Raw genomic sequence first — 72,089 nt, forward strand, 5'->3', positions numbered from 1 at the left:
AGTAACCTAGCCTGGCAAGTATAAATTTCCATTAATAAAATACTTTTCTCATCAGTAAGCTAGGTGTCTTTTGGAAATATTTTGCCTTGAAAAATTTGACCTCAACATGGTTGTTTCTGCAAAGCCAAATATCTCAGAAGAATCCCTTGCCAACAAACATGATTTGCCTTGCAAAGGACAAATAAGAGAATATTACAGATCACAAAAAGCACTGTGTCTTTCCATTCAACAAGAAAATGTCCACAGTAGGATTTCTCTAGGATATTCTTGTTCAAATTCCCTTGTACTATACTAAAACCCCAACATTCATCAAATAATCATTGATTTTATTCTTTGGCAACAATAATAATGATAATAATAATAATAATAAAGTAAAAAGACTGTAATGCATTGTTTTCCAAAAATCTGACATGTAATATTATTTTGCGGAGTCCTTTAGGAAGTATTTGTTCTCTATTCATACCAGCTTATGTCCATTCAAATAAACAAACAAAACATGATTCCTTACTGAAATCTCTTCCAATGATATCAAGGAACTGTGGTTAAAGGCCATAATTGTAGATCATTTCTCTCCTGAAGATGTAACAGAGGACTTATTGTATAATAGAATTGGATCTAAGCAAAACCTTTTATGTACTCTCAATCTCAAAGTTTGTTGGAGATGGAAGTCCAAGTTTGTTCTGACAAGGGATCTTCTGAGCAGAATGTGGAAACAAATTTTGCAATATATGTAATATGCCCAATATCACTGTTAAAAGTTGATAAAAGACATATAAGAAGGCTAGGGCTGTGGCTCAGTGGTAGAGTGCTTGCCTAGCACATGAGAGGCACTGGGTTCAATTCTCAGCACCACATTAAAAAACAAATAAAGGTATTGTGTTCATATACAATTAAAAATATTTTTAAAGGCTTATAAGAAAAGCAGATGTTAAGAAATATTTTTCTAATCTCTGAGATTCCTGATCCTGAGATTTTTGTATGCCGTTTGTCTGATACAAGTTACCCCCATGAGAGAGAAAAACACTGTGATAAAGGACACTAGAGAAACAAGATTCAAGAGACAATAATGCATGGTGAAGAGTAGGTACAGCTAGCATTCTCACAAAGACCACATTTTATTGATCCCACTTGACTCCAACACATTTCTCCCCTATTAACTTGAGAATCAATGATATGTTTGCTTTCTAGACCTATTCCAGGGAGGACACACCAACTGGCTTCTGTCTATATGTAATAATTCATTGCTGAGTTCAGCATGAATCCAAATGGATCTAGAATACAACCTTTCCATATTTGGATCCTTGGAACTCAACCAAAAAGAAACCTGGGCTGCAGGCCTCCATTGGAAGAGAAATGGAGGAATGAAGCTCTGCTGACAACTGGCATCCTACATCTTGTTGAGGAGACTGGAGCCAGGTGTAGGTCTTTGTTCACTCATGAGCTGACCTCCTCCTGGCCACTGCACACTGCTCCTTATTGGCAGGACCTGGTGCTCAAGGCTGAAGAAAAGAAAAGTTAAATGGAGGATGCATCTATATGCCACAGAAACATCACTGGGCAGAGCAAGAGCTCTGGAAGCACAGGGCCTGGACTCAAGGGGTGACTGGGCCACTACCAGGTGACTAACCTCAGAAAGGGTGTCTGGCTTCACTGTGCTCCTACCAAATGCCTTTAAATAAGTGAATGGAATGTGCCTAATGGGAAGGGGTGACACAGATGGCAGCAAGTGATCACTGCTCCCCCTCCACAGAAGCCCAGGCCCAGCAGGGGTGGCCACACTGGCCTTAAAGGAGGTGTACAAGTGACAAGGTGGCATTGAGGCACTAGAGAAGTAGCTAACAGAGCCTAGCAGGATCTGAATTGCCCTGTCATTGGGTTTACAGCACCACCTGCACCGCTATGCCACATGCCAGCATCCTCCATCCCTCCCCTCCCCCACCAAGCACATCCAGTCTCCATAGGCCTCCTTCCTCCTGAGGAGAGGGTTAGCAATATACAAGCACTGGTTGCCCAAGCTAGCACCCTAGCCCCAGCACCACGGAGCCTTCAGAGCCTGCATCCAGGACCCAGGGGCAAAGTTAGATACGGCCACAGTCCCAAGAGTCCCCATGTAGTGGCCCAGTTGGTGTCGAATACCTTCAAGGAGCAGCAGGAAATTCCCAAAAAAAATACAAAGTGACACCTGGCAGTGGACCCAGCTTCACCTGCTCTCCAGACATCACAAAGGCTGAACTGAACAACGCACGCTTGACCTCTGACAAAGCCGTGTTTGAGCCCAGCTCTCTCATTCTCTTATTTCCTCTCCAGATAGGACCCATAAAACAAGCTCTGAATGGGGATTCTTTTCCCCAGATTCTTTTCGGTAAGGGTGTGTGGTGAGCCACTTCTGCCGTTTATGCAAATTATGGTCACCATTGCTTGATGGCGCTGGCTCCGCTGTGGTCTGTGACAAACAACTCCTTGTTTGGGAGAGTTGGCACATGACTTTTCATCACTCTATGAGAAAGCTCCACGTGGCTGCTTTGCATTGGGGCTTGAGATGCTTTATTAAGGCTGGGAGGGGCATCCCAAGAGATTCGGAGATGAAGAACTATCAGGGGCCTGAATAAAGTTGTTGAAAGAAGATTCTTGGGTTGCGTCTTTCTTGCGGGCAAGAAGTCGCGCGACAACGACAACGCAACAAGCAACGCAACAAGGGTGGTCAGGGACCAGCCACCTGGCCCTGTTGGGAGGTCACCTGCCAATCAGCCTCCCTGGCAATACTCTGGCTCCAAGACAGGAAAACCTGCTGCCCCAGCACCTGCCATCCATCCTTCCTTCAGATTCTTCAACCAGCTTCCCAATTCTCCTGTGCCTTGGTGAGCCAGCTGGAAATAACCCCTCTCCTTCCAGCAGCACACTAGTCTCTGGAGATCCTCCTGCATGTCTCCTGCAGAGACTCATAGAAAAAGCCATTGCTATCCACTAGCAACTTGCAGAGGTTCCGACCAACAAGAACCATAAGGATCTCTCCTATCCCTCCTTCTGGGTGCAGAGAGATCCTCCTGCCTTTGTCACCTGAGCAGGTCCACCAGGCTGGGAAGCTCATGACACCCACTTACCTTCCTTTTCCTCCACAAGAGGAAACTGAGGTGAGGCACCAAGAGCAGCCAAAGAAACTGATGGAGGTGGCAGAGGAGGAGGAAGGGGAGGAGAATGAGGATGGCCTCCAAGAGACAGCCAGCCAGGACAATGGGGAATGGGTGCCCCTAGAATGCTGAAATAGCTCTATCCAAGCCTCTGGAGACCTAGGGAGACCTGCTGCTATGGAATCCAGTCCTAAGCCTCAGGAAGGAAATACCTCGAATGACAGCACCCAGGAGTCGCCTGTGAACTTCTTCCCTGATTGTTGGGCATGGTGGTGTCCCCAGTTTACACAGATCTGCTGAAAATGTGCTGAGTTTGGAGCAGCCTGATGCAAGGGAAGGAGGAGTGCTACCAAAGCCAGCCCCATGCTGCCAGAAAAGTGGGCCAAGGAAGGGCTGGACGAACACCATCTGCTCAATTCTCCAGGTTCCTAGGGGTCAGGTAAGGGAGGCAAGACAAAAAGCCTTTACCTGGCCCATTCCAGAGCTGTCCTCCACCCACATCTGCTAGGCAGAGTCCCCACAAGAGAAAGAGGCCCATGCCAATGGCTCTGCTGCTGCCATTGCTACTGCCATGGCATGGAGGTGAGCTGCCCCCTCTCCTAAACATCCTCTTGTTTCTATGGAGGAAGACGTGGGCACAGTATGGAAAAAGGTCCTGGGTCAGAAGAAGAGCAGGATCTTGGAGGATGACATGGAGGCCTTAGAGGGTAAAACAGAAGCTGTGGCAGCCTATACCACCACAGCCTTCCCTTTCTTTCTCCCAACATGCCTAGGCCCCTGTAAATTCACTGACCCTGCCCGCTGACATTTCCCAGATCCCAGCTATTCCTGCCATCTCTCAACTAGCAGCCCAGGATGCTGATCCTGTCTGTCCTTCTACCTCCCTCCACACCAAATAATGATAAGGGGAATCAATAGATGTCTTCCTCTGCCTCCTCCTTCTAGCACTAGTCCTCCCTTGAGGCCCAGTCCCAGTGTGGAGGTTCATGATAGTGAATATCAACACCCTACTCACTTGACAAGAACTGCAGCACCTCCCATTTCTCACTTCCCTACACTTCCTATCCCTGAGACTTTTCCCCTTGCAGAATGGAATTCCCATCCCCCATGTGCATAGATTCTTCTCCTCCTCCTTCTCTTTCCTTCTCTACCTTTCCTCTAGTCCCTTCCACCCTCAACCCAATTTACATTGGCCAGCCCATAACAACAGCAAAGGTCTCTTCCACCACTAGAGCCAATGCTTCTATGCACCAACCTGGAAGGCAGCTGTACTGCCTGAGGTCACCGCCATGGACACTGGCCCCCCTTCTAAAGATGTGATTTTCTGACCACCCCCAACAGCAGCTCCTGCACACTTCCCCAGCTCCACCACCCCAGGCATCACAGGCAGCCAACAAAGAGACCAGCTTCTACGGGCCAACCTACACCTCATATCTTCCATCTCAACCCCAACTAGAACCATCCCTTTGTCCCACTAACTACTCCCCCTTATGGGAGCCCTCTTGGACAACAAGGGAAAGCCTCTCTCCACAACACTCTTCTGCTCATCATGTTCCCAGTCATGGATCTGTCACTGGCCTCCTTCCTACAGGCAGAGCCTCTGCACCATCCTCCTCCAAGCCAGCCACCAAAGATGCTATGGATACAACTCCAGTTTCCCCCTGTCTCCCAGAACAACTCCAGCCCATACTAGAGTGTTTCCTGGGAACCTCCCTCCCAGTGGAAGCATTGCCTCAGACACAGTCTCCACTAGTTGGCAAGCCCAACTCTACAGCATCCCAGCAGGACACAAGCCACACCTCAGTTCACATCTAGGGCTCCTGGTGGACAGCAAGAGCACAACTCTTTCCCCTTGAAAAACCCAGGAACTCCAGCACTGTCCACGGGTTTAACCTCTCCACAGTTCAACCACAGAGTGGCAGCACAACGCAGCCAGGACTTGCAGATATGCCATCACCTCAGACGTGATTTGGCGTGTCACTCCACATCAGGACAGCCTTTCCCAAGAAGCCAGTTGTGGTGAATGTGAGCACAGTCACAAGATCTGACTAATGAGACTTACCACCTACCTTCTCTACCTAGAACTGATTCTAAGGCAGTACTTGGCTTTTGCTGGCATCACTCCATTTCTGCCATGACCTTGGGACCTGCTGCTGCTAGTAGTTAAGGAAACATTGGGTTTGGCGTGCCCACTCCAGGTTCCATGTTCAAGTCTGGAGCCCAGTCTCAACCACTCGAGATCTGAGGCACCTCTCTGTGGAGCACAGCAGACACTCAACTTGATAAACTCAGGCTTGATAACTAGCCTGCCTGATATGAGCTCTGGACCATTTTCTCTGGCTTAGACCTGGCTAGGGTGTACACTACTAGTTACAGGTGCTCCCTCTCCCCTTATCTGTTTGCCTCAATGGCTTTCTCTTTCCCCAGTGTTATACATAAACTCCTGTTATTTCTAATTAATCTGTGTCTGTTCATGTGTATTCCTTGCTCTTTGACTAGATAGTGGGCAAAAGAAGTAGCATGTGTGCATGGGGATGTGTTGAGCCCAACATTATGGAAATTTTCTGGGTCCCAAGGAAAAAGACATGAAGCAGTCACCTTTATGACAATTTGCAGAATGAAGCTAGATGGGACATTAAGTAACACACTAGACCCACTATTCTTGAGTGTTATACTTTTTTCAGAACACACTACTGTGCCTAGCTCTTTAAATGTGTATATTTGAATAGAACTGACATATCAAAAGCCTCATATACTGAAAGAATACAATTTTTCACACATTTTGTGGCTGTCCATTCCCTTAAAACCAATGACCCAGTGAAGAATATGGACCTATCTCTTACTCCCCAAAGTTTCCTACTGCCCCTTCCTGTGTTCTGTGTTCTACCTTTCTCTATGCTTTTTCAATCCATGTCCCCAGACAGGTGGGATCTGCTTTCCATTACTGTAGCTGTATCATCATTTTTTTAGAAATCTATGTAAATGCATTTGTACAAGGTCACCTCTTGGATTTCAAGAGGAAGCAACAGTTTTGTGTGAGTCTATAACCCATTCCTTTGTTTTGCAAAATCATATTTCATTGTATAGATATACCACAGTAAGTTTACTCACCCAGCTCTTAGTGGATACCTGTGTTACAGTTTTCAGTTATTAAAACTAAAACTGGTATGAATGTCTCACAAAAGACACTGTAGAATATAAAAAGGAATAGAAGGCCAGTGTCATATGCTAAGAATAAGCTTAAAATTTTAAAGAGGCTAATTTCCTTCCTTCTGAAGAAATGGAACCAATACCAGTGCAGAACAGTTGTAGTTCCCACACATTCTCACCAACATTTTGTGTGGTCAGACTGTTAAACTTTAGCTCTTCAACTGGCGTGCAGTTGTATCCTCTTATGGTCTCAAATTTTATAAAACTGTTGACTGTGATGTGAATTTTTGTATGATTATTTGATGTGTATATGACCTCCTTAATGAAATCTCTTTTCAAAGCATTTTACCAGTGCTTTAATTTTAATTTTATAATACTTGGACTTAGCTATTTTTCATATAGAGAGAAGTTCTTTTTGAATATGATTTGCATTTTCTACCAGTCTTTGTCCTGCTCTTTCATTCTTATAGCAATATCTTCCAAATATCTCTTCTTTAATCTCAGTTGTCATTTTTGCTCTTTTCTGGTTCTTGTTATGATATTGTCTGTGATATAGGTAATCTTCTTCTCACCCAAGAGCATAAAGACTTTGTCCTACATTTAGTACCATAGATATTTCATAGATGTATGTTTTGCATTTTGGTCCTTGATCCATTTTCATTTAACTGTTTTTTTAAATATATATATATTTTTAGTTGTCAATGGTCCTTTATTTTTTTAATTTACATGTGGTGCTAAGAATCAAACCCCGTGCCTCACACATGCTAGGCAAGAACTCTATTACTGAACCACAACCTCAGCCCCTCATTTAATATTTATATACTATGAAGTAGGAGACAAAATTCCATACCCATATAATACTACATGTGTCCAGAACCAAAGTATATAATCTTTATATACTATAAAGTAGGAGACAAAGTTTCTATTTTTGTATTCCATACACATACATGAGTCCAGAACCATTTTCCAGAAAGTCTCCCCTTCCTCCTCTACACTACCTTTGTACCTTTCTTCAAAATCAATTGTCCCTATATGTGTAACTTTGGAATTCTCTATTCTGTTCCACTGATCTATTATGTCTGACTCTTAATTATAATAAATTCTCTCCCTGACTGCTGCTGTTCAGTTACTTGTGCAAATTGGCTTCTAGCATTATGGCATCCAATTTTACCACACATAGCTACATATATCTAAAATGCATTTTATAAAACCATGCAGCATGGGTCTAACTGGGATTATTTCCAAAAGTCACTTTAAATATTGAGGTATAAAACTTCCATATTATACAACCTGATACACTCAAACAAACTTATAGTAATGTGTCACAAAAAAAACTGTTCAGCATAATGAGGACATATACGGTGTTGGTCAGAACTCACACACAATGCATTTGAAGGTCTCAACAAAAAGAATCAAGCAGAAAAAATATATATATAGTATATGGGTATGGTATACAACTTGAAGAACTTGAAATAATCTAGTCAAACAAAGAAAAGATGTGAAGAAATGAAATAAGAGGGCACATAAGACATTTTGGACACCGTTAAATGAACAAAAGTCCACATTTTTGGAACATCTAAAGGTGAGCAGAGTAGAGGTAAGGACATAGAAAACCTATTCAACAAATTCATAGCTGAAAACTTCCCTGATCTTCAAAGATATGGACATCCAGGTACAGGAAGTTTATGAGATCCCTGACATTGCCTGAACAGATATTCACATGGGGTATCACACTCAAACATACAAGACAGAGAAATAATAATTCAAAAATCTACAAGAAAAGGCATCAAATGACATTTGATTTCTCAGCCAGGAGGGAGAGGAATGACATATTTCAAGTGTCGCAAGAAAACAACTGCCAACCAAGATTACTATACGCAGCAAGGCTATTTTTCTGATATGAAGGAAAAGAAAAGAACTTCCAGGACAAATAAGTGAGGGAATTTATACCAACTCCAAAAGGTTCTTGTGCTTTATATTAGAAGAATCACATAAAAACACAAGTGAGACAGGAATAAGATTCTTGATTCTTAGGCTCAAGCACAAAGGAGGAAGCTGTAGTGGACAGAAATTCTAGGCTGACTCAAATAAAGGACAGTTGTGCACATCTTTTATGGCATCTACAGGGAGGCGGGAAATTATCCTATTGAGCTCATTTCATGCAGAGGTGGAGTTTCAGTTGTGCCTATGATCTTCTTCATCATGCCTCTTGGTGTGTCTCATGTCTCATTGTCATCTTAAGTCTCTACCTCAGGGGGTGATTTTTTTTACTATGTTAATGAAACAAAGGTATGTATGGACTACTTTAGTGACTATTCTACACATGTGCTTGATTCTCAACACCTGGACTTTTCCCCTTATCATGTGGGAAAGTTCCTAATTGGGATTTGGAGTAGGGCAGTAATCTGTGGGTTTGTTTTTAATTGTCTTACTTTTCTTGGACCTGGCTTCTTGTTACCTCTGTTGACTACACAGTCTTTTAAGGGTAAGCTGACTTTCCAGCTTCCCATCTCCAGGTATATTACCTTAATTGCATAGCCTTAAAGACTGGTCCAGTTTTCAACTCCCAATGTTCTGGAATGTGTGTTTACTCCCATAAGACTGAAGCCTACCTAGATTAACTGTCTCAAATTCAAGTCCACCAGACCTGCCTTACAAAAAAAAATGCTTAAGGAAGTCTTACATCAAGAACTGAAAGAAAGATAGCTATTGTCATGAAAGTGTGTGAAAGCATAAATCCCATTACAAGAGCAGATACACAAAAGGAAAATAGAAAAGAACCAAACATTATCATTACAGTAAGCCTTCTCAGTCCATGGTTATGTGGCTCTATCTCTTATAGCCTGCAGCTGGGAAAACGTTATAGTAGGGAGCTCATGCTGAAGCAAAACTGCTCACATCATGGTAGCCAGGAAGGAAATAAAAAGAAAGAAAAAGAGAATGGGGCTGGGTCCCAATATACTCTTTAAGAGGATACCCCCAATGACCTAACATTCTAACTTCAGGAGGCCCCTCCTCCTCCCAATAGTTTATAGCTCCCAACATGAAAACTTCAAAGGTTTTCAAAAGAATGACTGATTCAGAATTTTGTGCCTAAACTATAGGCAGCTACAATACTGTTGGCAAATTGAACAAAAGAATGATGGGCTATTTTAAAAGGTCAAATTAATATAACATCAAAATCTGTATCGTTACTATTTTGTTAGTGACTTTACTATGAATTTTAATAATATTCAATTCTCCATACTTAGTAAAGGACAATATAGTCAGAAAACTTCTGCTCTTTTGTTGACCATCAATAGTAATTATTAATCATCATTTTTCTTTGACAAGGATTCCTGATGGTAACATCAGATATGGAATATTTTCATTCAACTTATACAATCAAAAAATCACCTCTTGTGTCTCTAGATCTCAATAAACTTGTGCCCACAGGCATGTCCTGTGAATTAGGCTAGCAAATGGTCATGTTCCATTGATCTCTTGTCATCAGTATGATGAAAATCAGTATCCTAATATTTTAAAGATCAAATAGGTACAAGAATATCTAAGAGGTTAATAACTATAAATATTTGTATTCTGATAGGATGCTCGTAATCTTTTGTGTATCACAGATTTAGTTATGTTAGTAGTATAAGACATATCACACTTTGTTATGCAAAGTATCTTTTATGTTCAAATTAGACTAAAATATCTTGCATTCCTAAGTATGTTACATAGAGATATTGTTTCAAATATACTACACTTTTATTTTGCGTTCTTTATGCTATAGGTTTTTCCTATAACAAGTTTAAGAACCATTTGTCACTATGAAATTCCGTTTTCACAATTCTCACAAGACTTACATACAAGTTAATTGTTTTGCTAGTATTCAAATCAAAGTTTACAATATTTCTGTTATTACCAACTTCATTTTACTTTGATTCAAAAAATGTTAAAATCATATAAATTATTAATAGTTTATAAACATGGTTTTTCTAAGTTAATTTGTCAAAATCAAATGTGCTATTTATCCATATCTTCCAAATTGTATTTGCAACATTAAATTGGACTTGGCCTGATGATGCCTTCACAGTTGAGTCCTTGGTAACAAATCCCAATCTAATTTAGTAGTTAAACTAACTGATAGACTAGTTTCTTGAAAGGAATAGCTAAAATCAGGCAATGAAAGCAGCTGGACTTGTCCATTGCAGAGCTGTAATGAGCTGCACTGTCTTTGTAATCAATAAAGTGTTTTTGTGCCTCATGTCAGTTCATAAATATGCCACATGGCACTGCAAGCCCTAATTCCTTGACCATGTTTTGATTCTGAGGGCCAATTGGCTTACCAAACCAGGTAAGCCAATCTTTCCTTGTTTTTTTTTTTTCTTGCTTAGATAAATTTTACTCAGTTTAACTCATCCAAGGGTTTTTTTTTTCTTTGAATATTAACTATTGATTGAAAATTAAAAGTTTATTCATTCTAAAATAATTATAAGGAAGTGATTTATGTTTATGATCTATTTACAGCTTTGGAAATACAGGGTGGGGATGTAGGTAGAGCTGACTAGAGTTGGCCCTGCTTAAACAGCCCTGCAATTCAGCCTCGTGGTACCGACCTACCGGTTGGCCAAGGAAGGGCGCCGACTGCAGTATCCTGGAAGGCTTAAAGCTGTGGTGACAGCTGTTGGTCTTGGAGAGGTCAAAGAGCAGAAGCCAGGTCATAGCTGCCTCTTTCACCAACTCACATCCCTGGTCACCTACGTAACAAGCTGCGCTCCTCCTCCACAGACCCAGCAGCACCCTTCTCATGTTGGTGCCCTAGGGTCTTGTGTGGGGCAGGAGCCAGGGCGCTCTGCCTGAGGATGCTGCGGACTGTGCCGAGGCCCCCAGCCCCTGAGCCCAACCACTCAACTTGGCAGTGGCCTTCCTGGCTCCCGCCGCATAGGACCCCTCCACCATTCCCCAGGCACTGATGAACACGTGCTGCAGAGAGCAGCAGGTAGGGAAGGATCAAACCCGCACTGGCAAGGGGCCTGTCCTCAGGCAGGCAGAGGTATCAAGGTTGAGAACAGACACTCAATGGGGAGGGGACACCTTCTGGATTAGCACCGAAATTTTGTCCCCCCCTCCCTCCCAGATAACGGCCAAAGCTGGAGGCGGTTAGTGCAGCTAGTGGAACCAAACCGCAGGGTTCCCGCAAAGGGCCTGGTAGGCTGTTTCTACACTTTCCATTCCTTCTGTCTTGGGGTCTGAGCAGACAGAAAGATCCTGTTATTTCTGACCACCATCTCTAGGGGCCGAGTTCATGGCCAGGTTTGGCCAAAGTGACAGGATGGATTTAGAATGTGATTGAAAGGAAAGTGAGAAAGCAAGAGACAGGCAAGCAAGAAATGAAGGATGGAGACCAGGCAGAGATCCACACAAAAGTTTATTTGTCATAAAGCCCATCTTTCTTTAGAGAGGAGAGAGGCCCCTAGATATTCAGGTGTTCAGCTGTTGTGGGGTAAGGGTTTGGAGCTGTAGTTGTGGAGCTATGGGGTAGGCTCAGGTACTTGAATTAGAGCTAGGTGGGTGAGGAATAGCATGGGATTGGCTTAGGTGATGGCACCATGGGGTTTTCCAGAGTCAAGGGGCAATGTCCTTCTGGGATTAACTTAGGGTTATGGTACCATGTGGTAGGTCACTAATGGGGGTGGGGTGAGTTCAAGTAAGAGGAAGTACAGGAAAGTGAAACATCTCATAAGATGGCGGTTATCATTTCAGATGGCTGCTCAAATGTTAAATCAATACCCTATATTCCTTTCTTTTTTGTTTGCTATTGGGCCCCTTATGGGATGGTGGCTTAGATCAATCTTCTGTAGCTTCTTCCTGCTGGGAAGGGGCCACTTCTGGACCCTTGTTAGGGCTGCAGGATGTTATTGAGGTAATGGTGAGAGTTGGGAGTTGGTGGTGATGCTGACTCTGGATGGCCCAATTTTGATGAGGGGTTGGTAGTCCTGTAACAGAAGTTGGTTCATGGTTTGGTTAGAGATTTTTTTACTCTTGTCTTGAACAAATCTAATGATGCAGGGGTAAGCATTGGCAAAAGGCCTCTGACAAGGAGAGGGGTCAGGAAAGGAAGTGCCCACTGAAGAAGAGGATTACTTAGCTGCCATCCTCCAACAGAGGAGAGCTGTTGTTTCCAACATTCAAGGCCCTGTTGGAGTTTTTTGTCTTGTCTTTGACTACATCAGATTGGTTGACATAAAAACAGCATTCCTCCTGAAAGTATAGACAAAGTCCACCTTTCTATGCTTTTAATAGGTCCAGTCCATGGTGGGTTTGTAGGACCACAGAGGCTAAGGAGTCCAATTGATTCTGGAAGGTTAGTATAGACTCTGCTACTTGTTGGATATCCCCTATCAGCTGATTGGAGAGCTGATGAAAATAGATAATGGATGTGGTTATTCCTGCCTTTCCTGTGGCTAGGCCTGCCATAACCCCAGGGTGGCTAGTAGGGAAACAAATTGAATAGCCCATTTGTGTTGAGGGCTTATATGAGTAGGGACTTACCAATGAGCTGTTTAGGCCTAGTGAAAGGTTAATAATCTTGAGAACTGTTTGCTAATCTTGTTCCCAGAATGTGCTGTCCCCAACTGCAGAATGTACTCCCTTACCCGGTTGCACACAAACCGCCCACTTGCCCTGACCTGTCAATGAACTTCCCTCCCTGCCCTCTCCAAGGAAAGTATATAAGCTCTGCTTAAGCTGTTCTCAGGGCTCTCTGCTCTATTCAAGTGAGCTCTGAGCCCCAGCATGCTGGACCCCCAATAAACCCTTTGCTGTTGCATGAGACAGTCTCTTGGTGGTCTCTTCCTCCGACGCTCGCCCAACCTTTACACTAGAAGACCAATATTAAATGACAGAAGCCAATAATCTCTCACCAGGAGGTATGAGGGCTGAGAAGTTGTCCCCATAACAAGATTGGAGAGAACAAGGCCTTTATTTGGGGATATAAATCTTTAACATAGCCAGAGTTATCAGGAATGTAAACACAACAGTTAACTTTTAATGTTACAGATGTCCATCCCCATAAGATGTAGTTAAGCTATTTAATGTCATCTGATCTTGTAAAACCTTTCTACTGGTATGACCTCTGTGTCTAGTAGAGAACTCTTTATTTCTGTCACTTAGGGCTAGATAATCATGTTAGTAAATATTAATCTTAACTGTGTAGGAGGTTAGGAAGATTTGTAGGTCTCAAACTGACTAAAAACTTCTGACTTGGCAGTTTCACTTAATAGTTATTAGGCATTCCTTCCTAAGACTCTCTCTTTTGTAGCCTCCAGTCTTACTTATTTTGGGGGGTTAACACAAATGTATATCCTAAGTTATGTTTAACTATTATTTTTTAAATGCCTAGGGATGGCTATGTTTTGGTTTTAACTGTTTTTGCTAGGTGTTTAAGATAAAGCAAGTCAAACTGACTTTTGTTTCTATCTGTTGTTAAAGATCAGCTGAGCTCCCATTTAGAAGTCATTCTTTGGGGAACTTGAGAGCAGATTTTAGCTCTGCTAATGCCATTTGTGCTAGGATGGGTTCAGGTCTTGCTGATCATGTGGCTTCCTCTGGAAGCATCATGGATGTCTCCCTTCTCCAATGACCCTCCTCTTCATAGCAAGTGCACTGATTGGCTTTCTGTTCTCCAATGGCCTCATTAATCTCCCCAATTAGGAAGTTAGGTGGCCCGAAGTGGCAAAGTTCTTTAGAGAAGTTTCCTGTTCCCTGGATTCAGACTGACTTGAAAGGCAAGAGTCAAATATTGGTTTTCTTGGCCCTTTTAATTTAACTTTAATTTTTAAGTCCTGATCTTAAACATCTAGCATATCAGCCTCACCATACTTAAATTAAGAGTACTAGGCTTTAACTTTAATGTCTATAATCTTACAGTCATTTTTCCTTTTTATTAATTGGGGTCTGTATTATACTGTAGGTGATGGATTATTATCTTAAATTAACCCAGGTTGTGTGTTCTTGAAGTAATACCTCTGCAAAACATTAACAGGCAACATTTAGATGGATTTATACGGATTTATAAGGAAAATACAAAATAAAATTAACAAGAGTAAAAACATATTACAATATTCCAAAATGAGAGTTGTTGTTTAACCACAGTTGTATAGTCCTTAATTCCTTCAAGATTACTTGCTCAAAAAATCAAAACTTATAAACAATGTTATGGGCAAATTAATGTTTTAAGAAATCCTTGTCCTTTTAACATAGATTAAACTTTGGTTTATATCAGTAAATTAACAATTGTCCTTTGGGGGGAAAAAACAAACCTTAAATAGCTTTGACTGATTGTTTCACATACATAGAACTTCTTTATTGCTTATTTAAACCCTCTTATTTACTTCATCACATAAACACTTTCTTATCCACAAACACTTCCTTTTCCTTCTATTAAATATGGTTTCCATACCTAGAACCTTCTAATTTCTCTTTCCCATCTATTAACCCTCTTTTCTGTTTACATTCTGAAACAATCCTTGTAAATTCCTGAATTTAGATAAATTATTTCATTTTAATAAAAAGAAATACTTTATGTTGTGATAGTCAAGCCAAAGTGACTCCATTTTGTTTAGTAACTCTGTTTTGTAAAAACAACTGTGCCAAATAGAAAGGTCATGACTGGGGCAAGTTGTTCTTTTCCTTTTGCTATAGAAACCCTTAAGAACACGGAACTACCTAATGGGGCATGTTTCTGTAACTAGGGTAACTGGGCTGTGTTTCTGTAATTGGGGTGACTGGGCTAATTGTGACTGGCTAAACATCCCGCCACATGACTGCACTCTCCCGCTTTTATAACTTGGCTTGCTTGCATTGGATAGACACCCAAACATCCCTTTTGTGGCTTTCAGGCTTATAAGGAGCAGCCTTGCAATTGTTCAGGGCTGATCAGGGGAACAGCTTTATGTTCTGGTCAGTCACCACGAGTGTGCTTCAATAAAAGCTTGATTCGATTATATGTGAGTGGTCTGGAGGTGAATTTATGAAACCCTGGGATGCTGCTTTAACTATAACAATGTTATTTACAGTACTCTTAATTGAAATGGTTGAAACTTTTGGGCCTTTGTATACAGAAATCTTCTATAAACCTTTGTATATAAAATTACCTCTGTTTACCATTTCCTGAAAACACAGTGTTCAAGTATATAAAATTATACCTGTTGGAACTTTAAATTTTTAATAAACTTTTTAAGTGGTGGCAAAGCAACTTTAAATCCTTTTATTTTTCACTTACCAATTTATGAAAACATCAATCATGTCACCCAATGGAGTTCAAGGAGTTAAGAATACTTGGTGGTATATTTAACACTTAGCATTTTAATCTTATAAATTAATCAAATGTCTAACAAACACATTTTTGAGAAATCCCATGTCAAATCTACTTTACTTATTTTTTAATATATGTGCTATTTTTCTTTTTCATTTTGTATTGATTTTATAAAAGAAAAATAAAACAACAGCAGAATGCATTACAATTCTTATTACATGTATACAACACAATTTTTCATATCAATATATGAAAAAATGAATGACCCCAAATGAATTGGTGTCAATATAAAATATGTTGACACCAATTCATGTCTTCATACACGTACTTTGGATAATGATGTCTATCATATTCCACCACCTTGCTAATACCATGCCCCCTCCCTTTCCCTCCCAACTCTCTGCCCTATCTAGAATTCATCTATTCCTCCCATGCTCTCCCTCCCTATATCACTATGAGTCAGCCTCCTTATATCAGAGAAAATATTTGGCATTTATTTGGGAGGGATTGGCTAACTTCACTTAGCATTATCTTCTCCAACGCCATCCATTTACCTGCAAATGCCATGATTAAATCTCTTTCATTGCTGAGTAAAATTCCATTGTGTATATATGCCACATTTTTTTATTCATTCCCTCCACTGAAGGGCATCTAGGTTGGCTCCACAATTTAGCTATTGTGAATTATAAACATTGATATGGCTGTGTCTCTGTAGAATGCTGTTTTTAAGTCCTTTGGGTATAGACTTAGGAGAGAGATAGCTGGGTCAAATGATGGTTCCATTCCCAGTTTTCCAAGGAATCTCCATACTGCTTTCCATATTGGCTGCACCAATTTGCAGTCCCACCAACAATGTATGAGTGTACCTTTTCCCCCACATCCTCGCCAACATTTATTGTTGTTTGTCTTGATAATAGTTGCCATTCTAACTGGAATTACTTAGAGTAAAAAAATCTACTTAGAGTAGATTTGATTTGCATTTCTCTAATTGCTAGAGATGATGAACATTTTTTCATATATTTATTTGTTGATTAATTGTATATTCTCTTTTGAGAAGTGTCTGTTCAGGTGCTTGGCCCATTTGTTGATTGGGTTATTTGTTTTTTCAGTGCTTAGCTTTTTGAATTCTGTATATACTCTAGAGATTAGTGCTCTATCTGATGTGCGAGGGGTAAAAGTTTGCTCCCAGGATGTAGGTTCTCTGCTCACCTCACAGATTTTTGTTTGTTTTGTTTTGTTTTGTTTTGTTTTGTTTTGCTGAGAAGAAACCTTTTAGTTTAATTCCATCCCATTTGTGATTCTTCATTTTAATTCTTGTGCTGTAGGAGTCTTATTAAGGAAGATGGAGCCTAATCCCACATGATGAAGATTAGATTAGAGCCTACTTTTTCTTCTATTAGACACAGAGTTTCTGGTTTAATTCCTAGGTCCTTGACCAACTTTGAGTTGAGTTTTGTGCATGGTGAGAGATTGGGGTTTAATTTCATTTTGTTGCATATGGATTTCCAGTTTTCCCAGCACCATTAGTTGAAGATGCTACTTTTGCTCCAATGCATGTTTTTAGCACCTTTGTCTGCCGCAGTCCGGCTGGGCAAAATAACCAGGAGGTGACAAGCAACTTGAAGGTTGAAGCGGGAACTGCTTTATTGCGGAACAACAGCGGTATATATACCTAACTGATTACACACAGCTTGACTCAATTAGCATCATCCAGATACAGCAATCAGCCAATAAGGAATCCCCATCATCTTAATGGCTCAGTGGCGTTGCCTCACAAACCACTCTTCCTGGCAAACTGCCAGGCACCATCTTGACTTGATTGCAGCCCCTAACATCTCCCCCCTTTTGTTTTTTTTGTTTTGTTTTGTTTTGTTTTGTTTTTTTTTTAATATTTATTTTTTAGTTTTCAGCGGATACAACATCTTTGTTTGTATGTGGTGCTGAGGATCGAACCCGGGCCGCACGCATGCCAGGCGAGCGCGCTACCGCTTGAGCCACATCCCCAGCCCCCCCTTTTGTTTTATTAAACAACAAGTATGTGTGTTGAGAGCCACAGCCAAAGGGGCCCCAGCAAACTTCCAGCTGCCAGCTGATGATTGGCTCACAGCGGCCCCAGCAAACTTCCAGCTGCCAGCTGATTGGCTCCTCTGCGGTGATGCTCATTGGGCTGTTTCCCCGCCCTTTCAGACCACTGAGCTGCTCATGGGGGGACTTTTTTGGCTCCGCCCACACAACCAGCCAATCGGCCTCAAGAGCAGGAGGAGTGGGGGGGGTTGAGAGGCTTGTGGGAAGCCGGTGGTGGAAGTTGGGCTCTGAGGGAATTCCTAAAGAGCTCCTGTGGTGCAGGCATGTGTGTTCTAAAAATAAAGTTCGTTTCTGCTTGATAAGTGGCTCCTGAATTGTGCCCAGCCAGACTGCAGCATATGTGGTTTAGGGACTGTGCCTGTTTTAGGTTGTCCAATAGTACATATGGTCCTTACCCGTCATTGGATGGTCTGACCTCAAATCATCAGCCTCCTGGCTTAGGTTGATACCATTGTAATTGGATCTTACCCGTCTTTGACTACCAGCCCAATATATTTAGCCATATTTATGGATCTGTGTAATCTATACAAACACCATAAACAACCTGCCACAAGCAGAAGGATATGGGCACTTTCTGAAACTGGCAGGTGAATGGGTAATGTGGGAACTCTGCCACCTCCCAAACAAGTGTGAGCCCAGCCTTGGCTCTCACAGTACCCCACCCGCCATGTACAATTTTATACTGTCCTTCCCTTCATGTTACCTTGTCTAATTCCCCTGCCTGTGACTCTCAGTCTCTCCTGGACCCTGGCAAGGAATCACATGAGCCAGAAACTGCTGCCTATGACTGCCTGTGATCCAGAGATCTCTGGCCTCTGCTGCATCTAGTGGCAAAGTGGATGGCAAAGTCCCTGGTCAGCCAAGTGCAGGGTCTTTTTTCCTTTCCCCTTCCCTCCCCTTCCTCTGCTTATCCTGTCCCCTTCCTTTCAACACAGGCAGCCATCTACCATGCATGGCTGGCCTGGGGACTGCTCTCTGCCCCTTCTAGTCCCTCATTATCTGGGTAAAGCCAGTCCTCATAGGGATAGTTTGACCTGTTAGTATTTTCTAAACCAAACTGCAACTAAGAAGGCCATGGTCCAGGACCTGTAGCTGAGGCTATCATACCTGGCCTCTTTGGGGGCTTCTAAGGGATTCTTAGATAGCAGAATGCTGGGTAGTCCCCACAGGATATAGTAGTCAGACCTCTTGACTGTAGAGCCCTCCAGGGACTAGCTCTAAAGTGTGGATCTTTGTGAGATGCAGACTTCTATGCATACTTCAGGGGACAAGTGTGGGTACACCTGGTTGCAGGATCCTGGTAAGCACTGGGCATATGGAGCTGGCTTAGGTGGGATGGGCAGAATTGGACCCTGGCTAAGGAGCCAGGGCCTGGTATGGCCAGAATAGGTAGTGAGGCCCTCAACTATAGGTGACACATTGGCAGCTCCGCTGGGTCAGGGGATGGTGGCCTTTGTGGTGGGACCAATGGCCCTTGTCCCAGGACCTAAGTACAGATAGCCTCCTGTGCCAGGCATTGTTGCCCTGGGAGGGTGGCCTGGGATTGATGGTCCATGCCACTGGTTGTGTCCCTGAGTCTCAGGCATTGGGGCCCCTCAGGACCTGGGAAACTTTTAAACAGGATAGGGGCCCAGGACCCACATTCATATATCTTTCCATGAAATGCTCCACTGCCTCAACTTCTCAGTTTTCAAGGTGAGGCTGCCATAGTTATCAGTGTTCTTTCTCCCATATATCCAGGACTCTCCCACTGTTGCAATTATCCTTTCCTTGTCACTGTAGACAGATAATTGTCAGGCTGTCTGTCTTCTCATCTGGACTGACCCCTGGTACCAGAATCACCTGTATCTCACACATTCCATTGCAGGAGCCCAGAGGATGGATGAATTTGTGAAGGCATGTATGACCAGGGTGGGTGGATCCTCTGTATGCTGAATGGGACAGGTTTGTTCTGAGAGGCTGCATAGGGATGAGAGTCATCCCTGAATTTTCCTTCTAGATGAACTTGATAATCTAAAAAGAATCCTGCCCTTCAGACGTCGTATTTGGATATAGACCTGCCTATCAAGCTGGAGTACTGGGGCCACAGAGGAGGAAACATATTGGAATTCACTTTGCTAGAGGATTCCAGTGGCTGATTAGAGTTACAAAGGCTGATGGGAGGGAAGGTCAAGAGCTCCTCTGAACACCTTCCTGGGACACTTGATGAGAAGGGCCAAGAGAAGAGGGAGGCTCCTGGGTAGCTGGTAGCTGAAGGGGTAGATTGAATACAAAGGGTAATAAAGGCCCAGGCTAAAGTTGGGATGATCTCAAGGATCAGAGGGACATCCCAGGCTCTTTGGCATCTCACTGGTTTGAAATACATGGGAAGCTCTGTTATTCTCCAGGTCCCATCCTGTACTTGTTCCTATGTCCATCTCCTGGTAATGAAGACCAGAAGTAAGCCTAGTGGAACCAAGGACACACACTGCATATCCCAGTTTCTCAGCCAGCAGCAGTTGATACTATTTGATTTGTCTTCATTGTATGCTCCTGTGGTAATCAGTAATGACTGGGAGGTTTGTAGCTGTGTCAACATGCAAGGTCATATACATGATGAAACGAAAAGAAGCTCAGCACATAGAATATAGTCCTATTTTTCACTTCCACTGCAAAGTCCAAAATAAGATTTTTTTCATGGAGCCAACTCCTGACTCTACTGGAAAGATCATAATACATATCATAGGTATGTTTTGTGCAGTGACTCTAATTCACAGAATTCTTTTGTGTTTTTTTTTTACACTCTAAATTTTAAAACCTTAATTGAACCTTTTTTCCTTTTGACTGTAGAGTCTCTGCTATTAGAACCCTTTTCCTACCACACTAATGAATGAAAAAATGAATGATAATGAACACAAAGAAAAGTAGCAATATTAAACAATGTTTCTGCTTCCACATTTACTACTTCAGTGTTTTGGATATTGTTTGAGGCATTTGTTTCCATGTTTGCAACAAATTATATTTATAGTTCTAACAGTAGATGGGGTATCTCTGCAGATGACCATATGGCCACATAGGTAACATTCCTGGAGTGCAAGGACAGTATGAGGATTGGCATCTTCATTCAGAGTACTTTCCATACTATGTAGAAGATGAGGCCTTAGTCAAAACAATAATGGGCTAAAATTTAAGAGGTAAGAGAAAGGTACTTAAAAGTTAATAGTCAAACCGGAAGTGATAGTGCACACCTGTAATCCCAGCAACTCAGAAACCTAAGACAGGACAATGGCAAATTCCAGGTCAGCCTCACCAACTTAGTGAGACCCTGTCTCAAAATTTTAAAATAGGGCTGGGGTGCAGCTCAGTAGTAGAGAACTCTTGGTTCAATCTTCAGTACAAAGAAAATGTTATTAGTCAAAATTGACTTATTAAAGAGAAAATAGGCAATGAATAATATAAATTATCATTTTAAGGAATTAGGTATTTAATTGAAGTATGGGGCTGCCCATGTCAATAGAGGAGGAAGGAAGGAAAAGGATGAGGTAGCCTAGACAAAATTAATATTCAGGAGCATTCTGAAAAATAATTGTCCAGAGGGTCTCCTTCCATCTTCCACGCAATTTCCCTTCTTCCTCCCTTTCCCTTCAACGTCTCTTCCCTATCTAGAGGTAATCTTCCTTCCATGCTCTTCCTCCCTACCCCATTTTGACTCACCCTCCTTATATTAGAGAAGACATTTGGCATTTGTTTTTTGGGGATTGGCTAACTTCACTTAGCATAATCTGCTCTAATGCCATCCATTTCCCTGCAAATGATATGTCAAGATCATTGCCCTGTCATGTGTAACTAATTAAAACAAATAAAAAACTTTAAAAAATAATAATTTTCCAGAGCATCTTTAAGGGAAAAGATAGCTTTGATCACCAATGCAGCTTTTGTAGATTAAAATAAATATCAGGTGACTAATCTCTGCCTGATAGTGAAACTGTGAATGAAATGTCATCTGGACACATTGTCAGTAAAAGAGCTAGTATATTCCAAAGATGAGAAGAGAGTGAACCTGTTCTCCCATTTCATGCAGAGATCAGATATTGATGAAGGATGAGCAGAAATCAGGAGTGTCAGGGAAGACACATTGCAGAAGCCAACAGTGTTGGGTTCATCATGGGAATGAATACAACATCATGTACTGGTGTAGTCCTTTGTCAAAATGATCATAATCTTTTCATTTAAATGTCCTTTACCTATTTATGTATGATGTGTCAAAATGCATTCTATTGTTATGTATAACTAATTAGAACAAATTAAAAAAGAAAAAAAAATGTCCTTTACATCTAATGAATCCAGGGCCACCATTGGTGCATGAATCAGGACATCAGATTCTGGGACTCACCTGACACCCAGAAGCACTACCACAGGTACTGGATGCCAGCCTCTCCAAAATGGGGAAGAGACCATCATGTGGGATGTGTGTTGACATGCTCTACACATTAGAATCAGCTAGGGGATTTTCACATTACATTCCTGGGCATCTCAGCCACAAAGCTCAGACTCAGTGGCTCCAAGTGTTTGCCTCTCTGTGTGTCATCCCCAAGTCAGCAGTATCCTGGCTGAACTCTCCCAGTCTAGAAAATGCTCCATCCCAACCTCCCCAGGCAGTCTCAGTAAGTGTAGAATATCCTTTATCTAAGCCACTACAAGACATTAGCATTTATGTTAAAGATCCCAAGGTGATTCTACACGTTATTAGGACTGAAAATCATCAATGCCACAATGACATCACAATTTTAGGCACCAGACCTCACCTAGTCCCCAAAAGGAATGCAGAGTCAACTGCACAGGTGATTTTTCCTGGTCATGTACTGGGAAGGAGGCAGGGTGTGCAGATGTCTTACCTTGAAACTTCTACATTCTTCAGTTCACCCATACAGTAGCTTGCAGTCAGGGCTCCAGTTTCTTGATCTTGGAAACCAGCTTTGCTAGCTGCCAATTGGGCCTGATGTCCTTCTTATGAGAGACCATGGGACACAAAAGGCACCAGAAAGCCTACCCACCACATTCCTTCTTTGGGGAATTCTAGCAGTTGAGACAATAGATGCATCCACACTTCAGGTATAAGGGTTTTTCAAGATAGGTGAGGCAGATAGGATATCTGCATACTTCTTAGAAGAGTTTAGCCATGTCCCTCTTTAAGGGTCAAATGCATATGGGAGGGAATTTCCATGAATTCATTAACTGTTAATTTCAAAATGCCAGGACTTTTATTTGTGCAGAGCTATTATATTACAACTTTGTCATTGCCAGAACAATACCATAAGAGTATCTCCCTATCTTCAGAGATTTTAAGTTGTATTTGGAAAAAAAGTCACAGATTGTCACTTTGAACTGAAATAGAGAAAGGACCTCTGCTCCTGGAGTCCCTCAATCTGCGCTAATAGATGTGACATCTATGTCAGAAGCAGTGAAGGTGACATCATCTCACCATACACAAGGGACCCCTAGCAACTATCATGGATGCAATTAAGACATACATCCCTCTGTAGCCCCTGAACTGTATGCCCACTCTGTGTCCACCACCCCTAGAGGTGATCAAGGGTGACACTTAGTGAGCAGCCTGACAGCACATGTGGGATGGAGTACTTACCAACTTCTCTCATCCCACTGGGTCATAACTGCTATTGATAGACATCTGAAAAGGGAAAACCAGATACACCACAGAGGACTCACCTGTACTGCTGGAATTTCCTGTCCTCTAGCTGCTTCCAAGGCAGCTCAAGTCACTGGAATTACAGTGATTCTGTTGACAGGAAACAGTAAAATCCTAATTCTGACAGGACATTTCTCTTTAATATGAAGATACGATTCATTGTACCTAGCATACTAATTTCACAAGTGTATTTTAGAGATTTTTTCTCATCCTTTGTAAGTAAGGAAAGTAACTTATACACATTACACACGTAAAGCTTTGCTTATAATTCTAATATAGATTATTCAGCAGAATTGTTTATGCAATATCATAGAATGCTAGAATTTATACACATCAGAATTAGAAGTCACAGAGGCATGCATCCCATAGAGAAAATTTTAGAGTTTCTTTACTTTCATTTGTTTATCTTTCTTTTTAATTTTTTTTTAATTTTTTGTATGTACACATATATTTTAGTTGTTAGTGGACCTTTACTTTATTTATTTACATGTGGTTCTGAGAATTGAACCCTGTGTCTCACACATGCCAGGCAAGTGCTCTACCACTGAGCCACAACTCCAGTACTTGTTTATCTTTCATGACAAAAATTTTTGAGAATTTATAAGAATAACTTAAACTAGAAAAAGGGACTATTAACATCCTAGTGGATTTCAGGCACTTCACAGCATCAGAAACTAATCCTGGGGGAGAGAAGGAAGGACATTTCCTCAGGGTGCTCATGTTTTCAGATACAAACCATTCACAGTGAGGAAAACTGTGTTCTCTTTTCTTTCTAACAAACCTGAGTCTTTTAATCTCCTTCTGTGTGCTGGCATTTTTATATAGCTTTTTTCAAATTTTAAATAACATGAATATAATCCAATTGATTTCCCTACCTCACAACAGATCATGTAGTAAATGAATCACCTACTTTCTCATACCTTATTTAAGAAGACCTTATTCTGTTCCTCTTCAAATGTAACTCTTCATGGGATAACATGAGATAGAGAAACTTGGGTTTGAAACAAAAGGACTGATAAATCAGCAGATTAACTGAAGTGATAATATTAAGTTCTACTTAATTCATGAATCAACAGCATTTTTATCAAATTTTAAATAATTAGAATGTAATGGTCCCATTCAAATATTGTTTTATCCTGGGATAAAATGACTCCAGGGAAACCAGCCTCAGAACAATGGGAATGGTCTCTGGAGATGAGCTATAGGAGGCCAGACTAATGGAAAGTGGTTGAATAGTTTGAATAGTTTGTTTCATTTCTCAAATTATTATTTGGTGTTTATTTTTGCTGCAATCATATTCAAATGCAAAGAGAATTCAACCTCCATTGTTTTCTATTTATTAAAAAAACTGAAAAAGACACAACTCTAACTAAAAATGGTGAGCAGTAGGGTCTTCAATTTCTAATGAAAGATAAAATCTAGTGGAAATAACTAATATTGAGCTGACAAAAAGTCAGGTTAGAAACAACTATGACTTTGAGTTTCAGTTGAATTTGTCAGTCAATTGAGCTTATTTGTGGGTAGAAATGTGGGCTCCATGTGTCTAATAGGAAGCATGAAATACCTTGGACTGTTTATTAATCCTGTCAAAACTTACAGAGAATCAAGAATCCTGATGTTCCCCTTAATGGACAAATGCACAGGTTTCCTTTGAGTGTCCAAGAGACCATTTCCATCTCTGTGGAGTAATATGTAAGCAGAATTACCAGCAGTGGAAGAGACAATAATATGTTGCAAAGAGGTCTGCACAGTGCCTAAATGTAAGTTTGTGGAAAACAGTAGAATCAAGAACCTAAGCCCTTGGAGCAATAGTGGGGTAGAGCCGGCAGCACTCAAGTGACAGAGAAGACTAAAGCAGGTAGTAACAAAAGAGAACATCCCCCAGGTCTCCAGGGGTCTGGTTAAGGCAGTAGCATGACCACAGGAGAAGGAGATACCAGTCATGGCAGGAGAGGAAGAACTTTCAGAAAAGTGGGTCCAGACATGCAGAATCTATAGGTGAATATCCATGATTCCACAGCACCATCAGGGTTAGGGTTGGGGTGATGATCTGTCATGTCTCACCTGCCAAAGGCCAGAGTGATTGAACTACAATGGGGGGACCAGAGACATGGAACACAGGCATGCAGCATTCAGATGCCAATTACCACTTTATGGAACAAATTTTATAAATTATTGGAATACTGACGGCATCTTTACTTAAGATTTATTAAGACCCAGCCACTGAGCCACCAATGAAGACAGAGCAGCCTCCCCCTTGAGCACCCTTGCTTCCCAATGCTGCATCCCCCCACCCCTCTTCTTCCATAGCTGCCTTATGCAGAGGAAGTTTCCTCAGTTGTTTCTAGCAGGAAAAAGGAATAATACTGTATGACCTGCTTCCTGCTGGCATTAAGGATTATATCCAAATAAGAATTCAACAGAAACTAGAGAAGGCATTTAAGAAGAATTTGCCTGCAATAGTACTGTAATTGAGCATATCAGGAAGTAATTCAGCTACTGGGTGACCAGCACAAGGACATAGGGTAGTTCCTGGTAGAGATTGGACTGAGCAAGGACGATCATGAGTTTTAAGTGCTTATGGCTCACTGAAGCTTAAGTGAGGATTACCTTGCAGTGAGTAGAATTTCCCTTCTTTTCCTTATCACAAGTTTAAACCCCTCAAAGCTTGTATAATGTAAACCATTTGGGGTTTGCTTTTAACTTGGACGAATATAACTCTTTCATGCAATAAACTAAAAAGAGTCATGCAGTCAGTAGTCTAGAAGTCCCTCATTTAAATAGAAGTCAAGAGGTAGGTGCCTGGCAGTGTCCACCCTGAAACAAAGCAATAACATGATGTTTCAACAAAACCCAGAGCCCCAGGATCACAGATGGCTGTGTCTGGCCAGAAGTTCCTCAGCTCTCCCTGAACAAGAGTCCCCTTCCCTAACAGTAACATGACCTGAACAATAAGAAGAGGATGAGATAAGGCAACAATGGCAGCTATATCACTAGGGGGAACCTTTGATATTAAAAAGAGTTCCTGGTGTCTCTTACCTGACCAGGTGGGCAGACCTCAGATCACCTTCCTTCCAGTGAGGTGATGCAACATCTGGCTTTCCACAAAGGTTTTCTTTTTGACTAGACATATTCTAGCTAAGGGGTGTCCAAAACAATAGAATGTGAGGTCAGTCTAATATCAGTTAAACTTTTCACAAGGAAACAAGTACCAAACTAATGTTATCAGTCATGCAGCTAGCTATAGAGCTTGCAACTCACCAGCCACAGCTGCCCAGTGCCATGTGAAATATTAAACTGATTTATGTTTTTCTATTTCCCTTCCAATTTTAATGTTATGTGATGTATTTAAAACCTAATTTAAATAAACTAGTTTTCAGAAATTAAAAATATGTATAATTACTATGAACAGCATTGGCTCTTAACAATAGCACACAATTGGTACTTTTAAATCATTTTCATCACACATATTAAGAAACAAAATTTCTGAATTCTGCTATGTTTTTACATGATGTTGAATTTCAAGTGAAAAGAATTACTTTTATTTAGAAATTTCTTTTCAGTGCATTATTTTTTAGTAGTGGTTACTAAGCATACTTGACTTCTAGGAGGACATTTATATAATAAACAAAGTTAAATTGAGGTTAACTTCATTATCATATACTACATTTTGCTATATTATTATAAATTTGTATTTAATAATGTGTATTATATTAGTATATGTTATACAAGTGTGTTTGTATATGTATTATAGATATTCCAATATATACATGAGTGTATAAATATTACATGCTTTTATTTAGTGGGTAAAAACTTTTGAATGTTCAATTGGTGGTTTCTTTTACATTTAAATCTTAATGCCTCCTAAAATGTTAATATTAAGAGCTGTTATACTACACTGTTAGGGAATGTCATTGTTTGGATATGAAGCTCATGTGTTGGAAACATGATATCCAATATAACAATGCTCAGAGGTAAATGTTGAGATTATGAGAGCTATAACTTCCTCAGTGGATTAATCTATTTGATGGGTTAATAATTTTCATACTGTGTAGTAACTATAGGCAGAAATCTTTTGCAAGGGGCGGAAAGAGTAATAGGTGCCCATGGCACCCAAGGGCAGAATGGGTGAGCAGAGCATTGCCGCACCTGACCAGCACAGGCAGCTGAACAAAGGTCACTCATGTGAATTTGTAGGGATACAAAATAAAACAGACACAATTTACCTTTATACAAGCTTCAGGACAGCTTCCTCGGCTCTTGGCCTCAGGATCCTCAAAAGGGAGAGCAAGAGAAAGTCACGAGAGGCTGACAAGAGAGAGAGTACACTTGGAAGTCAGCTTTTATTGGGGGGGACACTGTTCTTAGAAACTTCTATCCATAATAGGGCAGAAGGGGTAGGATTACAAGAGAACAGGTGAGTGTAACTCAACCCTAAAGTTATGCTCACAAAGAAGTGACCTTGCTATCCAAGCAGGTCACTGCCCAAGCCACAATGAATGCATGGTTGGCCAAAGCCTGGTGCATCAAGATTGGAAGGCGTGGTCATTCAGTGTGGCTCCCCACAGAGCATCTGATACCAGAGGCATAACCTAAACTGGAAATTAAATTTCAGGTTTTCTAACACCAAAAAGCACTGGTCTAATAAAAATGGTGAAAATACATCTTCTATCTTCATATTACGCAGGGATTTGTCCATTTTTGAACTGGATGCATATACACCATATATTTTTTACCACCCATACTCCCTTGACATAAGATGGGACTATGTCTGATAAATGCAAAAAGTTTAAAAAAAAAATCATAAGTGAAAAATGCATTTGCCAGGTGCAATGGCACAAGCCTGTGATCCCAGCAGCTTGGAAGGCTAAGACAGGAGGATCGTGAGTTCAAAGCCAGCCTTAGCAAAAAGCGAGGTGCTAAGCAACTCAGTGAGACCCCTTGTCTCTAAATAAAATACAAACATAGGGCTAGGGATGTGGCTCAGTGGTTGAGTGCTCTGAGTTTCATGCCCAGTATCAAAAAAAAATGCACTTAATTCATTGGTTAATGGTTTATCTTAAAAGCAGATCTGCTCTAAAAGCCAGATGGTTGGGTCACTAGTGGCTCCTGGTCTCTAGGCATGTGCTGCCCTGCACTGCCTCAGGACTCTGCCAGAGGCAGAGTGTGACCTCTCAACCTTGAATGAGAATTGTGAGCAAAAATAAACCTTTTTTAGTTTAAACCTATCCAGTGAGGGGTACTATGCTGTTTGCCACAGAAAAAGGATGATTGGATTTGTGAAACTTGATTTAGGAAATATTCCACACTTTTCTGCTGTGTCTCACATGTGTACCAAGTGGGAAAGTTTTAAACTTTGAGCACAAAGTGATTTGTTTATAAATATTATTGTGGATAAAAGTGTATTTGCAAAAAAAAAAAAACTAAATGAGGCACTTGAAGCAAAGACTTCAATAATTAAAATAGTTAGTTAATGCAGGGGAAGCATATTTACCTTAATCAGGGTAAATGAAATATGACAGTTCCCAGACTCATAACAAGACAGATACTCAGGAAGCCATGATAATTTTCATTGGATTTGTAGAAGCAAAATTTGAGCACAGTGACTCAGCCTCAAAACTTCAGTGAGTGAAAAGATATGGAATCCATCACTAATGACATAAAAGGACATAATTCAAAAATATGATAATCAGAAGTATCCCTAAGTAGCATAAGCAGGGTCACCCAGAGAGTAGTTAATAGCACAGTGCTGGCTGATAGGAGCACTTCAATTCTGAAACCAGAAACCACATTCTAAACAAATTTAGTAGAATGCTACTTGTTGATTAAAAGTGTCTTTGCAAACACCCACAAACCATTGTTTGCTTATACCCAGGTTCACAAATAATAGGGATGACTGGAGGTGAATTAAATGAAGCTTTGGACATAGATTACATGTTTGAGTCTCTCAGCATGCTGTGTGTTTATGTTTGAAATATCCTGGTGGACATGCTTTAGTTCCTCAGAAATGGTGTATTGATTGTTGGCTATGTCTATATTCAATGCCCTGATCTCTGGGAAAGAATATAAAAAAAGTAAATTAGCAATTACTCAGGTCCAGCCTACAATTGACTGCCCAGTCCTATAGAGTTAGAATTGCATTTTAATGATACTTCCATGGAATTTAATATACATTCTAGTTTGAGAAGCCATATTTTCAGCAAATGCTACACAAAGAAACCAGGAGAACCATGCATATGTTCTTAAATATCCCTGTAGGTGTACTTCTAAACTTCAATGAGAAAGATGCAAAGCACTTTAACTAATATCCTTTAATGCCGTATATCCAAAATTATTGCCATTTCAACATGAGGGCCTACTCACATGTCAAGTGCTCAATATCTGCCAATGCCACTTATTGGACATCACATGACCTAAACATTAAATATTTGCATAAAAACCTCCAGTGAGCTCAAATCTATACTCGGAACTGAGAATAGTTGCTTGGTAGCATATAAATTTTAGGTGCCAGAATTCAACTAATGCTCAGATTTCATGGAGTACTGTTTGAATGGTTGTTTTCTCCAGAGACATTTATGAGCTGAGGGAGGGCTGTATAGATTTCTTACCCTATCAATTCAGTATTCATAGATTCAGGTGTAGAATAGATCTCAACTGGGGCTCAGCATTTGCTCTATGATTAAATTGTACCCTCAGTCCCTATATGATGCTTTTTATGGTGTGACATGTCACCTGGGTAAGCAGATGGTTTTAAGTAGTATACAAATACTTTTTTTCTAAACAAATATGTTTGTTTTAGTAAATATAAGAATAAAATGTAGGGGGCTGGGGCTATGGCTCAGTGGTAGAGCAGTCGCCTAGCACTCGTGAGGCCCTGGGTTCAATCCTCAGCAACACATATAAATAAATAAAATAAAGGTATTGTTTCCACTACAACTAAAAAACAAATATTTTTTAAAAGAATAAAATGTAATTAGTACACCAAACCCAGTTTTCTTCATTGCCATTGCCTAGAAGGAGGGTAGGTTTTATTTTTGCCATTTATTGGTGCATTACAGTAGTACAAAATGGTGGAATTTATTGCTACATATTTGTACATGCACACAATATGACAATATAATTTGCCCAGTATCACTCCCCAGTATTTCCCTGGAGTTTTATTTTTGTTTTTTTGTTTTGTTTTGTTTTGTTTTGTTTGGTGCTAGAGATTGAACCCAGGACCTTGTGCATGCTAAATATGTTCTCTACCACTGAGTTCAGGTGCCCACAGATGTGGCAGTAGTGTGAAAGTGCTTGTTAAATCTTATTGCATCAGTTTAAAGTTTGGAAGTTCAAGTTCAAGTTCTTAGTGTATTTTAAATCCTATCAAAGGAAGAAACAGAGGGAATTATTTAGGATACACAAAGGAAAAAGAATAAGACTCACTTTCAAAATTCTACTAAAATAGCATTTATTCCTGCTATTAGAGTGTTCCCATTTTGAGTCAGTTTTATATTTAACAATTATATAAGTAGTTATCAAATCATAAGTAGAATATCACCTATTATTCTGTCTGAGAATGATGTCAGTCTTTCCATTATCAGATCTAATCATTCAAATTTCCAAGTTTAGACCAAATGTTTCAAACTTATGAATAAGGAGGAGTGTTTTAGTCAATTTCTTCATTATTGTGATCAAAAGACCTAACAAGAACATTTTAAAGGAGGATAACTTTATTTGGGGCCTATGGTTTCATGGGTTTCAGTTCATAGGTGGCTAAATCCATTCCTCAGGGCCTGACATGGGGCAAAACATCATGATGGAGGTGTGTGGTGGAGGAAAGTAGCTTAGGACTTGGCACCAGGAAACAGAGAAAGACTGCTCTGCTCAATAGAGACAAAATATAGACTTCAAAGGCAAGTCCCAAGGACCCACCTTCTCCAGCCACACCTTACCTACCTGCAGTTACCACCCAGCTAATTCCTATTAGGGGATTAATTCGCTGATTAGGTTAAAGTTCTTATAACCCAATCATTCATTTCACCTCTAAACTTTCTTGCATTGTCTCACACATGTACTTTTGGGGGACACCTCATATATGAACCATAACAGAAGAGTATCTAATTCATATTATGTGTATGTATATATATTATTATATATATGAATGATAATACAGTGGAGATTTTGTTTTGCTTTTGTTGTTGTGGTTATCCTTTAAGAGGCCTGGTGCCCAGGATGGTGATGTTGGGAGTCAGTGGAACTTTCAAGAGGTAGAATCCACTAGGAGGTTAATTGAGAGTATTCCCACTAATGAGATCAAACTAATTCTCATGAAACCATTTGATAGTTCTCCTGAGGTGTTATAAAAGCCTGATCCTGGCCCCAACCAGCTCTCTGGCTTCCTGTTGGAGAGGTGATCCTTTGCCCCCATACACATACCTGCCATGATGTGACACCATCCATCATTAGGCACTTACCAGAGGCCAAACCAGTGAGGCCCTTTCAATCTTGGACTTTGAACCTCCAAAACCAAGGGCTAAATAAGCCTCCTTTTCTTCCTAAGTTAGTGTGTCTCATATATTTCATCATGGTTATGAAAAGCAAACTAATACAGTATTGCCAAAGTTCACATTCCAGGATTAAGTGGGCCAAATGAACTCAATTTTTGGATGTTCACGTATATACCATTTTCCATGTGGTTCAATGTAATTTGTATTTTTATTATTTTGCTTCCATACCTAGAAAGCAAACTCTAAGGAATGAAGCCATGTTTATTTCTGTTTTATATCCTCGGTGGTAAAAAAATAGCTTGTTAAAGTAGACACACAATTCTTTTTTTTTTTCTTTTTCCTGCAATGCTGGTAACCAAACCCAGGGCCTTGAATACACCAGGCAAGCACTCTATCACTGAACTATGCGTTCCCAGTCCAACACACAAATTTTTATGGCAAATCACAAGGTATGTCCATCTAATACTTAAAACTTTTATTATTGAAAAATTGAAAGACACACATCATCATTGCATCATGTAGCAACTTCTAAACTCTGTTTCATGGGAGTGTAGGATGAAAGGCAGAGAAAGATATCAGTTAAATTTATGTTTTGTCTTCAGTAATAGAAAGAGCAAAATACAGTACACCATTGGAAAGAAGCTGTTGTAAGAATTACACAGCAACCAGACAGAGGAGAGGCTCCTGACTTCCACTGCGAGCATTATGTAGGCAATGATGAGCTGGGTATGGACCCAGGTGAGGGCTCTATAGAGAAGTCTCATAGGCCATGATCTGATAAATAAATTGGCAAAGGTGTGAATCAGGTAGTCAGCTTCTACCATCACGGCCCAGCAAAAAAAACCAAGTACCTGTCCTGGATGGAGTCCATGCCACCAGGCGGAGAATGCGAAGGTCTGCAACAATGGCCAGCCCCTGCTGTGCTGGAATATGAGCCGTCTGAGCCACCGAGCTGTGCTTTGGTTCCACTTTCTTGTGAACAGAGATATCCTATGGGTTGTTTCCAGTGTCCAAATGTCTGCATCAGGGATATATCCCTCCTCACCAGGGCTTGAACTGAGCCCAGACCCAAAGCCCGCTGCATGGAGGAGAGAGTCATCCAGGATCCAGTGAGAGTAGTAGGTGAGTTTGAAGAGACCAGCTGTGGACCACATGACATAAATGCACTCAAGTTGCTGGCAACCTGTCAGTCCTGCTCCTTCACTCACCACCCGGCTCAGGGCCACCTTTAGGCACTCCAGTCCAAGAATCTGCAGGCCCCTCCAAGTCAGAGCCCAAAAAGAAATCCTGGAACATAAAGAGCTGGGCCCTTGAACACGAGCCTGAAATCTCTGGAAGGAACACAAAGGGCCTCCCAGAAGAGCAGGGAAAAAGAGCAAGTAGCTGAAATAGGGCAGAGCCTTACATAGATGCTCAGACAAAGAGCTCCTGCTCTGGATGCCTCCTACTGCAGCCTCCACTTTCCCCTCACAAATGTCCAGAGAGAGAGATGTGACCCTCTGGGTCAAGAGCATGAGGGAAGAAAGAGTGATGTAGAACCTGAAAGAGAATTTTTTTAAATGTAGAAACATCTCATATTTATTCTCTCTCCCATTCCAGTCTGCCACACATGACCCCCATAGAGAATCATGCCCCATAAAAACCCTTTGATAAATTCAGAACCATACACACTACTCCAGACAGGATCAAAAGGTAAAATGGGGAAATTAATCATTAGAGATACAAATAAGAGTACAATGAAGAATATTTTAAACAAATATAAATTAATATTTATAATATTTCTAAGAATGGCTTATAAAGATTTAGATCAGAGCCAGGCACAGCTGGGGAGGCTGAGAAAGGAGGATCTTGAATTCAAAGCCAGCCTCAGCAAAAAAGTGAGGCACTAGGCAACTCAGTGAGACCCTGTCTCTAAATAAAATACAAAATAGGGCTGGAGATGTGGCTCAGTGGTTGAGTGCCCCTGGGTTCAATTTCCAGTACCCCCAAAAAAAAATTTAGATCAGAAATTTGCCACAGAACAAACAAACACTTAGTAGTAAAAATATTACAGGAAGTTGCAGATTTTAAATTACTCAGGCCCTGACTGCAAGATTCTGCATGATCTGGGATTTATGCTGAGGAATGGTTCAGGGTATGTGGTGAATCATTAGCAATTGGAATTTGGTTCCTCGCCAACCACCTGAACTCTCACTGCTTCAACATGGGGAAGAGCTTGCTAACAAGATTATTTAGGAGAACAATTAGTGAAAATTACAGTTGAACCTTCCATAATCAGGAAAGTCATCCTGTGGCAAGAAAACAGCACTGCTGCCCAAACACAGCTGTTCTCATCTGTATATCTGAAGATTTAAGGAAATCTGACCCCCTCGTCCTGACAGTCATGCAGCCTCCAAATGCCTCCAGCCTGCTAACTCACCTTCTATTATGAGCCAAATATGTACCCCCCCCCAGAAAATAATTCATATACTGAGGTTCTAACCCCTAGTAGCTCCAAGTATGACTGTATTTGAGACAGGGTCTTTAAAGAGGTAATTAAAGTGAGGTCACCTGGATGGGTTCTAATCCAACAGAACTAAAGCCTCATAAGAAGAGGAGATTAGGATACAGACATAAACCAGGGGAAAGACACAGAAAAGAAAGTCAAGAAGGGAGGCCTCAGGAGCAACCAATCCTGCCCACACATTTACCTTGAACTTCCAGCCTCCAGAATTGTGAAGAAATAAAGTTCTGTTGTGTAAGTTGCCCATTCTGTGGTGCTTTTTTATGGCAGCTCTAGCAGACTAATACACATTCTCATTTCAGGTCTGGTTCAACCTTCCTTTCATCCAGCCAGTTCCTGTTCAACTCGCCCTTCCAGCCCCTATCAGGTTCTGGCTTCCTACTAAAATCCTGATTCACCACAGCCCATTCAGTACCTCCTATGTCTGCCCAGTTGCCATCTTGTCTTATCCTCAGAGAAGCAAGCCTGAAGCCTTTGGTGAAAACTGTCATCATCATGAATATCATCCTTCTCCTCTTCCTCCTATCATTATCATCATCATCATCAACAACAACATCATCATCATAGAAGAACCACAGCCTCTGTTCTCTAAGTGACACAGAGAACCACACCAGCCAATAAGTAGAGGAAACCGGAAACATTAGGCCTCAAAAGCACAAAGATACTCATTTCCCTAATCTTGGTGATCTCACTGACTCATGAAAACATTTCTCTAGATTGCAATTAGCTCTTGGTTATTGTTTTTGTCTATTCCTAGATTGGATGACCTCCCTTCTTGGGAGAAGACTCTTCTTGGAAGTCTGTATGAAGATAAAATTCTTACCCAGTAAACTGCCTCTTTCTCAGCAGCTGCCATGGGAAGGCACCCCCCTATACTTTCTGGCTGTGTGTTTAAACCTACCATACAGAGATGAGCAAACTGTGCTGTCACTTCCAGATAAGCCTCTAGGACTCCTGCTTCATCCTTCCTCTCTGTTACAATGACAATTATAACTAAGTGCCAGACACTGTGCTACATAGACAACAAGTACTAGCTATGTGTCATCAAACAATTATACTTACATTCATTATTTCTAACATTCAAAACACTCTTGCAGAATAGGTATTACTAGCCCCACATTTTTTTTTCTAGAAAAAGAGACAGGGTCTGAGAGAAGCTAAATAACATGTTCAAGACCACACTCCTCAAATGTGAAAAAATTAGGATTCAAATTCAGCACTCATGTTCTCTCCATAACTATGGTGCAAGCAAACCCCAGGTCAGCTAAGCACAACCAAATGAGCAGGGTGCTTTACCTTGTGGAAGGAGTCTCTTGCAGATAATACTCGGTGTAGTGCAGACCCAGGTGACACAAGGTCTGCCAGCTCATCTGAAAGAAGAAAGTTTGCCTGTGGACCTCCTGTGGGCCAAGAGAAGAGACCAAAACCACGGTACAGAAAGCAGGGATAAAAACAAGCAGGGCAAATGAACCCATGGCAGCCAAGGCCAGGGCACCTCCTCCAGCCAGGAGAAAGAGGTACCTGAAAGAAAAAGGACAGACAAATGAATCACATCAAAAGTCATTCCAGGGAAGCCAACTGAGGTAGGCCCCAATATAACATCTAAAAAAAAAAGCATGATGTTATCACACCAAAGCCTTCCTTTCATTCTTCTGAAGGAAACAAACATGGGAGAAAAAGCCAGGGCCAACCTGTAAACGACTACCTCAGGAGACAAACCCTGACTCCTGCCCAGGTGACTCTGGCAACCCCTCTCTTAAGGGGGTACCCACCATTCAAGTGCTTCCCATCCAAAGTATTCCACTACTGGCTCTAGAAATTCTGGAGGGCTTGCTGGTAGAGGCATCTTTAAAAGCTACTGGTGCGTTGTCTGACTGAGAAATGATGTGAATCCAGTGTGGAGGATCCAGAAGATCTCTCTAGACCTGCTCTCATGAAGTGTCTTTCTTCTTTTTTTTAATATTTTATTTATTTAGTTGTAGTTGGACACAATACCTTCATTTTTATGTAGTGCTGAGGCTCGAACCCAGGGCCCCGCCCACAGCAGGCGAGCGCTCTACTGCTGAGCCAGGACTCCAGCCCCCAAGTGTCTTTCCTTCTCATAGGGTTTGCACTGCCCCAAAACATTTTAGAGATCCCAGGATATATAAAAGACTCAATACTTCCTTTGGATAAATGTTTGAAAACTCAATGATGAAATCTTTTAAATCTCCCCTTCATCCTTGCTGAACTTTAGCTCTTATGAATTCATGATTTGATTCTGGTTTTTAAGTCTATCTATTTAAGTTTATCAATCCTCTTATGAAAAATGTGGAGATCAAGTTGTTGCAGAATCTGTCTTCCTTTTTCCTAGTACCAACATTGGTCTTCTTAGTCCCCCTGACTTTTTCATTCTGTTCCCACATTCCTTTGGCCATTTTCTTGAGGTCTTTTTCTTCCCCTACTAGCCATATCTTACAAGTCTGGGTTTGGGTTCATTTTTCTTTGTATGTTCCAACACAACAATTGTCACTACAAAAACAGGGTTCTAACTCAAATACAAAGATGACATCAGGTGTGATTTTGTGCATTTGGGCTAGTTTTTTCCAAATTTCTTTCTTGGTACTATTGCCTCCCTAGGGTACAGGACATCAGTGACCACTCATTTCCACTGAAGTAGTCAGTTGGTCATGAACTTCCTGGTCTGGACAGTTTCTTTGTCTCCATGATACTGGTGGATCCTCAGGCAGCCAGGGAGGAAAGTACAATTGTTGTTTTGTTTTGTTTTGTTTTGTTTTGTTTTGTTTTGTTTCCCCAGGGTTGTAAAGTACCCACATCAAAGAAATGGCTTGTGGACCATGCCTCCCTCAGAAGCCAAGTAGATAAGGATCTGCAGAAGCCTGGGAGAGTTCATGTTATGCAGACTAGGTTCTTTCTGCATTATGTGGTTTTTCTTAAATTGGTGCTGAATTAATAAAGCTGAATGAAGGGATCAGAAACAGTGTGCAACATGGACTGATAAGGGAAAGGAAAGGTGGGTTAAAGAAGCCCACATTTTCTCTAACACCTCAGAAGCAGGAAACACTGTCACAGATGTATATAGCGACTCTATGACACAGTGCCAGGCACAGGTTGGCAGGAATTACTTTCCCCAAAGAGCATGGTAAATTCCTCATTGTGAAAGGCTCTGTCATTTGCAAGTGACAAAAACCTTGGGCCATTCCTGGACTTTTGAGCCTGTATTTGGGGTGACTCATCCCCACAATATCCCAGTTCATACTGTGGCCTAAGCCCTCACTTCCTTTGGGAAAATAAGGGCAGGATGGGAGGACACTGATTCCTAACACAATAGAAGGAGAAGCTTGAAAAAAGCCTCCTGTCCAGAGGCAACTGCCCTCAGGGACTTAGAAACATTAAAATATATAATTTATAGAGTGCTTTCCATTTCATTCCATTCCAGGTATTGTGTTAATAATCCTTTATAAGATAGTATTATTTAATCCTTAAAATAAGGCCCTGAAAGAGGCATTATTATTTCTGTTTTACAGATAAGGAAAGGGCACCTCAGAAAGTTTTTACTCTTCTATACAAGGACACTCAGTAGTCAAGGAGTGAGGGTTCCGTAGGCTGACTCTCTCTTGAGTAATGTTAAACCTTTAATGTGACTCCCTGGGAATTAACTCTTTTTTTTTTTTTAACTAGTTCTGCTTTAGTATTTTGTGATTCTCAATAGAAACTTCGTGATAAATATTTCCCCACTGTCATATCCCAAAAATGAAAGTAAGGATCATCAACTAGCTGTGAAGAAAGGAGTTTAGTGAAAACTCAGTTTAATGAAACTCAACAACCCCAAGTGATTATCAAATGTAGCTAGATTTTATTTAAGAAACACCATTAGGGCCCAGATGTAGTGCAAATGACAGAATGCTTACCAAGTGCAGGAGTCCTAAGATTGTATCTCCAGCTCTGGGGGAGTAGGGGGCAGGGAGAAAAGAAAAAAAAGGAAAAAAAGAAAAGAAATCCTGATATATAAAAAAGTCTTATTTCCAAAGTTAGAGAACAATTAGGAGGTGGCCTTAGGGCAATGAATTTTCACTTTTCAAAAGAATATTCCACTGAACATTTTTTAAAAATGGGTACTATCTCCAATGTATTGAAGTTATTGGACATAAAAAAAATCATTGCAATCAACTTAACAAATCTCTAGTGACAATTTTTGAACCTGAAATTGAGATACACTAATCTATTAAGATTTGTTTGACATTGTTCTGAGAAATCAAAGACATTTTTAAATCGCATTGTTATAAATGTAACATTAGTATTACTTAATATGATATTTAATTTTATTGAAAATAAAGTTAGGACTGCTCAAGAATATCTGGGATTTATGGTTGGCCCAGAGAGATACATTTGGAGACTTCCTCTTCCATCTTAACATCCATCTCACCCCCCACCCCCGTTTATTTTGCATCCATTTCCCACTGAATGTGAACCTATCCAATTTTGAGTCAATGTAGATATGATATCAATTTCCAGGTCAGTTTTACTCTATGATATATATTCATTGTCAAGAAACAAACAACCAGTGGCAGGGATAGTGAGCTAAAAAATAAGTGTAATTAGTTTGTAATCTTCACAGATGCCATCCACTCTTTGCTTTCTATTATAGTATTCCCAGGCATAAGAGCAAAATTAGCCATCCAGCCTACCTGGCCCGAGTGGAAAATGAATCCATAATGCAGAGATAATTAAACAGCAGTGCAAAAGGAAAAGCAGCCCCTTGATAAAGTGACACAGGATGGAGGAAGAATTGCTGAAGCCAATCCATTCTGAACTGGAACATACACTGTCCTGCTAGAATCCTTAATTGGTGCCTTCCTGCAAGAGAAACCACAGCCAGGCTCTCTGGTCTTTTTATATGTTTTAGGAAGATCTGGCTAAGCAAAATCAAAACAAAAGCACTGGCGATAAGTAGAACAAAAAATTGACTTTCTGATAAAGGAAACTGCTCCATGGAAACCAAAACACATCTCGGTCTTATTACTCTGCTTTGAGAAGCTGTGGTTTTTAGATTACATAGCACATTATTTGCCTTTCCAGTCATCATACTGTCATATTTTCTTCACTAAGTTAATGAAAACAAAATCTCATTTTCCAGTTGTATTCAAACAATTCCTTGGACTGAGAAGAAGAACAAGAACAGGAGCAGGAAGAGGGAAGCAGGTTCTAAAGGCAGAAAACAAGATTTTCCCTTTCTAACTACCACTCTCTTCCATTACTTTTTTTTTCATATCAGCATCCCTTGTGTATCTATTTCTTGGTTAGTTTATTTCCTGCCCTTTAAAGGCAAAATGTGAGCTCTACAAGGGAAGGACTTTGTTTTATTTGGTGTTATACTCCCAGCACTCAGAGAAGTGCTGCATATGTACTTTGTACTCCATAAATATTTGTTAAAGTTTAAAGGGTTTTGGTGGTATAAAGGTGTATTAAGAATTGTAATGCAAAATAATAATAATAATAGTAATAATAATGACAGCTCATGTATAATGGCATAATTTGACGTGAACATACTTTATATACAGAGTTACGAAAAATTGTGTTGTGAATGGATAATTATGATTGTAATGCATTCCACTATTGTCATGTATGTAAGAAATTAAAAAAATTAAAAAAAGGTTTTGCAGAAGCAAAAATGTGGAGAAGAAATATTTTTAAATAATATTTTCTTTCGCCTATGAACAAGTAATACAGAAGACTTCCTAGAGCCAAAAGAAGAATGAGAGGACAATTTTCAGCTAGTGGAGATCCATCTGCTGAGCCCTGGGCATTATAGGGCTATCCCTAACAAGCTGTTTTTTCATCTACAAAGAGACATGAAAGAGCAAGTAGCCTTGGCAGGATTGGTATTTTCTACAACAGGTATTTTGTCACAGCAATGGAAAGCAAGAAAAACTAGAGGTGGTTATGTCACAAAGACTCTGCCCTCATGAATGAGATTAGCATCTTCAAAAAAGGGCCTGAGTGAACCTGTTTGCCCTTTCCACCATCTGAGGATGCAGCAGAGGCATTAGCTATAAGGATTGGGCCCTTACCAGACATACAATCTCCAGTGCTTAGATTTTTCAATATCCTAGCCTCTAGAACTGTGGGCAATAAATATCTTTTCTTTATAAATTACCCCATTTAAAGTAGTTTGTTAGAACAGCTAAGATGGCCTGAGACAGATGACCAAGGAGTGTCTTCCTGAGTATAATGATTCTTTTTTTTCCATCAATTTGGCAAGGCTACAATATTCAGTCTTCCAATCAAACACTAATATAAGTGCTATGTGAAGGTGTTTTGTGAATGTGATTAAAATCCATAACAAGTTGATTTTAAGGAAGGGAGTTTATCCTAGATTATTCTAGGTAATCTTTGTGGGCCTGTGATAGACCCAACCTGATTTTTCTCTTAAAATTGGGAGCCACCTCGCCACAAAGCCATGAAAAGCTAATTTTGGCTTTACTATAAATTACTACAAATTCTGAACCTGCTTGGAATGCCTGCCCATGCCTTGAACTCACCCATGCCTGGCTCTCTGACCAGATAGCAGCCCTCTCTGAAACTTTAGTGACGCGTCATAAATCTTGGCCTTCCCTGGCCAGATAATGACCCTCTCTGAGGCTCTAATGACCTTCATAAATTCTGATGCCAGAGCCAGCAAAAATATTATGCTCGTCAAAGTTTTGTTATCTGTAACCCCGCTTTGTGTAACTTTCTGGGCTATGAAGCTGGGCTGCAAGAAGGCTGCGGTGCTGTCTTGTTCCTGCGGTTTGGGGTGGGAGAGCAGCCCGGCCAGTCGAAATAACAAGCTTGCTTTAATTTGATTTTAATTGGAGTCAGTGGTCTTTTCTTGCGTCCTGATCTAACACCTGATCCAAACAGTTGAAAGGCCTTAAGAACAAACTGAGGCTTCCCTGAAGAAGAAATTCCACTTGTGGACAGCAGTTACACCCTTTGTATAAGAGTTCCAGCTTGGTCTACAGATTCTGGACTTGCCCAGCCAGGGCCCCACAATCACATAAACCAATCCTTTGCAATAAACCTCTCGATATATGTCTTTGGCTGGTTCTGTTTCTCTAGTTGAACACTGAGTATGTGACATCTGAGGTCAGATGTTAGGGGTGGAGGACAATTGGAAGCAGTTGAGGGTGGAAAGTCAGTTTGGCTTCTTGGAGAAAAAAAAATGGGGCCCTCTGAAAGAGGAAGAGAAGCATGAAATGCAAGACAAGAGATGTGGTCTGGCTGGATCTGATCCAGAGACAAGTTATGGAAAGATTTTTTAAAGAATGGGAAGTAAATAATTGGATTTTTTGTTTTGTTTTATTTTTTGATTACCAAGGATTGAACCCAGAGGTGCTTAACCACTGAGCCACATCCCTAGCCCTTTTTTCTTTTCTTTCTTTTTTTTTTTTTTTTTTTTTTAATTTTGGGACAGGGTCTCATTAAGTTGCTTAGGGCCTGGCTAAGTTGCTGAGACTAGCCTGGAATTTTTGATCCTCCTGCCTCAGCCTCCCATTCCCTGAGGGACTGAAAAACTTCAATGAAAAATAAATCCTAAAACAAGAAAAATTCTGTAGAAGCTAATTTTATTTGAACAGGGCTTACTAACATTGCATTTTAACACAAAAACCGACGTCAAATGAAAAGTATCAGAAAAGTGGCATTTATGAATGGTGATATGTTCAACAGCATCATTCATTTATCACAGGAAAATATGTAGAGTAGCAGGATGTTCCCAGACAACAGGATTAAAGGTGTGCATGGTTTCTGAACTTGATTTTTAAAGGATGGTTTTGCTGTAAGAGAATGACCTGGGTGGGAGTGAGTTTACAGGTCAAGGATGGAAGGAACAGGGCTGGGGTTGTTGCCTAATATGTGTGAGGCCCTGGGTTTATAAATAAAATATTGTGTTTTTCTACAACCAAAAAAAAAAAATTAAAAGATGGAAGGAACAACAGTGGAGAAACATGCAGGGAGATTAGAGATGGTGGGGCAAATGGTGCAAAGTGGAAGAAATAAATTTCAACAAAAACTTGCAGGTGAATTAAGTATGTGGTGATGAGGTGTGCTAATGGTGACTTTCCAGTTGCTTGAGCAACCGGGAGAAGGGTGAATCCTTTACTGAGAGGGAGATCAAGGAACTGGTTGGAAAGAGGGCAAGGTCATGAATCAAAAGCTCCCATTGTGGTTGATTTCGATTTGATAAGACTTAGCCATCCAAATAGGTGTCAAATAGTCAATCTAAAATCAGGTGTGAAGCCCAGCAGAGCACAGAACTAGAGATACTAAGTTGAAAAAAAAAAAACAAAAACCAGCAGGTAGAGGGCCACAACTGACCTATGGGAAAGATAAGATCACTCAGACTAAGAAAAGGGCCACGGGTCGGAAGGCGAAATTCTAACATAGAAGATCGCAACGAGACTGAAAGGAACATCGGGAGGTCAGAGGGACACCTTCATAGTGTGATCACAAGTATCAAAAGGTGGTAAGAATGTAAAATGAAGTCATAGTGACGTGAGCTGGGCTGGAATAAATGTTTTAAAATCGAGTCGATGCACCCCTGGTCAGTGCTGAGGTCCTCAGTGGGCCAGGCGTAGCAGCCCATCCCAGCGCACACCGCCATCCTCGAGATCTGCGAGCTTTCGGAGCCTTCCCCCGGCCCCGCCCCTGCCCACGCCGCGCGCAGGCCCAGCGGCTCCGCCCCATCCCAATCCTGTCAGGCTGTCCAATCGCTTGTAGAGATCGTCGCTTTATCCAGTCTGTGGTGTTGATCTCAGCTCCAGCTGTAGATCAGGCCCGTACAATGGCGGAGAAGACTCAAAAGAGGTGCGTCTGCTGCTTGAGGAAAGATTGTTCTCAACTTTCCGCACGGGGGGAACCTATTTCTGGTCGCCAGTGTTGGGGACTGAGGTGGTGTCTCATCCTGCGCGCTTGGGCTGATTGGTACCTAAACCTAAGACCTGGCTTCCGCTGAGAGGAGGTGACCCAGTAGGGGTAGAGAGGGCGGAGAAGGGATACATATTTGGTATCGCGGCCGTTTTGGTTCTTGCTTCTCTCACGCCCTCTGCCGCAGCACGCCTGCGCAGAAGGATCCCGGCCTCTTCCCCGGACGCTGGGTGAAACCGCCTTTATTTCTCCCATACTCTTGTTGCCAGTGCGCGTAAGGCCTTTTGCTGGACTTTGTTGCAAGACGCCGGCGCCAGTGCTGGCCACACCCTAGTAACCTTTGGGTCTTCAGGATGGGAGCGGAGGTGTACACTGATTCGAGGTTGCGCGTCAGAAAGGGGGCCGTACTTGGGCCAGGTCTGTGACTGGTTCTGCCAGGCGTGTAGGAGCTCCCTGTCAACGTGGGGGAGAGGAACTGTGGTTGCTTCTTCGCTAGGGACTCTTGGTATTCCACCTAGAAACAGCTTGGATTAGAGAAATGCCTACGTAAAAGCATTTCCGAAAGCAACTGTGTTGAGCGCCCTCTGCTGACTCTGGCAAAACCGATATTGGTTTTGGTGCCATAAGTTGAAATTTAGGCTTTTGTTCCACTTAGAGGGTAATCTGTAATTTTTTTCACAAACTAAAGAAAAGCATTACTATAAATATTATATACCGTATATTCGTAGCATAAGGTGAAGAGGAAAGTATTATTGACTTCTAATAAGTCTGCATGCCTGCCCTCCCCTCGGAACTGCCTTCTTCCCGCTGCACCCCATTACTCCGAGGTCCAGCGGGGTCAACGTTTTAATTTGTTTGTTAAGTACGTCGCGAAGAAGCATGCAGATGGCGACATAAACACTACTTATGATCTCTTCTTAGGACATAAATCTAAAGACAGATCATGTATGAGTTTCTTCTACCCCCACTTGAGACACTATTTAAATAATGAGAAGGGATTGAGGGAATGAAAAACTTCAGTGAGAAATAAGGGCCTAAAAGAAGAGAAATTTTGTAGAAGCTAATGTTATTTGAACAGGGCTTAGTACCATTGCATTTTAACACAAAAAAAAAAAAACACGTCAAATGAAAAGTATCAGAAAAGTGGCATTTATGAATGGTGATATGTTCAAGAATAGCATCATCCGTTTATCACAGAAAAAATATGTAGAGTGACAGGATGTTTCCAGACAACTTTGAACTAACAGAAGAGAGATGACTAATGACAGGACAATGATGCCCCAGCAATAAACTTTGCTTTAAGAAATTCCAATCTCTGAATGTGTTTCCTTGTCTATAATCTGAGAAGGTTGAAAGATGATTTTCCTCTTTTTACTCTGCTCTATCTACTAAAGTTTTCTTTCTTTTTTGATCTCAGTATGAAGGTTATATTTTTTCTATGATTTCAGCAGATTGATTCTTGACAGGACATAGGATAATTCTGAAAGATCACTTGGAAGAATTTCATTAAATTATTCCTTATAGAAAGTCAGTGCCAGATAAAATGATGGAATCAGATATAGCTGGCTCATCTTGCAAGCATTTCATGAAATAGACCCAAGGATTGTTCATTTTTTTCTATTTTATATGTGTGTGTGTGTGTGTGTATACATTTTTTTTTAACTTAGATCTTTACAAAATAGGTGTTGTGATGGGAAAGCTTCTTTTTTTAGTTCTTCATATCAGTAGAGAAATTAGTGTGATTTTAAAAAATATTTTGAGAATTGCTTTACATTTATATTAGGGAATATTGGGGATTCTGGAATGTAAATGATGAAGAAACATATTTAAGAGAGAATCCATACTTTTTTTTATTCTTGGGGCTATATTTTTAGAATTCTCTCATAAGTCCAGATCTGTATTTTCAGTGGTTATTGGGAATATCTCCTTCCTTTTCTATAAATACTTAAGACTGATTTTACCTTGAAATGTGCCCTTCTCCCATAGACTTTCTCTGTTGGTGCCATCAGTCCTGCAAATCAGAAACCTAGAAGCTTTGATCTTGCTCCCTGGCTCCTCACCTTTGCTTGGTTTTCTGGCACTAATGGAAAACTGAGTCAGAGCAACTATCTTGAGCCCCTCTCTCCATCTGGAATCATCCCTTCCAGGAAGGGGACAGAATGGTTAACCGGTTTCCTTATTTCACTCTTCACCCCTCTCCCCATTCCCTCCTTAGTCAAACATATTTTCCTGGCTCTGAGAAGAAAGTAAATACATAATTTGTGGTCCATAAGTCATAACAAGGAATGGGAAGTACACATCTCCTATTTTTTTCTCAAAGCCAGATTTTATTAATTATAGTACTTGTTGACAAGTCTCATATCAGTTTCCTAGCCATACCTACAGCTTCTAAGTATTGCCACCTCCTTTCAGGCCCAGATTATCTCTGCAGGATTAGGCTCCCTAGGCCCTCTTCCCACTACTTCATCTTATAAACACCAGTTATCTAAATACAGTTTGGTTGTTGTTGGCTTGGGAATGAGAAGCCTTTAGGAACATCTTGTTTACAAGTATGAATCTCCTATACAGATTTGTTCATGAGTGGTCCTTCCTTTGCTTCCCAGCCTCAGCTGCCCTTTTTTCTGCCTACTTTGGATATTTCTACTAATTTCAGTGATGTTCAACCTGGAAAGAGAGGTTTTTCCTTTGTTACTTTCTAGTCTTTGCCTAGATGTGTATTTTAAATAGGTAAAATTGTGTTTTAATATTTAATATTGAGCCTTCTTACATTAAAAAAATTGTACTTTCCTGTTATTTAATACTGATTGTACTTTTTATCAAACTAATGGATGCACACAAGTACATACTTTACTAAAAAGTTCATTTGGAAAACTGCAACCCTTGATTTTAACTTCTAGTGAATGTTTGACTTACTTTAGTCATATTTTTCATTCCTAGGAACTCTTTTATAGACCCTTATTCTTCTTTCTTAGACTTCTATCTTGATTTTTAAATGCAAAAACAATCTGATTTCTCTGGATTAATTATAAGGTTGTTTGTTTGTTTGTTCATTTTTAAGATATACTACCTGCTACCTGAATTGACTGTGTTCCCTTAGACTTCCCCCCCCCCCGTGTTTTTCTCTTTTTCTTTTAGTTGGAAGCATTCCTCAAATGTCTGATAATATTTTGTTCTCTATACATTATTAAAAAATGAAGACTAAATACCTGGTAGCTCTGGTATATTCATAAGAGGATCCTCTGATGAGCCTCAGGGTAGGAAAAGGCAGCCAGGAAACCAGCCTTTTCACTAAAGAATTCAGAATGTATGGTAGTTTCTCCAGACTGCCTCAAATTCTTTGTGAGAGTCAGGGAGGCACACAGGGCAAGTAGAGCTGATGGTTTCCCTGTTTACTGTGACCATCATTCATTCCCCACTTACCTCTGGGTCTGGTATCTTGAACAGAGCACCTCAGAGAGGGGTCATCTGACTGTGCACACTGGGGTAGAGAAGGGCTGAGGTATCCAACAGCTCTACTTTATATCCTTTATCTCTCATCTCCACTGCTCTCCCCCTGGACTCCATACACATTTCCCTAAATAACCTAGTACCTCTAAGTTAAGCCTGTTAACTGCTTTCCTTCTTCTGTACAGTCTCCTAGAAATCTGTAACTTTACCTGTTATTGCTTCTTCTCTTGCTCTTTGTTGTTGTTGTTGTTGTTGTTGTTGTTGTTTTAATAATATCTCTTTTCTTTACTGGAGGAATAAAAGTTTTAGAGGAGTGAAATTACAGAGATGAGTTGTTCATGTAGAACAGGAGTCTACTTTTTTGTAAAAGACCAGTTAGCAAATATTTTAGGCTTTGGAGATTTCACAGTCTTGCAGCTACTCAACTCTGTAGCATCAATATTGCAATGGACAGTATATTTCATGAATGAGCTTGGACAACCCCTGTTATAAACATTTATGTTTATTTAAATGGAAGTATAGCATTCTAATGTTTTTATGTAGTTTCACCTTATTTTTATTGTTAGAAAATACATAGTTGATGACTGTATTTTTATCCCCCTTCCAACATTATTAACAATATTTCACAATTACCTCTCTAAAGACAACTAGTATTCATATTTTATCTGTCATTCCAGTGATAGTTTGTAAGTATTCAAATAATCATTGAGGAACATACATTTGAAAGAGTAACATAAGTCCATTTTTTAAAAATGAAATCTTTCAGCACTTTTTTATTGAAAAAGTCTCATAACTAGAAAGTGCCACTAATTTTTATGTTATCTACCATAAGTTAAAAATAAACATTTTCATGAATAAATATTGAAAATAGAAGTTCAGAAAAAAGTAAATTAGTAAAACATTTCAATTTAGGTTTCCAGTCCTTGCTGGTTGCAGAACATATTTACTGAAATGAGAAAATAAGTTTTTGAAAAATTTATAAATTGATGCAATAACATTGTGGTCAACAAAGCTTCAGTTGTTTCACTTACCATTTTTTTTTGGGGGGGGTGGTTTTGGTCATGGTGGTGGTGGTACTACTGCTGCTGGGATTGAACCCAGGGGCCTTATGCATGCGAGGCAAGCATTCTACCAACTGAGCTATATCCCCAGCCCACTTAATATTGAAAATGCAAAGTTCATAGCTTAAATTAGAGTTTCTAGGATCTTAGGATCTTAGTGGCTTTATGGAACTGTTTCTTATAATATTGAGAACAAGGAAGAAAGTCTCCACTCATGATTTCTTTGTAATATGTATTGGAAGGCTAAACCAGAGCAGTAACACAAGAAGAAGAAATCATAGGCATACTATCTGAATATGCTATCTGAACAGAAAAAATAAAACTCTGCTGGGCACAGTGGCTCATGCCTGTAATCCCAGCAGCTGGGGAGGCTGATACAGGAGGATCACAAGTTCAAAGCCAGCCTCAGCAAAAGCAAGGCACTAAGCAACTCAGTGAGACCCTGTCTCTAAATAAAATACAGAATAGTTCTGGGGTTGCAGCTCAGTAAGCAAGTGTCTCTCAGTTGTTCGATCCCCAGTACCAAAAATAAAATAAAATGAAATTGTGTGTGTTCATAGGCAATGTAATTGTTTATGTAAAAAATTCCAAACAATCTACAAAAATGGGTTTAGGGGTTGGGGGTGTGGCTTAATGATAGAGTGCTTGCATAGCAAGTACAGAGCCCTTGATTTGATCCCTAGCACTGAAAAATAAAAAATGTGTTTAGCAAGATCTCAAGATATAAAGTCAATGTACAAAATTAATGTATTTCTATATAGTACTAACAACTGTAAATCAAAACATACTAATTTTCCCTGTTTACAAAAATAGTAGCATATTACATATGCCCATTTTTTGGCTTTGCTATTTTTACTTAACAATGTAGCTTGGAAATTATTCCCAAATGTTTACATGAAGAATTGGTCATTCATTTTAATAACTGTACATTAATTCCTAGAGTACCATATTTATTTTCCAGTCCACTATTGATGGATATTTAGGTAGTTTTCAGCTTTTTTGCTATTTAGAAGTAGAGCTGGTGTTAAATTCAAAGGAAAAATCAAAGCTCTTTTTCTTCTTAACATTTTAACAGTATATATGATTTTGGCCTGATAGATAATATGTCACTTGAGAAATTTATAATGTGTTATAATTCCTTGCCCTCTTACAATTGACATTCCATTTTTCCATCAATTGTTTTAAGCTTTTCTTCACTACACTGCCAGCATAGCTTCTTTGTTGTTGTTGTTGTTGTTGTTACTAGGGATTGAACCCAGAGGTGTTAACCATTGAGCCACATCCCAAGCCCCTTTTTGTATTTTATTTAGAGACAGGGTCTCACTGTGTTGCTGAGGGCCTAAGTTGCTGAGGCTGGCTTTGAACTTTGTATCCTCCTTCCTCAGTCACCATAGCCTCTGGGATTTATAGGGTGCACCACTCACTACACCAGGCCCAGCATAGCTTCTATTTTTGGTCTTTCCCATGATGTAAGTTACCGTTTTCTTCCTATAGTGTGAAGATTGCTCCCGGAGCAGTTGTATGTGTAGAAAGTGAAATCAGAGGAGATGTTACTATAGGTAAGAAAATGGTTTATTAATGTTGTTTCTTAAGAATTGATGTATTAATCTATTTTAGTGCTTTACATTTAGATAATACCTTCTATGTCTGTTTTATTAGTGTCCTAATTGTATTGACAAAACAATGTGTTTTCTCCTATGTTTAATATTTTGAAAAGAATATAATATGGTGGAGGCCATGTTTAAATTTCTAGCTGAAATACTAATGAGACAGTGTTTATTTATTCATGTATTTGAGACATAGAAGTTGTGTACCCATGATGTATGTGCCAAGCACTGTTGGCACTAGGGAAAGAGCAGTGAACGTAACAGAGAAAAGTCCTGCCTCTGTGGAATTTGCATTCTAGAGTGATTTATTAAGAGCATGCACCATGGAGTCCACAAATCTGTTAGCTTGTTCTGTACTCCTTACCTGCTAGGTTATTTCAGACATGTTACTTAACCTTACTAACTTTCATTTTCTCATCTTTGTAATTGTGTATATCAAGACAAGATTTACCTGCATGTAATGGTAGTTTAAGCACACAAAGATTTTTTCTTACATATAAAAAGTCTAGAAGTAAATAATTTAGGGCTGATCAATTGATTGTCCAGCATGGAGCTCTGGTCTTACAGGCCAGGAAGTGATGTTTGACTACCAAGAATCACCTCGAATGAGAAAAGGGAGGTGTGTAAACAAAAGCACAAGTACTATAGGAGAGTCAGTTCCTTTTAAATAGCTCCACCTCCAAACCCATGTTATATTTTATTTTATTTTGATTCTTTTTTCTTTTTCTTTTTTTTTTTTTTTTTTTTTTGTATTAGAATTGAACCCAGGATTCTCTACNTTTTTTTTTTTTTTTTTTTTTTTTTTTTTTTTTTTTTTTTTTTTTTTTTTTTTGTATTAGAATTGAACCCAGGATTCTCTACCACTGGGCTACATCCCCAGCCCTTTTATTTTTTTATTTTGAGACAGGATCTTGCTGAGTTGCCAAGACTGTCCCCAAATTTGCAATCCTCCTGTCTCTGCCCTCCAAGTAGCTGAGATTACAGGCATGTGCCATCACATCTGCCTCCAAATTTTTAAAACAAGAAAATTTACTCAAATATTTCACAGAAACAAATCACTTTTTTAAATTAAAGAAAAAGTTCAGAAGAGTGATATAATTACACAATGTTATGTCTTCCACAGTTTTTACCTCATTTTTTATACGTTTCCTTCTTTTATTTTTCTGTACTCAAGCCTCACAATTCTTATCTCTAATGGATATTTATATATATATATATATATATATATATATATATATATGCACATGTGTTTGTATAAATATTCCAGAATTGGTATTTCTGTTACTCTTATATTTAGTATAAAATATCTCTAATTTTTTGGCTGCTATTCATTTTTCTAAAAGAACATCAGATTTAAAAACCTCCTATGAGATATAATTATGAAGTTAAATCCAGGCAGAGAGTAAAGATAAGTCATCTGGTTACAGCTCTCCCCACCAGTCTTGTTATTTTAGAACTTTTATTGTTTTTGTGTTTTGACTTATTAGAATAACTGATTTAAGTCTTTTTCTTATGTCTTATGTGCTTATAGAATTGGAGACCTGAGTACTTAATGAACCCTATTTTCTGGGTTAAGTACCAGTAAACTCAAATGCAGTTTGAAGATTTTTCAAGATGTTTTTGTGCCACTTTCCATTTTCTAGTCATTTATACTTTTACAAACTATTCCATTCTACAATATTTCAGAAAGAAAGTAATTTTTTTCTTTTGGTATGATTCATGTTAGTGGAATGTTAAACCTGATCTGTTTTCCAAGAAAATCAGGTAATTTCGTTTATTAGAGAAATTAGTCAGAAGCTTGAAATTACAGTTCTTATCCAGGAGCCTTTGACTTGAATCTCTGCTGATGCCTCACCCCCTCACTAGGGGCTGCTCAGAAATAGACCTTGGGAAAAATAACAGCTCTCCTGATCATTATAACTTGGATAAAATAGGCCTGTTTTAAATTAAGCTGCCTTGATTCATGCAGCATGAATTATTTCCTGTAAATCTTCATTTTGAGAGCTGAAGAATATTTCAGAAAGGTACCTCCAAGCACAGTCCTCTAGTCCATTAGAGGACTAGGGGCACACTATTGGTGTTGGGCCAGGGCTTGGTTGGGACATTATAATATGAAGGCAGAACTCTTTGTAATGGAATACTTTGTCCCACTTAATTCATTCTCTCCAGCAGAGTTTTAATACTAATCAAAAGCCTCCTTTTTATTGTAAGAGTCTTTTTCAGTATGGCTGAACCGTGGCTTTGACTTGAGAAATCATTGCTTATAAAGGAGCTCAGATGGGTACTTCAGCTTATAGGTCAAGGGAATTGTTTAATTTTCTGAAGAGAGAGCTTGGGGCTTTTTAAATTATTTATTGACATAGGAAAACATTTACAGAGATTGCTTTCTGTAGCAAAGGTAGACAGGAAAAGTGCCCCTTACCAAATGAGGGAAATGGAAATGTGATGCAAGGAATGCCTTTCTGGCTGTGTTGCCTCAAGTCCAGCCAACCATTTAGAAAAATAATGCATCCACCAGTTAACGCAGCTCCAACTCAAGACACATTTATCCAAACAAGGAGATAAGCCAAATAGGATTTCAGCACATTCAGTAAGAAAATACACTAACTTCCCTGCCAGAAAGAGTTCCAAGAAGGTTCACAACAGACTTAAAAAGAAAAAACTTTCAATGGTGACAGATTTTTATTTTTAAAACATTTTAACCTTAAGACCTTTAAATTTGGTTTGAATTCAGACCCATTCTAGTTAAAAGTTCTCATGGTATGCAGGAAAGAGTGAAGTAAACTATATCTGCATAATTGTGTTTGTATTACTGAGCTCTCTGCTGCCCAATGTGCTGCACAGAACCTTACAGAGACAAAGGTGGATTGTCCACATCATTCACTGAAGCTGCAGACTCCTTGAAGAAGTCTGTCTAACCAAAATCTTAGCAGTCACATATTCTGAAGTACACGTATTCAAATCTCCCTAGTCTTTGCCCAAAAGGACCTACAAGAGGGTTTAGGGGAACTGTCCAGTTTATTACTGCCAATCTCATTTGCTGTCACCTCACAAAGTTAATAGTTTCACCTCTTAATCCATTTTGTCCCATCATCTCAGATGTGGAACACCTATAAAAACTTAAATTGAACAAGAAATATACCATTTGTGGAACTAAATAATTAATTTAATTTAACTAATTGAAAACTTAGGGATTAATGGGCAGTTCTTGCAACCTTTGAACATCGGGACCTGTAGTTTGGCAGTGCTGCCAGCAGGAGGCAGTGGGGTCTAAGTCATGGGTCACCCGTGTTGCTGCTATGCTTTACCTCTCCGGGCCCTCAGATTTATAACCAAGAGTTTTCCAGTTACCTATTACAAAACTTAATAATAATAAAAATAATAAAATACCTGATTAAAATGACAGCTTTGTTTTAAAGTATTTGTTTTAAGCCATCTTATGGGGCTGGAGGTGTAGTTCAATAGAAAATTTTCCTAGCATGCTCCAGACTCTGGGTTCAGTCCCTACCACTACAAAAGAAAAAGGCATATTCTGGGATTTGTCTCATTTTTTTTTTAATTTGTGCTTATTTGTTTGGACTTTTTAATATAATGAGCATGTATTACATAATTTTTGAAAAAGAAAAATTTAAATGTCAATTGTTTTCAGACATGCCCTTCAGGCCAGGTGCAGTGGCACACACACCTGTAATTCTAGCTGCTGGGGAGGCTGAAACAGGAGGATCACAAGTTCAAAGCCAACCTCAGCAACAGTGAAGAGCTAAGCAACTCATTCCCTGTCTCTAAATAAAATACAAAATAGGTGTGCCCCTGAGTTCAATCCCTGATACCTCCCCACTAAAAAAACAAAAAACTGCACTTTATAGGAACTTCTAAAGACACACACAAGTCTTCGTGGTACCTATGGCTTATTAATCTATCCAGAGGTAGCTCCTTACAAGTGCTGCTTGTCAAAAGCTATAGTTTGAGAGCCATCAAAATGTCTAGTGCCCCTGGCTACTTATTTAGCAAGGGCAAAAGATTTGCTTTCTATCATAGCCATGGTGATCTCTGCCTCGTGTCTAAGATCTTTAAAACTGCTTATAGAAAATGTTCTTATTATAATCCTATAATAAGGTACAGAATTTCACCCCTTGATTAAAAGTAAGTATACCTTGATACCTTAATAGAAGAGGAAAGCAGACACTTCTGTTTCTTGGACCTGAATTTAATTTTTAAAAAATTTTTTTGAAAAGTCAATTTTTTGAAAAGCTCTCACAAGCCACAAATAGCAATGAACTTCTCATTTTTAACAACTATGTGTCAGATCCTATGAGCTCCTTTTAAAACATTTTTTTTTCATACAATTCACATTGCAACCCAATGAGGTAGGATGTCATCTTTTTTATAGATGAGAAGGGTGACCTTTGAGAGAGGAAGCACATAGCCTTTAAGTAATAGAATCTGGAGTTCAGATTTTCTAGAAAGGGTAGGGTGCTGGCTGTGGCTTTAATTACAAAGAACCTAAAATAGGTTCCCTTTAATATGGAACATTTTGAAGTAAAATATAAATCTAGTATTGTGCAAACTACAACTTTTAATTGGCTCATATATCTGGAAGACTTAGGAATATCTCCTTTCAAAGGAATCCAGTATTTGTGTCAGCATTATTTAGCATCTTTCCTTCAAAGGTTTATAACCTCTTAGTGTCCATTATTAAGGAGTCAGTTAAGTAAATTGTGGCATATTAATATAATGTGAGATACCTTATACCCAGTAAAAAGAATATCTACCTAGATATGTTTACATGAAAAAAAATTACCATTTAGAGAAGAATGCACTTGTAATACATAGTTTTTCTACAAGTTGCATTTATTTTTGAATTTTTGAATGATATAGCTTATATATACTTACAGATCTGAAGTATATAGCAGTATTTATTATGAAATAATATAACCCAATTTTTTTAAGAATAGTTGCCTCTAGGAAATCAAATAAGTGTGACAGAAACTTTCACTTTTTGCATTATTTTGAATTTTTGGCAATGATAATCTATTTCTTCTATAGATAAATAAGGGGATCAGATATCATAAAGATATAGGGAAGATCAGTGGAGTGGACATAAAAGAATGGGAGGGAGAAAGAGAAATGGGAAGATAAATGAATTTAACAAATTATGTTATATTCATATGTAAAAATAACAGGGAATTTCACTTTTACATGTATGTAGAAGAAAGGAAGTTTAATAGAGTAGAGGAGGGAGACTGGAGGAATTAGGAGAGGAGGAAAAGAGAGGATGGGACTCAAAATCAGATTCCTTGTATGTATGATTTTTGTCAAAATGAACCCAATTACTATGTATAATTATGATGCTCTAATAAAAAAGAGGGGAATAAAAAGATTTGCAGAAATATGAAGCGATATCACTCTTCTTGGTTTTTTGTTTGTTTGTTTTGGAAAATAGTTATATTTATTAAAATATATGTGAAAAAATAAGTACGTGTCTAGATTGTATCTGTGCACTTATGTCAGGGGAGCTGTATTTATAAGAGAAGAAAAGCACAGAGGTTCACACTCATGATCAACTTGAGAAACTTCCCAGGGATCACATCTTCTATCCTGAGAAGGAGAATTTGACTGGGAATTTTATACTTAACTGTTGAAAATTTGGGGAATCAGAGGTGACAGAGAAATATCAAGGCCACTCTTATGCTTTCTTACCAGACAGTGCATCTTGGGACATGCATCCTGTCTTGGCCCCCACCCACTGTATCAATCCCTGTAGTTCTTCATTGTCAGGAAAAAGAATAAGCTGCACTGAGACTCCCTCCCATTCTCTGGGCACCAAAAACACATCCTTATTTGGTTTAATACATTTGTAAGTGTGCTAAGCATTCCCAGTTTTCAAAATAACAAGTTCAAAGGGGCAAAAATAGTATATGTTCATTTATTTATTTATTTATTTGGTGCTAGGGATCCAAACCCAGGGCCTCATACATGCCAAGCATAGACTCTACCACTGGCCTATACACCCACTCCAGCATGTGTTCATTTGTGTTTCCCTATACTATATAGTGCTGCATCTTACCTACCACAAACAGATAATGATTTTTTTTTTAATTAACAATTAAATACTGGATTTTCTGGACAAGGTCACCTTCCTGACCCCCTTTCCACCCTCTGTGCATCCTCTGTCCACCCTTCCTTACTTTCAGAGTTAGTCACCCCTTATCCAGTTGTTTACCCATTGAAGTAGTCTTGATATTGAGGGATGAGTGAGATGTGTGTTGGAGATAGACTAAGAGAAGGATATGTTTTCTCATCAGTAGTTTGATTATCACCAGAACATGAGGCCTGTGGGTAGATAAAAGCCAAGAAAGGAGAGTGTGCTAGCATTCCAGAATCAGGGTCTCTTGTTAGGAGTGCAATATCTCCATTGTCCTGCTCTTGAAGTGTATGTGATAAGGCCCCTCCTTGTTCCCCTAGATTTGAGGTTGGAGGCATCACTTCAGGTCTCCATGCACCAGAGTCTTAGGACCTCAGCATTTATCTGTGGTTCCTTTTCTCTCCCTTCACCTTTTCTACTTTAACCAGTCAAAATCATATCCAAGATCAGACAACAGAAGCTTTGCCTCCTTCTAGTGGATATGCTTGCATTAAGGATAACAAAGCTAAGATTACATCCCATATATTTTTGACTACTGTCCACTCATATTTTCCTCTTAATCTTGTAGTAAGTAATAAGAGGAATCCTGTGGAGCACTAGCACAAAAAAGTACCACATCATAAGCAGAGAGCCTCACCTTTTTGAGAGAAAGAAAGAAAGGAAATTACTTTAAAAAAAAAAAAAAAAACCCAAACAATCTTTTTTTTCAAATGTTTTTTCAGCTGGCAACAGACATGATACCTTTATTTATTTGCTTTTACTTGCTGCTGAGGATCGAACCCAATGCCTCAGATATGCAAGACAAATGCTCTACCAACTGACCTAATAACCCAACTCGGGAATTACTTTTTATTGCCACCTATGTGGCACATACCTTGTCTCCACCATCATCTCACCTAACCCATACAACAACCCTGCAAGATTGCTGTCTGTTCCTGGCTAAGATCACAGATGCTTCAAAATGGAGGTTGAGCCAAAACTGTCTGGCTTTCATGCCTGTACTCTTTCACTCACCTTGACTTGAGATCTGGCACTAACTAATAACAGGACATATTATTTGTAAAGTACATAGCCTGTTCCTCCCAATAGCCTCACCCACCCTTTGTCACGTCCCACCCCGCTATTGGAAGCATGATCTCCACTGATAATTTCTTCTCAAATGATTTTTTGACAGGACCAAGGACGGTGATTCACCCCAAAGCACGAATTATTGCTGAAGCTGGGCCAATAGTGATTGGTGAAGGTAACCTGATAGAAGAACAGGCCCTCATCATAAATGCGTAAGACTTACAGACACTGTGAATTAAGCAGCACCTGTAACAGTTTTCATCAATATAAATTTTGGGGGTTAGGCTGTAGCTCACTCCTCACAGAGCACTGGCCTAACACGCTGGGTTCAATCCCCAGCACTGAAAAAAAAAAAAAATCAAAAATTATACCTGACATTTGGAATGCCCACTGTTTTAGAGCTGGAGAAACATGAAGGATCTATTTCAACACAAGTAAATGTGGAACCCAAAAACCAAGTAGAGGAAAAGATTTGCCCAGGGTGAGAGCTTACTGATTGATGGCTGACTAGAGTCTCTACCTCTGGGTCCAGGTCCAGTGACCTTCCCCTTCTGTATCATCTTGTCATCCTTCTCTTAAGCAAACACTTCCTGAGCACCTCCAACCTCCAGGTGCTATGAAGAGTTTTGGTTGGATTTCTTGGTTCTGATTGAAATATTACTCATGCCCAAAAATTTTTGAGCTTAAATCAACTGTATATTTTCCCATGTTCTGCACAATAATACCAAGAGTTATAGGTGAAAAATTTGTGATCCTAGAGGCAATTTTTAAACTTTAAAGATAAAAAAATAATAAAATATTAGAACATGTATGTGATCTTCGGTGAACTAATTCATGAAATTTTCATAAGCATTTGTAAGTCTTTCTAGATAAAATTTTGGCAAGAAAATTTGGCTTATACCTAATTTATAGCAACAATGTATGGAATTTGTAAGAAAGACCTTGGGAAAATATTTAACTGTGATAAAAAGACTGATTTGTCTGACTGCTTTAGGATTTGGGAGTCTCAGTATATTAAGCAGTTTCTCTTTAAAAAACATTTGGCACCTTCAGTGTAAGTCAGTTAACAAAAGCAATATTCTGCAGTTACTCAACTGTCAGAGATAAACACCGGTTAAAACAGTTTCCTCCTCTCTAAGAGTACAAGCATTTGTCTTCAAATATTTCAACTAATATCATAAAATAATTATTTTATGTGCATATCTGTTTATATTTTACAATCTTGAATGATTAATAAGAATGGAAAAGTTTCAGGTTAGGTATGATCTAACTTAACAGGCTAAAAGTAGAGTCAGTCTCCTCTGAATTCTGAGTTTAAGAAATAAAGGAAGGCTGTCTCTTACTATATACATTTCTGATCAACTAAAAAATCAAGCCTTCTTTAACATAAAGAAGAAATGATTCACTTGGACCAAGAAATAACTGATACAGTGATATATTTTAAGCTTGACACAAGTAAAATTGAGAGAATTAACCCAAACTATTTTATATATATATTTATTTTTTAGTTTTAGGTGGACACAATGTCTTTATTTTTTTATGTGGTATTGAGGATCGAACCTAGCAGCCCGTGCATGCCAGGCGAGCGCGCTACTGCTTGAGCCACATCCCCAGCCCTTAACCCAAACTCTTAAAGGAAAAGGAAACAGCTTATTGTGTTACTGGGTTTTTGTTTGTTTGTTTGTTTTATCATTTATCTCTTCTTTTTATAGTCATCCAGATAATATCACTCCTGACACTGAAGATCCAGAACCCAAACCTATGATCATTGGCACCAACAATGTGTTTGAAGTTGGCTGTTGTATCCTTTACTATTCTGCCATAAATCATTCCCAGATGTCCTTTGGTCCCCAGATCTCCCCCTGTAGAAATTATCAGGATTTATCTATCAAATATATTTATAATATAAACTATAATGACATTTTTAAGAGTACATTGTCTTGCTTTTTGTATGGACATATTTGCAGTATATTAAAAAATCTTTTCTGGGGTTGGGGTTGTCTGTAGCTCAGTGGTAGAGTGCATGCCTAGCTTGTGTGAGGTTTGATTCTCAGCACTGCAAGAAAAAAGAAAAATATATATTTCCTGATCTATTGACTAATTCAGTAGAATAAATATCACATACCATTTTCGGACACACAAGCATACATCTTTAGCTCAGCATTTTGAAAGTCCTTTTGCTGGAACTATAACTTATTGTCAAGTAGCAATGACTGAATGGCAGTGGACACAGAAATAGTAATTCTGGCTTCTGTCTTGATATAAGAACCACACCTTTGTCAGTTTGATTTCTCTATTATTTTAAATAGACAATATGTTGTCTGATTCAAAAATATGGTGGGCAGGGGTGAAAATATTTTATTCTATATATATTGTTTCTTTTCTCCCAGGGTATCACCAGTTCTTTTGCTTTGTCTTATACTCTGAAAAAATAGTAAAACTTTTCCATGGTGTCAGCAAAACATAAAACACTATCTACTGTATTTCAGTGACTGGGTAATGAATAGTTTTGCTTTTCTTAAAAGAATGTGAAAATATATAAAATCAAGGTTATGTTACTCTTTTAAAAAAAGGATTCATTTATTTATACCTCGAGATACTTATTTATTACAGGGCTGGGGTTGTGGCTCAGTGACAGAATGCTTGCCTGGCACATTTGAGGCACTGAGTTTGATCCTCAGCACCACATAAAAATAAATAAAATAAAGGTATTGTGTCTGTCTACATCTAAAAAAATATTTTTAAAAAAACTTTATTACAGGTTTCCCTGAGCAAAGATTTTTGACAAGGGAAAGCCTGCAAAGTCTTTCCCATGTCTCTGTGCTCCAGTGTAATGTAAAGACATACTGTGTAAAACGGGTGGGGGGGCGCGAGTGAACTTATTTATAGTATTTACTTAACTGGGCTCACAGATTCCCAAGCCATGAAAATGGGGGATAACAATGTCATTGAATCAAAAGGTAAGCTCTGTTCAGAGTTTTATTACCTTCTTTCTTTTTGTCATGTCCTGGGAAACAACCGGAGTTCAAACTATGACAAGGTGGTATGCTTAGAATTGGACTTAAGTCATTGTCAAACTAATTATTTGCCTCAAAAGAACCTAATCTAATTATGTAGTTATTTGATAATGTGGTTAAATACATTAAAATTAAAAGGCTGGTGTGTATTTTTAAGTTGTGATTGGATTAAATCATAAAGTTCCATTGAAAGATTTGAAAAAAAATTCTATTAAACCCTAGTGTAGTGATATTTTAGTTGATTAGTGTAGTCATAGAAAAAAATCAGTTAGTTACTCAAGCAGGTTTGTTTCTTTTATTTTAGAACTACTTTTCCCCCAGCCAATCAAAAACAAATATCTACTCTCCAAAATTGGGTCAAGTCACCAGAACTGCTGGGAACCAGCTCCAAGAGCTTATCCCACTAAAGTGCAGAAAGAACCTGAAAAGTGACACTTCTTTAAGAACAGTGGTTTGTTGGTCCTCAATGGCATGGGGGGAAAAATGCTTCTTTTTTTTAAATCAGATCATACTTTTTTGTTAACCTACTTAATGGTCATAATTTTAATTTAGATTACCAATTATTATCATTATTGGCATTCTTGATTTATTATAAGCTTACTATGTGTCAAACCTGTGCTTAGTACTTTTATTTTCTCATTGAACTATGTACTTTTATTTTGTTGAACTTAGTGCTTTTATTTTATTGAACTTAGTACTTTTATTTTCTCATTGCAATATGAAGTGGGGTAGTCTCCACATTTTATAGATAAACTTGAGCTCAAAGACCAGTGACATGCCCAAGGCCACAAAAATAGTCAGCAGCAGAGCTCTGTTTTAAATGCTTTGCACTGTCTTCCCCTGTGCTATCTATGCAAACTCTGAACTGACACATTTTCTTTAGTTTTTGTTGTTGTTTTTTTCTTAAGGCCAGTTTGCATTTTTGTACCTAAATCTCAGAGAAAAAAAGAGTTGTAAACACAACAAGAAGCGTTATAATTATATGATGTCCTAAGTTGCAATTTTTTTCTGTTTTTACTGCAGCATATGTAGGCAGAAATGTAATATTGACAAGTGGTTGCATCATTGGGGCTTGTTGCAACCTAAATACTTTTGAAGTCATCCCTGAGAATACAGTGATCTATGGTGCAGACTGCCTTCGTCGGGTGCAAACTGAGCGACCACAGGTACTAGAACAATCTCTCTTTAAAAAAGAATTCATTCTAGGACTGTTAACCCTCCCCAACACCAGCTAATTGTCTTCATGGGCAACAAGTTCATTTAAAAAGCAAATGATTAGTCAGTTGGTTGAGTGCATACTTAACACGCATGAGGCCCTGGGTTTTATCCCATCCAAAAAAAAAAAAAGCAAATAAATAAAATAAAACATCAGAGAAACATTTCTGAGAAACTTGGATTAATTTGCAGCGCAGTCATTGAGTATTTAGGTTACTGTCCTGTGTTTGTGTGTGTATTTGATACACGAATGACAATGACAAGTTGATTATGAGGAAAAAGAAAATCCAGATTGCTATTCCTGGTCTCAGCATTTTCACTGAAGATACATCATCAAACCTCACAGACCATATTGATTCAATCCTAAAATATCAATCTTCAAGGCCCTACCAAAGGAATGGCCCTACCAAATTAACCTGGATCTGTTTATGTTTATTAGCATAATACAGCTTGATTATAAAAACAGCTTATGAATAAGCAAGTGTGTTTGTATATTTTCTTAATAAACCAGGAAAGAATAATGAAGAATGTATATTTGGAGCTTAATGTTAGAATAAACAATAAAAAATATAAGACATCTGGGACTTCCTTTGAATATAAAACATTAGATTGAAGTTTTGAGCATCATTGCTTGACATACTCAATATATATTCCTTTAATTACCTAGTCTCCTTTTCCTGCCCACAAAGAAATATTTTCAAGACATTTATTGCTTTGCCTCTGCTTCTTAGACATATTTTATCAAATATTAAAACTCTTAATTCTTACTCTATTTTTGTAATGTTTGGCATTATTATTATTACAAGTAACTGCTATTATAAACTAAAAAGAAAAAATCAGTAATTTCTTATTTCTATGTAACAACAAGAATGATTAAAGACAGAAATGAAGCAGGAGTTGGAAAAAGGAAATTAGAATTAAGTAAGCAAGATTCTGTAGCTTAATTTTTAATGTTGTATGACACTGTTTTCGAAATTTCACTGATCATAAGGATTATATAGAGGTCTTTAATAAAAACAGAGATTCTTTCTAGGCACAGACCTAAAAAAAATCCATATTTTTCACAAGTACCCCAAGTGAGTTTTACATTCAGTTTGGACACTGCTGGCATTTGAATAGTAAAGATCGATGACTGTGTCTCATCTGTGTAGAAAGCAATATACTCTTGAATATTTTACAAGGGTGGTTTTCTGTAATTAACACTCTTTTGCTTTTCAGAAGCCAGGATATAATCTACAAAACCAATTTGGAAACGTATTTCTGTATATTTTTATATATAAAATCTTTTGCCTTTTTCTTGTTACCAATCAATATTTTTTTAATTGTCAGTGGACTTTATTTATTTATATGTGGTGCTGAAAATCAAACCCAGTGCCTCACACATGCTAGGCAAGCACTCTACTACTGAGCCACAACCCCAGCCCAATTTTTTTTTTTTGAGAGATAATTTTTTTAATATTTATTTTTTAGTTTTCAGTGGACACAACATCTTTATTTTATTTTTATGTGGTGCTGAGGATCGAACCCAGCGCCCTGAACATGCCAGGCGAGCACGCTACTGCTTGAGCCACATCCCCAGACCCCAATATATTTTTATTATATATTTTAAAAACACAAACAGGTAAGAAATAAGTCAATGAAATTACCTATCATTCTTTGACCTAATAGGAATCATTTCTACCTAATATTCTTGACTCTGATTTCTACCAGTCTTAATTATCTTATCTTTTTAGCCCCAGACTCTACAACTGGATTTCTTGATGAAAATCTTGCCAAATTATCACCACCTAAAGAAGACTATGAAAGGAAGCTCAACTCCAGTTAAGAACTGAGAACAGGGTATATCAATACAACGTTCCCTCTTTGACTACTCTCTTTCGAAAGGGCCACAGTGTTTGTACATTCTTAGCAGCTCACAGAATAATGTGTGTTGACTTTATTTGATAAAACTAAGAGAGGAAATTAGTGGATTTCCATTGTAACTGTCCTTTATAATTTATATAAAAATGTATTATTTTCCTATACCTATGGTCTTTTCTGATAATTTACAGATTCATTTTTTCTTTTGTTATATAAAATGTTAGGCACAAATTAATTATGTAAAAGACTACTTATGATAAGAAATGGCATGAGGTTATGTATTATATTCTAGCATATGCTAAACTAAATAAATAAAACTGCTGATGACAGAATTTTTAGTAAGTCTGCTTCAATCAGTTTGGCTTGCATTAATCTTCCCAAAATAACTATCTTAATTTTTATGATGCACTAAAGCTAATGTGTTTACTTAACCTTTTCCTCTTATGGATTTGTAGCTGTTTGAAGTTTCAGATGAAATACCAGCAGCTATTGAATTAGTTTAGACTTCACCTTATTTTTAAGAAATTTTTTTTTTTTTTCTTTTCAGCAAAACAAAGTAATCAGGGAAAGATGTCTTTAGGGGCTGGGGCTGTTGAGACTCTAGGTTCAATCCTCAGCACCACATATAAATAAATAAAGGTCTTTTAAAAAAAAAAAAAAAGAATATAAATTCAGAAAGAATGCTAAGATGATAAGTAAAAGACTACTTAGTGATACTCCTGGGTTTCTGAGGACAATAAAACTAAAAGATTTTGAAATTTTTATAAATTTATGAAATTATTTTGACATAGTAATAATCATTAGTTATTTAATTTGTTGTAATGTAGCTTAATTACACAGTAGACAAAATTTTGAGAATTTCATTGTAAATTCAAATTTTGGTTTTGTTTTGTTTTGTTTTGTTTCTGATGCTCGGGATTGAACTCAGGGCCTCCTGTTGCTAAGCATGTACTCTGTCATCGAGCCACACTCCCAGCCCCTTAAGGGTGGTTTTCTGTAATTAACACTCTTGCTTTTCAGAAGCCAGCATATAATCTACAAAACCAATTTAGAAACATATTTCTGTATATTTTTATGTATAAAATTTTTTGCCTTTTTCTTGTTACCAATCAATATTCTTTAATATTTTTTTAATAATCCAAGAATATACATTTAATAGAACACACTTTTTACCTTTTGAATCAGTAGAGGAAAAAAGATAATACTAAGATAAAAAGACTTAAAATTTTGTTCTCAAAATTTAATTGTAGTTATGGATAGGGAAAACTGTGTTTTTAAATTTCTGAAACTAATAGTACAAATTAGCCTAATTGTTCCTAATATGAATGATTTGATTTTGGTAAGAATAGTCACAACTCAAGTTGGAGAACCATACTGTAGTGAACTAAACATAGAACTTTTGAAAAAAGGAGAACATTGCATAAATGCCCAATTTTTTATAACTACCATTTACTTCTCAACCTCTGATGAAATTACAAAACTGTCTTTGAAATTCTATGGTGGTTCTAAACTGTTCTCTGAACAAGCTGTGATAAACTGCTTGAATGGCCTCTCCAAACTACTGCTAGTATGTGGGGGCAACAATGAGACACCGTAAGGACTTGGTACAAAGAACCCCCAGACTGATAGACTTCCTGAATCACCATGTAAGGTTAGGCGTGGCACTCAGTGGTAGAGCACTGGCCCAGCATGTACAAGGCCTGAGTTTGATCCCAACACTGAAAAAAAAAAAAAAACACAGTGATAAGAGCCTGGTGCTTAAATGATCTGAAGATTACAGCTTAAATTTCAGCTGCTTACTCTGAACACTGATGCATAGTTTTCTTAAGTACATTGTGCAAATTATTCAATATTGCAACCTTAAAAAAAAAAAGCACCTCGTACTCTGTTAGCTGTTAAGGAATGTTAACTCATTTGAGGAAGGAAAATATAAACAGAAATAGTAAACTTACCAAAACAGATTTTGGAGAAACAAAATATGACAGAATGCACTGCTATTCATTGAAGAGGAGGTCCTGAATCTAGGAGAGGTGACAATTTAGTGACCAGAAATTCTGTTGATGCAGGACCAGTTTATCAATTCCCACTGTGACTTGTGAATAACACAAATTTTGACTCTAATTGCAAGCTTTGCTGAACAACCTTCTAATTGTAAATATAGCCTTCAGATTATTCTCATTCAGAAAAAGAAGGAACTCTAGATGAGGGCACCCAAATTCCATTCTGCACATAGAAAATTTAGAGGATCTCTCTGATTTGTATTCATGTGAATTTAGTTTGTGTGGGTTTTTAATTCTTTTAATCAAGTAGATGATACTCTCCCTATTTTTCAGCTGTGGAAATTGAAGCCTAGAGAGGGTAAGGATAATTATCTGTCCAAGGTGACTCAGCTCATAAGTGGCATTTAGACTCCAAAGTTCATGATCTGAACCATATTCTATGTTGTCTTGTTGGAAGATTTTTTTAAACCTTTTAAGATAGAGCTTTCAAATACTAATTAAGATAACAGATATGGATTTACCTTTTTTCAAGTCTTCACAATCTTTAAATTCTTAATCTGCATAAGACAAAAGAATAGGAAATTTAAAAAAAATTACTTAATCTACTGAATTCAATTAAAACATACCCAAACAGGGATCCCAACCTCAGGCTCCAGGTCATTCTGTCCAAAGCTATAAACTGGGTCTGTTTATCATTACTAATTAACTATGGTGGTAATTTGCAGTAGTGTCTTGTTTTTCACTGGTAAAAGTGATTCAATTTCATTTTACACAACTCAGAAGATAGGGAAAAAAACACTTCTAATTTCATGGTTCACCCTCAAACATCACCACTTTTATCATTTTGGGGACTAACTCTTAGCATGCAGTCTGCCATTAAGTTAAAGAAGGTAAATGAAGATTTCTTGTCCATGCTTTTGTTTTAAAGCTTCATAATTCCTACTGCAGACCTGAAGCTTTACCACAAGAGGGCACCAATGCACAGCATGGTTCTACTACTGGCTAGCAAACACAGTGCTGTTGGAGACTTATTACCCTTAGTAATCTGACCCATTTTTAGGAACACTTTAGACTTTAATACTTTACTAAACATAAACTAGAAACAGCTTTACTCCAGCCTCCTTCAAAGGTTGATATATTTAAATATTTTAGAGCAATCGCTGAGTCTACGCTTGCAACACTAAATACACTCAGAGAGGTGCAAGAATTTTGACCTCCCACAGAGAAGCATGATTAGTCCCACTGAGACTAGCAAAGAATGGTTTGGTCAAATCTTTCTCATTAGCATTCCTCTCATTAGGATTTCAGCAAAACTTCTTCCTTTCCTGTGAGTCTGAATGGTGCAAAATCCCTGAATTTAGATTTTCCACATCTTAAACCAGCTCACTATTCCTTTCTTACCTGTATGGCTCAGACCTTTGAACCAGTCTCTGCTCCATGTGAAAAATACTGCCAGATGCTCAAGCCCACCTCATTTTCACAACTAGTCAGTAACCTACACCTTGGTGGGTCAATCACATCTCTCCCTGCATTGTTTGCTTTCCAAAAGTTAATTTTATTTGTTCCCAACTTTGTTTATGCAATTTGTAGTTAGTAATTACATAATTCAATTAAAAATTTAAAAATCAAAAATCAGTATGAAAAACAATTTTGAGGGTGAATAAAGCTGTAACCTTTATGAAAATAAGTTTAGTGTTTGGGAAAGGTCTAATAAAGACTTTTTTAAATGCTGTGGAATTAGGGGTAGGCAAAACACTGTGAAAATTTGAATGGAGGAGAGGGGAGCACCAAAATATAGAAGGCTTTTGTTCCTATTTTGCTTCATAAATGTTTTGAGTCCTCACTCCACTGAAACTGAAATTGATAATGACTCTTGCTGTGTTAATAGATGTCTTACAAGCAGTCCCATCAGCAGGCCCACATTCCACGTTTTTAGCTTGACACCAAAGGAACAATGGGTAAATGTTTTGCTGTATCTGTTTTAAATTTAAAATAAAATTTTGATGATAAATATTATCATTTCATGAATGCCTGTTCTAGAAAGCTGACTTTTCCATTTAACTCACTACAGATTCTGTCTGGGTAGGGAAGCAAGGCTTCTAAGGCATAGCTTCGGAATTGGCAATTGCAGGAACAGCAAAATGAATTGCCCAAGCCCTCAATCTTTCCTCTGTGATCTATGTATACTTTCAAAAGAACAACCTCACTTTCATGAAGAGAACATTTTAGAGTCCCTTATTGCTGAAGTACATGTGCTTGACTTTAACAGATTTTTAGAATTTAATCTTTTTTTTTTTTTGCCATACTGGGGATAGAACCCAGGGCCTCATATAGGCTAAACAAGTTCTCTACCACTGAACAACACCCCCAGCTTAGAACTTGATCACCTTTAACAAAATGGTTTAAAACTGGACGCCTGTAATCCCAGGAACTCAGAAGGCTGAGGTAGGAGGATTACAAATTCAAAGCCAGCCTCAGGAAAAGCAAGGCACTAAGCAACTCAGTAAGACCCTGTCTCTAAATAGAATACAAAATAGAGCTGGGGATGTTGCTCAGTGATTGAGTGCCCCTGAGTTCAATCCCCAGTACAAAAAAAAAGAAAAAAAAAATGGTTTCAAGTCTTTCAGTTTATCCCATAACTGTGCCTAAAATGTTTCCTTTTTATTAATGCAGGCTGGCACAGTTGTAGATGTTGATATATATATTGCTTAAATGATTACGCACAAAAGGGAAGATTGTGACTGAGGGTTTACCCCTGTGGCCAGGAAAGCTTTGCCATGGTCTTCCATATCCTTTGTAATCAGAAGAATGGCCCACACTTGATCCCAGATGGCATTCTTTACATTTAAACTTTATCATAATGTAGCAAAAAGAACAGAAAGCTCTTTACTAAATTATAAGCAAGTTATTAGATTTAGGGATGGAAGAGCACTTGCCTAGCATGTGCAAGGCCCAGGTTCAATCTCAAGCACCATAGATAGACAGATAGATAGATAGATAGATAGATAGATAGATAGATAGATAGATAGATAGATAGATAAAATCTGCTTTTGCCACATGGCAAAATCAAGTGCATCTTAGTTTTAAATACTAAAATATGAAGAGAATGTTGCACTGTAATTTCAGCAACTCAGGCGGCTAAAGTAGGAGAATCACAAATTCAAAGCCAGCCTTAACAACTTAGCAAACTTATCATCAGCTCTTAGACCCTGTGTCAAAATAAAAAGGGCTGAGGGTATAATAGCTCAGTAGCAAAGCACCTCTGGGTTCAATCCCAGTACAAAAAAAGAAGAATATAAAATATGATGAGAGCAAACTCTCATGCTGTATGTAATATTCTGCTAAAGTGGCCTCCCTCTTTCTGCCTCATAGGAAGCCCCTCCCTGTATTACAGCTTTGCACAAAAGAGCCACATTAGAGGAAGGTCTCCCTGTCTTCTTCCTTCTGGGCTGCTATTAAAAAATACTATATATTGTGGTTTATTAGAAATTTATTTCCCACATTTCTGGCAATTGAGAAGTCTAAGATCAAGGCACCAGGAGATCTGGTGTCTGGTAAGGGCAGTTTCCTGGCTCCTATGGTACCTTCAGTGAACAACTCCCCTGAGTCTCTTTTACAAAGGCACTAAGCCCACTCATGAGGACTCCACCCTCATGACCTAACTAATTCCAAAGGCCCCACCTCCTAATACCATCCCCTTGGGTAAATAGGATTTCAACATGATTTCGGGGTAGACCACAAATATTCAGACCATAGCATCCAATTTCCCCCTTCCTAATAGATTCTCAATTTTGTCCAACTATCCACTCAAACCATGGATTAAACTTAATCAGTCCATTCCAATGAATATTTAACCTTTCACTGGTTCACAAGAGCATATGTAACTAAGTTTTGCCTAAAACAAGTTAAGGGAAGAACTTATATTTCATAGTTGGGGGAGGAAATTTTCCTTCTCCCACTGGATATGAATAGGAGAACATGCTGCCTGTTTACTGCTGGCAGCTACCTTACCACCATGAGGGAAAGCAGCAGAAAGAAAATATAGAAAAAAATGTAGATGCTTCAAGATGAGGCTGAGCCCAACTTTAGAACCTAATTCTAGACTTTCATAGATACATAAGACATTTTCCAAGTGTTTAAGCAAATATGAGCTGTGGTTGCCTGTTAACTTGCAGAAATTTTGTGCCCTAACTGAAACAAAAATATAAAAAATTTGCCTCAACTTTGTGGGGCCTGCTTTGCTAGTGTAGAAAGTACCTCCCTGGCCCAATACTGCTGGCTACTGCAAGGGTGGAGAATTAAAAGGGTCAAGAGTGTCTATGTCAATTCACATAGATAATAAATTAACATTTCTTCGTGTCTTCCTAGTGGATTGATTATCTTACTGAAACCTCACAAAAACCTGATGATTAAGTACAGCTATTAATCTCATTCACCTGTGAGAAAATCTAGCCCAGGATTAAACAACTTGCTCAGGTATGTTGTGGTAGGTAGCAGAGCCTGGATTCAAGCAAGACACTCTCCCTTCCATACCTACTTGGGCTCTTCTTTGATTAATTACAAATTCAATAGAGACGAAAAAAATAGTCTACAGGGACTGCGGTTGTAACTCAAGGGCAGGGCGCTTGCTTAGCATGTGTGAGGTACTGGATTCGATCCCTAGCACCACATAAAAACAAATAAATAAAATAAAGGTTAAGGGGCTGGGGATGTGGCTCAAGCGGTAGCAGGCCCACATACAAACAAAGATGTTATGTCCGCCGAAAACTAAAAAATAGATATTAAAAATTCTCTCTCTCTCTCTCTCTTAAAAAAATGAAATAAAATAAAATAAAGGTTAAAAAAAGTAATGCAATACTAAAAAATTAAAAAATAGTCTGCGAGAAGGTTAATTTCAATGTGAAATAATCTTAGTCCCCTTAACAGAACATTTACTAAGTTTGGGGCATGGATCATGGTGTACAATCAAAAAGGATATTAATAATGTCCACAAGGTTAAACTCATTCTTTGGGGTCAACTAATTTATTAATAAAATTTCCACTGCTTCTACATAGTACTTTATTTTAATGGCAGAAACATAAGAAAATGTACATCCTATAATCTAACAGATAATAACTTTATTGAATAATATTAATTGAGCCACCAGGTAAAGGAACTAAAGAAAATTTACGAAGTAACAACAACTTTTTCCTTTAGAAAGAAGCTTAGAGTCTAAATGAGAGATAGATGAGAATAGCAGGCATATGAGTACGTATATTAAGGCTCAGAACACCAAGTACTTACCAAGTGGTCCATAGATTATACATGAAATGTGTGTGTGTGTGTGTGTGTGTGTGTGTTTTCTGAAGAGAGGGCCCATAACTTCCATGAACTTCTTAAATAATTCTCTCCATTACTACTCTCAAAAAGCCAAAAAAAGGACAATTCAAATTTTTCAGCAGGGAAAATGACTAATATAATCTAATGTTTGCTTCCATTTACATTTCTTTCTCAATATTAATTATTTGATTAAATCATACATTTTGCTTTTTCCTAGTTAAGACTTTTTGAGTCATGAGATAAAAACACTACTTCAAACCAGCTTAAGCAAAAAAGGCTTTCCTGGAAGGCTTTTGAGATAGCTAATGGAATCCAAGGGCATGGAGTTTAGCTGGCCCCACAGAGGATGGGGCCAGGAAACCAGCAGTTTCCATTGCTTTCCTTCTTGCAAATTTGCCTGGTCTGTTGATCTCTTGGCAAACCAGCATTCATTGCTTATGCATGCGCAAGACCCAATGGGCTTTGTCCTTAGTTTATGTATCCTCCCTTCATTGACCTGCAGGGTGACTAAACAGCATATTACAGTCCTGATTCAAAGCTCCCAGGATGGAGAATCTGTTAATCCCATTAACACAGGTATGAGATCCTGTGTAGCAAGCCTGACTGTTGTTCCTGAGTATGAACTGTGGCAACTCTGCAGAGAGGGGGGCAAGAGACTGCCAGCAGTGTCTCTCCTACCCTGCTCATTTCCACTCATTTAAAGAGGAATATGTTCTGTTTGTTTCTTGTTTTTCAGTGCTGGGGATTGAACTCTACCACTGAACTGCATCAGCCTTTTTATTTTATTTTCGAGCCAGGGCCTCATAAATGGCTAAAAGCTGGCCCCCGACTTGCAATCCTCCTGCCTCAGCCTCCCAAGATCTCCCTATTACAGGCCTAGGCCTAGGCCACAGCTAGAGATGAGTCTCTAGCTGAAGCTGCCTAGTAGGTTTAAATTGTCTGTCATGTGCTTTCATTCTCTTTGTTTATTTGTTTGTTTATTTTTGGCACCAAGGATTGGACCCAAGGGCACTTAACCACTGAGCTACAACCCAGCCCTTTTTATTTTTTATTTTGAGACAGGGTCTCACTAGGTTGCTTACAGCCTCACTAAGTTGCTGAGGCTAATTTGGAACCTGTGCTCCTCCTGCCTCAGCCTCCCAAGCAGCTGATATTAAAGGTGTGTGCCACCATGCCCCGCAGGAATTGCTTTTTTAAGTATGGTTGTATTTCAGGAAATTTTCACTTATAGGCTCTCTAGAATCTGAAAATACTCTCCTTTCCTAGGAGATGGTAATTAAGATAAAAATATCTTAAATAGTGATATTACTTTTAAATCGAAGTCTACAGTATTTTGATCCAGGTCTTTTCTCTTTATTGCAAACTAACTTTGAGGATTTGTATCATTTCATATATTACAGTTTCTGATCCTCCTACACATGTTTAGATTTTTAAAAAATGGTACTTCCTTGTCACTATTGACCATCTGTTAATCATCTAAGAGGTGGCCATAGGACAAAACTACAGCAATTTAAAGATCTTAATTGGCTTTATTTTCCATTTTAGAATCAGGCAATGCTTCATTCCAGGAAACATAGCAATGAGTATTCTATGAACTGAGCCAAAGAAGTTGGTTTTACAGACAGAAAAGCCTGAAGAAAACAAAAACAAAAGAACAAAAAGAATTGGTAATTTCAAAGTTACTTTCCCTGTAAGGTCGGGGTAGGACAGTAGAAAAAAAAAATTGATTGGTTAACATCAGGTTACTTTTTGTGTAAGAAATAAAGCAAAGGGAACTTCATTATCATGCCAAATAAAATTGGCCAGTTTGGTGACTGTGGGTATAACACAGTATAGAGCACTTTCCTAGCATGTGCAGAGCCCTGAATTCAACCCCCAGCACAAGAAAAGAAAAAAGACTGGGAAAATTGGCTATTATCTCTTCCTAATTCTGATTTCTCAGAAGGTTAGATGAAGAGCTTAGTTTCAACTTGGTGAAGTGAAACTTTTACATGACAATGTTAGTCAGCTTCCCATTGCTATGACAAAATACCTGAGAAAATCAGATTAAAATGAGAAAAGATTTATTTGGGTTCATAGTTTCAGAGGTTTAATCCATGGTCT

At 38.8% G+C, this 72,089-nt stretch overlaps 2 protein-coding genes and 1 pseudogene across 3 annotated transcripts; 1 reads left to right on the forward strand and 2 right to left on the reverse strand.

The window, feature by feature from the left end:
• Positions 1-19,970: 19,970 nt before the first annotated feature.
• Positions 19,971-26,478, reverse strand: LOC107155328 (annotated as a pseudogene).
• A 5,757-nt stretch (positions 26,479-32,235) lies between these two features.
• Positions 32,236-39,217, reverse strand: Mboat4 (membrane bound O-acyltransferase domain containing 4). Its single transcript, XM_015501228.2, has 3 exons — positions 39,028-39,217; positions 35,636-35,860; positions 32,236-33,375 (listed from the first exon to the last, which is right to left on the reverse strand). Exons 1-3 carry the CDS (start codon positions 39,159-39,161, stop codon positions 32,412-32,414), a joined length of 1,323 nt encoding a protein of 440 aa, XP_015356714.2. The 5' UTR covers positions 39,162-39,217; the 3' UTR covers positions 32,236-32,411.
• A 3,825-nt stretch (positions 39,218-43,042) lies between these two features.
• Dctn6 (dynactin subunit 6) lies at positions 43,043-62,998 on the forward strand. 2 transcript variants are annotated; one of them, XM_015501233.2, is made up of 7 exons: positions 43,043-43,186; positions 49,249-49,313; positions 56,681-56,786; positions 58,287-58,375; positions 59,487-59,534; positions 60,615-60,757; positions 62,540-62,998. In XM_015501233.2, exons 1-7 carry the CDS (start codon positions 43,164-43,166, stop codon positions 62,636-62,638), a joined length of 573 nt encoding a protein of 190 aa, XP_015356719.1. In that variant the 5' UTR covers positions 43,043-43,163; the 3' UTR covers positions 62,639-62,998. The 2 variants fall into 2 exon arrangements, with proteins under 2 accessions (XP_015356719.1, XP_048648663.1); XM_048792706.1 differs by lacking the exon at positions 49,249-49,313 and having other exon boundaries at positions 43,168-43,186.
• Positions 62,999-72,089: the final 9,091 nt, after the last annotated feature.

The sequence above is a fragment of the Marmota marmota genome, unplaced genomic scaffold (genome assembly GCF_001458135.2).
Source record: "Marmota marmota marmota unplaced genomic scaffold, marMar, whole genome shotgun sequence".
Lineage (NCBI taxonomy): Eukaryota > Metazoa > Chordata > Mammalia > Rodentia > Sciuridae > Marmota > Marmota marmota.

Coding starts and splice junctions, on each gene's coding strand:
- Dctn6 (XM_015501233.2), top strand. CDS start 43,164: ATGGCGGAGAAGACTCAAAAGAG. Junction 56,787..58,286: donor CAGGCCCTCATCATAAATGC/GTAAGACTTACA, acceptor TTCTTTTTATAG/TCATCCAGATAATATCACTC. Junction 59,535..60,614: donor CAATGTCATTGAATCAAAAG/GTAAGCTCTGTT, acceptor TTTTTACTGCAG/CATATGTAGGCAGAAATGTA.
- Mboat4 (XM_015501228.2), bottom strand. CDS start 39,161: ATGTTCCAGTTCAGAATGGATTGGCTTCAGCAATTCTTCCTCCATCCT. Junction 35,861..39,027: donor TCATTTTCCACTCGGGCCAG/GTAGGCTGGATG, acceptor TTTTTCTTTCAG/GTACCTCTTTCTCCTGGCTG. Junction 33,376..35,635: donor CAAGAGACTCCTTCCACAAG/GTAAAGCACCCT, acceptor ATTCTCTTTCAG/GTTCTACATCACTCTTTCTT.